This window comes from Vigna unguiculata, chromosome 2, assembly GCF_004118075.2.
Source record: "Vigna unguiculata cultivar IT97K-499-35 chromosome 2, ASM411807v1, whole genome shotgun sequence".
In the NCBI taxonomy this organism is placed as follows: Eukaryota; Viridiplantae; Streptophyta; class Magnoliopsida; order Fabales; family Fabaceae; genus Vigna; species Vigna unguiculata.
Genome location: NC_040280.1, coordinates 16,964,427 through 17,036,515, shown reverse-complemented (window position 1 = coordinate 17,036,515; position 72,089 = coordinate 16,964,427). Strand labels below are relative to the sequence as shown.

General features: G+C 33.1%; 2 protein-coding genes and 3 non-coding genes across 5 annotated transcripts; 3 read left to right on the top strand and 2 right to left on the bottom strand.

Moving 5' to 3' along the window:
* Positions 1-7,360: 7,360 nt before the first annotated feature.
* On the bottom strand, positions 7,361-11,905 carry LOC114174530. Its single transcript, XM_028059366.1, has 4 exons — positions 11,373-11,905; positions 11,172-11,341; positions 10,980-11,102; positions 7,361-7,518 (listed from the first exon to the last, which is right to left on the bottom strand). The coding sequence occupies exons 1-4, from the start codon at positions 11,903-11,905 to the stop codon at positions 7,361-7,363; spliced, it is 984 nt and encodes a 327-aa protein (XP_027915167.1).
* A 7,200-nt stretch (positions 11,906-19,105) lies between these two features.
* Positions 19,106-23,265, bottom strand: LOC114168944. Its single transcript, XM_028053933.1, has 3 exons — positions 23,022-23,265; positions 19,923-20,128; positions 19,106-19,677 (listed from the first exon to the last, which is right to left on the bottom strand). The coding sequence occupies exons 1-3, from the start codon at positions 23,121-23,123 to the stop codon at positions 19,410-19,412; spliced, it is 576 nt and encodes a 191-aa protein (XP_027909734.1). The 5' UTR covers positions 23,124-23,265; the 3' UTR covers positions 19,106-19,409.
* A 10,788-nt stretch (positions 23,266-34,053) lies between these two features.
* On the top strand, positions 34,054-34,133 carry TRNAL-UAG. Its single transcript has one exon. It is a non-coding gene; the product is annotated as a tRNA-Leu (tRNA).
* Positions 34,134-34,616: 483 nt separating this feature from the next.
* TRNAL-UAG lies at positions 34,617-34,696 on the top strand. The gene has a single exon. It is a non-coding gene; the product is annotated as a tRNA-Leu (tRNA).
* Positions 34,697-34,835: 139 nt separating this feature from the next.
* TRNAL-UAG lies at positions 34,836-34,915 on the top strand. Its single transcript has one exon. It is a non-coding gene; the product is annotated as a tRNA-Leu (tRNA).
* The last annotated feature ends 37,174 nt before the right edge of the window (positions 34,916-72,089 follow it).

Sequence of the window (72,089 nt, the reverse complement as noted above, 5' to 3'; positions counted from 1 at the left end):
AAACCCAAGTAGTAGAGCACCAAGAGAATTTTATTTATTTGCAAAACTCACTGGAATGATCGATTATTCTTAGTGATAATCGATTATCTTAGTTAAAACTAATTTTTAAGAAAAGCCTCTGGAATAATCGATTATCACTATTGATAATCGATTATCACCTGCTGAGTAAGGACTCACATGCAATTCAGCATAATTAAAAGGGTATCCTGGAAAACCAATTTTATTAAAAAGGGAAATCTTAAAAAAGACAAAACCAAATGCAACAAAAATAGTCTTAAAAACAACATTTTTACCACATTTTATTGAAAACTAAAATTTCCTAAGCAATTAGCCAAAACTAGTTTATTAAAGACAAACTAATATTTATTTAAACTAAAACTAAATTTTTAGAAAGGAAAATAATGGAAAAATGGAGTGCTAACACATACCTTAATCATGGGTTTAGATTGGTCAACTTAGTCAATGCCTTTTGTAGCGGTTGCCTTGACCGACTTGTAGTCAACCATGCCATTATGGAACATGTTCATCTTATAAGGGCCTAGTACATATAGGGACAGGAGGTTGGGATGTCCTCGGACATATATGATACATTATGCATGCATGAAAACACTATAAACATGTATCCAAAAGGGGTACCATTTGAAGCACCTTCATGCTTGTTTCCATCTTAGAAGATAGACTCCTAATGCATGCATGGAAACATGTGTATGTAGTGACACAATATGCATTTTTCAGGGACACCATAAAAGCATAGGAAATGAAGTGACAAACTTAATAGTTTAGCTGGTCCTCAATGTAAGGAGAAGAAGGAAGGTAGATTAGAGGAAAGAGAGGATGAGTGGGATGAAACATATGTGGTGCTTGTTGGGTTCCATGGTTTATGGTGTAAGACCCGAGAAAATTAAATAATTAAATAAATAATTATTTAATATAAATGTGGGTAATGGAATATTTATGACATTTAATGCGAGGAGTTAAGATAAGGAACAATACTAGCTCAAGTGGTTTAGAGTACTTAGTTATTATGAGAGGACTTAGCATATGCCATCAGTGTAATGTTTTAATTATTTTATTTATTTTGTGGGCATGCATGAACACATGACATGGATTAGAAAGTAATATGAGCATAAAATGTCATGAAACATGTAATGGTTTGTTGATTTGTGCATATGCTTGATAATTGTATGGTTGGGAGTTTGAATCTTGGTTAGTACTTAGTAATATTTCTTTTACACTTGAATTATTTTGATATGTTGGTAAATGGAGCTGGAGGGTCACACAAAACCTCCATGTTAATGCAAAATTAAATGACAATTAATTATTTTTTCGTTTTTATTAATTTTATTAATTTTTTTAGGGCTGAAATATGGTTTAATGGGTTAATTAGTTAGGAGTTAAAGGGGAAATTTCGTGTAGCTCACGGAATCTTAGAGCACCAAAAAGGAGACCTAAGGGGAGCATAGACGGCTAGAAAGGGTTCCGGGTGGTAAAGACAAAGGCTAGAGTAATTTCTGAGAAAAAAGATCACTAGAATTGCTTTAGGAACAGGAAATTTCAGGTAAGGGGATTAACTAAATCATATATTTTATGTATGTGTTGTCTTGTGAGTTTTTATGTGTTGTCTTGCGATGTTCTATTGGTCTTTCTGGAGGTAAGGTTGTTATTGTATTATAAATATTTTAAGTGTTAGTGTTTACGTGATTTTGATACGATTTATGAAAATGATGCTAAGTCGAATTTAGGATTGAATATGTGAGAACTATAATCGGAGAAATTAAAAATTAAGATGTTGATTTTTTTATATATGAAAAGGAATTGGTATTAATTGGATGTTGGAAATAAAATCTTGCTGGATGAATTAATGTTTAAGCATGTTGATGATTTTTTCGATATGCACGGTAGTTTATGGAAAGATGTTTTTTTTTAATGTTTCTTTTTATAAAGCTTAGATTTTTTTTATACACAGGGAAGTGCATTGGACCTATGGTTTTTTTCATAATTGCATTAGAGTTTTAATTAAATAGGCTAAAGTAGTACTGGTGCGGAATTGAAAAAGAATGTTGAGTGCGTGTTGAAGCAGTCCTCATAGGTTCAAGAGCTATGTGGTGTTTGAATCCAGATCGTGTAGAATAAAATAGAGTTTTCTTACACCAAGTTTCTTTCAGAAATTAGAAAAAAAAAAGTATTTTTTAATTGATATAATATGTTAAATGAAAGTTAAAGGGTATAGTATATTAATTTATAGATTTGAAATAATGCAACAACGTATATACAAAGGAGAATTTAAGGGTTTAAGTCTTAATAATAGGTGTTGACAGTGAAACTTTAATCTATGAAAAAAGACGGTGATGTAATTATAAAAAGTGCAGTAGAACTGTGTTTTGGTTCAACATTTTGTCTCTTTATATTATTTTAATATAATATATATAAGTTAAAATATGTTGTAGGTTTTTTTTTCAATGTTGTTGCTGTTTTTCTTTTATATAGCAATGTTGCTGCTATTTATTTATTTAAAATGTTGTTGTTCATTTATTTTCAATATTGCTGCTGCTGTTTATTTATTTTCAATGTTGTTGTCAATTTAAATGTCTTGTTATTTGTGAATCTATGAAGAATCTCTTGATAATGGTATGTGTGGCTAAATTCAAGGGTGCAAATTGACAATGTATGGGTATTAAAACATGATTGATGCATATGATTGGTGATGATGTAATTTGAGGTATGTTGAAAGGTAAAAATATGCAATTTGGTATTTTGAAGATGTACATGTGATGATTGGGGTGGTAAAAACATGGATTATGCAATAATTAAACTAGTAAAATTGCATATTTGTGTAGTGCTTGGGGGTGTGGATTGGACCGCCAGACGATAGCTATCAACAAAGGGTTTGGGAGCATGTGGCGCCTGGCGATGAGTCGAGACTACTAGGCGGTCTACGCTCGGATTTTGCTTAGCGGCGCTTAGGCAGCGACAGGCGATAGCACAAAGGGCAGGGTGCTCTTTTGCTTGCGTTTTATGTGTTTTGAGATGTTGAACTTGGACCAGGAGATGTTTGACTATGTCACGAGCGGGTAAGTTCGTAACTGGTGGTGAACACGTGATTAATATTTGTAGGGAGGTTCATATTAATGATGCTCTCATGTGAGGACACGAGCGGGAAGGTTTGTATGTTCTGTGCTCACACTTGAGGGCTGTTGCGAGCGAGGAGGTTCATAGGTGGATGGATCACGCGTGTTGGACTACGAGCGGGGAGATTCGTAGAGTTGGATTACAAGCGGGGAGGTTCGTAGAGGTTGGACCACGAGAAGGGAGGTTCGTGGAAGCATGAGATATCTTAGGTCCATGATCAAGTATTTGTATAGAGTGCCTAGGGTAGTAGTTTCATTTGTATAATGAGACGATGATCAGAAAACCTTGGAGTAGTACGGATTTAAGAATAAGCATTGAATTGAACAAAGTAGCTTGGGTGAATCTCTATATTATTAATTTGCATGTTTATATTGTTATGAGTTCACCCTTTCTTTTTGTGTTTGGTGGTGATCGTGTGACTTGTCACACGTGAGGAGATGAAGTTCTAAGTGACGTTGGAGATGCGAAGATACAGAGAGAGGACCACTATGGACGTTTTATTATAACTATCTATGATTGTAGTAGTATTTATTTCTAGCCGGTTTGGAACTTGTATAACTATTATGGATTTGTTCAATTGAATTTAAGCGTATTGAACAAGTTTTCAAATTTTCCTGCGTTTGGGGAATAGTAACTTATGACGATTCGTGTTTTCATTATAAATTATTTATTCTATTAAGTAATTTCCAGCAAGCACATTACATGTGGTGTAAGTTGTGAAAGCAACATGATCTATGTTGGCGTGTGCAGGTGAGTCACGAAGCAACATTCCACAAACATGCATTTGAGTCATTGAAAACTTGTTAAATTTATAATAAAACAAAAAGACCCTTACTTTTATTGAATACACTGTGGAATACGAGAGTGGTGTTAGAGAAACATTCCTAAGATAGTGTTCTAGTAGACCCAATAGTCACACATTGCTTAGGAGTTGAGGTCAAGTGCAGTTTAAACATTCCTTCCTTCCTCTACCCTTTGAGGTACCTTTTAAGGACAAAACTGTGATAGAGCTTCACGTTCCAAAGCAGACAATACCTAAAAAATGAGATGGTTGTTCCTAACGATGATGTCGGACTTGCGGTCAAAACACACAAGAAAGCATTATTCAAGACAAAAGAAAGAGACAAAGATGAGGCTAACATGGGCTTTTGTGTTGAGTGTTGCAACTATGTTGGTGGTTGGGAATGGAGAATCATTAGTGAAGCCATTAGTGAAGATAGTAAAGATAGTGAAGGGGGTGAAGGTATGTGACAAAGGGTAGGAGTGCTTACTACATCAGAATCATCGTCAAGGTCAAAGTGTAGAGTATCATACCATGCCTCTAACAAGCAGTGTGGGAAATGCATGCACAAGCATCAACCATGCACAAGCAGCATTCATGCACAATTAGTGTGGGAAATGAAAACTCACGAAGGAGGTTGTATGACTGAGTCAACTCGATGGGAATCGTCCATAGAGTAAGTTTGAAGGTTTTTTCCACAATGAGGCTTTGTAAGCTGCAAACTCATGAAGGAGGTTGTAGGACTAAGTCAACTCGATGGGAATCGTCCATAGAGTAAGTTTGACCTTGTGTTTGGATGGAGCATTTCAACAATGCTTAGAAATTGAAATACTTTGCATTTGAATTTCTTGCAATTAAATTCCATTCATTTTTTTAAATAATTTGTTTGTATAAGGAAATTAAAATACCTTACATTTCAATTTCTTGTTTGGAAAAAATATTTGAATTTATTGTGAGATAAAATTTAATTTTAACAATATTTATTTTAGGCTTAATTATGTTTTGAGTTCATGATAAATTTGGAAACCCGAAGATAAAGAAGGGCCCGACGGCATGGACGGGTCTGACGACCCAGACGGGCCCGTCTGGGTCGTCGAACCCGTCTGGATCATCGAGCCCATTCGGGTCGTCGAACCCGTCTTGGTCGTCGAACCCGTTCCATCCGTCTTGGTCGTCGAGCTTGCCCATCCTATCTAGGTCGTCATACCTGTTTGACAACTCTACCAGAGAGTCTAGAATGTGAGGTTGAGTGAGATTAATTTCAAATTCCACCTATTTTGAGGGTATTTGAATTTCTACTAATTTAGCTAATTGAAATCCTTCAAAAAAATGCTTGCATTTGAAATGCTTTTTAATATGTATATCCAAACAAAACATTTCATTATAAAGAAATCTAAATTCTTCAAAAAAATGAATTGCTTCATTAAAATATTCTATCCAAACATACTCTGACCTTGCGTTTGGATAAAGTATTTCAACAATGCTGAGAAATTGAAATGCATTGTATTTGAATTGCTTACAATTAAATTCCCTTCATTTTCTAAACAACTTGTTTGGATAAAGAAATTAAAATATCTTACATTTCAATTTCTTGTTTGGATAAAAATAATTGAATTTCTTGTGAGATAAAATTTCAATTTAAAAATATTTGTTTTAGGCTTAATTATTTTTTGAGTTCATGATAAATTTGGAAACGGGCTTGACGACCCAGATGGGTCAGGCTGACCCGACGACTTAGCCAGGTCGGAAAACCCAAACGGTCTAGGTTGGGTCAGCTCGATGATCCAGACAAGCTTGATCAGCCTGACAGCCCATACGGGCCGATCATGGTCGTCAAGTTTGTCAACCTAGTCTAACTCAACTCGTCTAAGTCGTTGGACCAACTTGGACCCACTAGATTGTCGGGCCCACCCGACCTATCTAGGTTGTCAAGCCCGCCGACCCATCTAGGTTGTTGGGCCTATATGTGTCATCGAACACACCCGACAAGTCTGTGTTGTTGGGCCGACCCAAACTGGTAAGGTCGTTGGGCCGATCGGTATCGTCCAGGTTGTCGGACCGGTTGAGCCCGTCTAGGTTATCGGGTCGGTTAGGCCCGACTATGTCATCGGGTCGATCAGTTTTGTCAGGTCAACAAGTCGGTCGGATCGTTAGGCCTACTTAACACATATGGGTCGTAAGACCTACCCGACACCTCTAGGTCGTCTGGCCCGCCAAACCCGTTTGGGTTGTCGGGCTCGTCTGTCCTGCATAGGCCATTGGACACGCTCACATGTTTGGGTTGTCAAGCCCGCCCGACTCGTATGTGTCATCAGGTCACCTCGGTCCGTTTGGGTCGTCAGGCCTGCTCGACCCATTTGTGTTGTTAGGTTGGTCTGATCTGTATGGAGTGTCTAGTTAGCCCAGCCTATCATGGTTGTCGGGTTTGCCAGGTCCGTTTCAGGTTGAGTCAAGAGTGTGTTTGGATAGAGTATTTTAATGAAGCAATTCATTTTTTTTAAGAATTTAGATTTCTTTGTAATGAAATGCTTTGTTTGGATAGAGAAATTAAAAAGCATTTCAAATGCAAGCATTTTTTTTTTGAAGGATTTCAATTAGCTAAATTAGTAGAAATTCAAATACCCTCAAAATATGTGGAATTTGAAATTCTTCTCACTCAACCTCACATTCTAGACAATCTGGACGGGCATGACGACTCAGACATACCCGACGACCCGGACGGGCCTGACGAACCGGACAGGCCCGATGACCCGGACGGGCCCGAAGACCCGAACAAGCCCGACAAACCAAACGGCCTGACAACCCGAATGGGCCCGACGACCCAGACGGGCCAGACGAACCGGACGGGTCCGACGACCCAAACAGGCTCGATGACCCAGACAGGTCTGACGAACCAAATGGGCCCGACGATCCAAACAGACCCGATGACCCGGATGGGCCTGACCTAGACAGGCCATACAACCAGGACGAGCCCAATGACCTGGACAAACCCGACGACCCAAACAAGCATGACGACCCAAACTAACCCTTCCAAATCATTGGGCCCGACAACCTGGACGAGCCCGACGACTCGAACGTGCCCGATGACCGGGAAGTGCGGGACAACGCGAACAGGCCCGACAACCCGGAAGTGCGGGACAACGAATACTGACCCGACAACCCGAAAGAGCCTGACAACCCAGACGGGCCCGATGACCCAGACGGGCCCAACGACCCGGACGGGTCCGACGACCCAAACGGGCCCGACGACTCATATGGGCCAGACTATCCGGACGGTCCCGACGACCCGGACGGACCTTACGGTTTGAATGGGCCCGTACGAGTTGTCGGGCCTATTCAAGTCGTTGAATGTGTCCAAATCGTTGGGCCCATCCGAGTTGTCGGGCTTGTCCGAGTCCTCGGGCCCATCCTAGTCATCGGACCCGTCCAGGTCTTCGGGCCCGTCTGGGTTTACGGGCCCGTCCAGTCGTCGAACATGTCCGGGTATTCCGCCCCATCTGGATTGTCGGGCTCATCTAGTTCGTCGGGCCCGTCCAGGTCGTCGGACCCATCTTGATCGTCGGGCCCGTTCGGGTCGTCGGACCCGTCTGGAGCATTGGGCCAATGACCTAGACGGGTTGGACCGGGCCATATTAACGAACTTGACGGTACAATCGTGCAGTATGGGCCATTAGGCCTCTAGATCATCGGCCACCCAGCCTGTCTGGACTTCCCAATCGGTCCAGCTCGGGTGGGTCGTCGAGTCTAACCAATCTGGTTGCGTAGTTGGGTCTGCCCGACTCATATGGGTTGTCGAGCATGTTTCCAAATTTATCATGAATTCAAAACATAATTAAGCGTAAAATAAGTATTGTTAAAATTAAATTTTATCTCACAATAAATTCAATTTGTTTTTTCCAAACAAGAAATTGAAATGTCAGGTATTTTAATGTCCTTATCCAAACAAGTTATTTAAAAAATGAATAGAATTTAATTACAAACAATTCAAATACAAAGCATTTCAATTTCTAAGCATTGTTGAAATGCTCCATCCAAACATAATATTAGAGTGTGTTTGGATAGAGTATTTTAATGAAGTAATTCATTTTTTTGAAGAATTTAGATTGCTTTGTAATGAAATGCTTTGTTTGGATACAGAAATTAAAAAACATTTCAAATGCAAGCATTTTTTTGAGGGATTTCAATTAGCTAAATTAGTAGAAATTCAAATACCCTCAAAATAGGTGGAATTTGAAATTCTTCTCACTCAACCTCACATTCAAGACTCTTTAGTAGGACCGATGACACAAACGGGGCCAACGACCCGAATGGGCTCGACGATCCAGATGGGCCCGACGACCTAAACGGGCCTGATGACCCAGATGGGTCCGACAACTTGAATGGGCTCGATGATCCAGACAGGCTCGTTCGTCGACCCGAACGGGCCCGACAACCCAGATGGGCCTTACGACCAGAACGGGCCCAACAACTCAGACGAGGCAGACTATCTGGACAAGACCAATGATCTAACGGGCCCGAAAATCCAAACGGGTCCGACGACCTGAACGGGCCTGACGATTCAGAGGGGCCTGACGATTCGGATTAGCCTGACGACCCGGACGGGCCCTATGACACGGACTGCCTGATGACCCGAACGAGCCCTTCCAAAACTTCGAGCCCGACGACCCGAACGGGCTTGACAACCTGGACGGGTCCAACGACCTAGACAACCCCAACAGCCCTTCCAAACCGTCAAGCCCGACAACCCAAACGGGCAGGACGGTTTGGAAGGCCCGTCCGAGTTGTCGGACCCGTTCATGTCGTCGGGTTTCCAAATTTATCATGAACTCAAAACATAATTATGCCTAAAATAAATATTGTTAAAATTAAATTTTATCTCACAATAAATTCAAATTTTTTTTCCAAACAAGAAATTGAAATGTAAGGTATTTTAATTTCCTTATCCAAACAAATAATTTAAAAAATGAATGGAATTTAATTGCAAGCAATTTTAATGCAAAGCATTTCAATTTCTAAACATTGTTGAAATGCTCCATCCAAACACAATGGTTAGGGTATTTGAATTCCTTCTAATTTAGCTAATTGAAATACTTTGAAAAAATGCATGCATTTTAAATGCTTTTTAATTTCTCTATCCAAACAAAGTATTTCAGTACAAAGAATTTCAAATTGTCCAAATAAATAAATTACCCTCTTGAATTGCCTCGTCCAAACACATCATGAAGGTTTTTTCCACAATGAGGCTTTGTAAGCTAGGAGTGAGACCCTAGAAGAACCCATTGGAGGTGGAGGTTCCGCCATAGAGAGATCGTAGATGAGGAACACATTGGCACTTCACCTTACGCCCTTCTACCAGGTTCGACATTGTTGGACTGTAATTGCTCCATGGAAATTCTTTATATATTCTCCCCAATCTCCGAGACAAACGAAAAGTTGGACAAAGACCGGCTGACATCAAACAAGCCGCGAAGACAACGAGGTGGTTGAGGGAAGCAAGAGAAACATAGGTGAGGGTGTATGGAAAGAGTTGTTTCTTATTCCAATATTCCAACATTATGTATTCATGTTCCGGATTAGAAAATATTTTTAGATTGGAACGTATTCTGAATGTTCAAACTGAAACTCAAGAATGATTATGGGATTGGTCAATTCAAAATACGTTACCGAATCTGAAATTATATTTCATATTGTCCGATTCGAAACTCGTGTAATTTCGGATCTGGTAATATATTTTGGATTGTATATTTCGATAAACATATATGTGTTGTGTGTTTTGTGAAAGGAGAGTTGTGGACACGGAGCAATGTGGCGGCTTTGAAGAGAAAGTAATTGGAGTTTTTAGGCTTTTTTGTAAATCTGGGTCATTTTGACCAATAATTTGTAAATATGGGTCCTTTGAAAATTTTTTTGTAAATCTGGGTCATGTCGTCAGAGAGGAGGACGACATTCAAGAAGAAGTTGTCTTCCCAAAGGCCGGTTTCCTTTTTTTTTTTTAAATCGAAGTCGCTATGCGGGAGACCGGTTTCTGCACTGAAGTCGTCAGGCAGAAGACCGGTTTCAGGGTTTTTTTTTTTAACGTTGCATTTTATTTTATTTTTTAAAAATTTTCAGTTTTTTTTTAACCTTATTTTACACAATTTTCTTAAGAGTAGTTATTACATTTAATTTATTGGGAATTAATTTTGTTATTGGTAAAATAAAGTAATTTTAAAAAATACACAAATAACATAATTTAAATGCGCAACCTAAATGATACGTAATAAAAATAACAGAATAAAAATTACATAATAAAAGTAACAAAATAAAAATTACATAATAAAAATAACAGAATAAAAATTACATAACAAAAATAACACAATAAAAATTACATAATAAAATTACTGACGATAGGGACAGTTGCCCCTATGATGTCCTTCATTTCTACAATATGAACATTTGCTTCGTCTATTTGGATTTGGTTCATCCATCTCATTATGGATTCTATTAGTTGGTGGTCTTCCCCTTACCCTACGGCGCATGTTTGGGTCTGGAATGAAATTTGGTCCAGTGTATGGTGACCAATATTCTTTATTCCTAACCGGATGAAAATGTATTTCATATGTTTTATTGATGTTGTAGAGGCTATAAACTGGATGGATGTATGAGGTTAGGTCTATATGCGAGAAAGAGCAAACAACTATTACGTGATGACAAGGCAGTCGAAGAGCTTGAAAATGACCACAATCACACCACCAATCATTTAATCTAACTGTAAAAGACATTGGTAGGCGGTGATCATGTGGAGAAAACATCTCTTGAACTTGAAATTCATTATTTTCTCTTGAGTATCGACGAACTTGACACATTCCCGCTTGTTGTTGATTTTTTCTAATGATAGCATTAATTTCCTCTGTATATTGGTGGCATGCTCGTAACATGGAGTCTGCCTTAACCCCACTCTCAACAAACCATGTTGCGGTCCTTTCAAATGTTGCCTTAATTAGAGCACAAATTGGTAATGAACAAGCTCTTTTTAAAATAGAATTCATACATTATGCCAGGTTTGTTGTCATGTGCCCAAATCTACTACCTCCATTGTAGGCCTGAGTCCATTTTTGTAGTGGTATCCTGTCAATCCAAGATGCCACTTCTGGTGAATAGGATCTCAAAGCTGCCAATTTAGCATCCAATATGGGTTGTTTCACCTTGTAAGCTATAAAAATACAATTATATTAGTTAGTTTAATTATTGAATGTGGTGAATGAAAGAAAAAAATTATGACCTATATTCTTTAACCGGTTCTTCAATTCGTGATTCTTGAACTTTTTGTTGAAATTTGAAGCAATATGACGTATGTAGTATACTGATTGCAGTCTATCTGCTTCCCATTGTACTTCTTCAGATTGTAGGGTTGCCAATATGCCTTTCCCCCTATCTGTTATCAAGCAGAGGTTTGATTGTGGTGTAACATGCTCCCTTAAGAGTTGAAAAAAAACATATTAAGACCTCCTTTGTTTCTCCTTCCACTATTGCGAAGGCTAAAGGGAATATGTTACGTGACCCATCTTGAGCTAGTGTTGTTAGCAATGTCCCTTGATATCTTTCTGTCAAAAATGTCCCATCTACTTGGACAACTGGCTTGCAATAGTTAAACCCTTGGATGCATGGTCCAAAAGACCAAAATACGCGTTCCATAATATAGCAAGAAGGGTCAGGTTGGCCACTTACTTGTACAGGAGATCCAGTGCATTGAATTATTGTGCCGGGATTGCTTTGTTGTACAGCTTCATACCACCTGGGAAGTTCATTGTAAGACTCTTCCCAATCTCCGAACTCCTTAGCAAGCGCTTTTTGCTTACCATTCCAGGCTTTGTCATATGAAACTGAATATCCCAAACGATTTTTAATTTCAGCTACCAAACTTTTGATAGGTATAGAAGGATTTTCCTTTATAGAGTTCATCACAATAGAAGCAATTTGGTTGGAATCAAGGTTGACATGATCTGCAGATTGCATGATTGACAAACAGGTGTGTGATCTGTCAATCTTTCTAATTTCCCAATTCAAACTTTGCTTGCTATAAGCAGCCCGTAAACACCTAGGTGTCATCCCACCACCGATGGTGATAAGAGGGAACTTAATTAGAGTTTCTTGGTTAAACTCTACTTTCCAACAGCTTCCACCGAATGCAAACAATGAGGTTATTGCTCAATATGCGAGAGCGTACATTCTCACATTGATTGGAAGCATTTTAATGCCAGACACGTCTGCAACTAGAGTACATGTCATGTATCTACTTAGGCTAGCTGACTTAAATGTAGTCAGGAATTATAGTTGGGGGTCTGCAGTTTTATTATTTTCTAGTAACTAAATTATTGTATTTTAATTTTTAATCAATTTAAAAATATATTAATGTTTATTTTTATTTTTATTTTTATTTATTATATTTATTGTGAAAAAAAAATTCAAAATGAAGTTGTCATCTCTAAAGACGACTTCACAACGCGCCAAACGAAAACCATTACCCTACCTAACGACTTTGTTTTTAAAAAATAAATAAATAAATAAACCGTTACCATGGAGGACGACTTCAGTCTCAAAATCGTCCTCCCTCCTAACGACATAACCCACTTTCGCAAAAAAAAAAATTAAGGGACCCTTTTTTACAAATTCCAGTAAAAGGGAACCCCAATATACAAAAAAGCCTAGTTTTTAATTTGAGTGAAGGTGAAAGAGGAATAATAAAAGTTAGGGGGTGCATGAAGAGAAAAAGTAATTGCAAGAAGAAATGGCCTTGAAAATGAGAGGAAGACACCAATAACTGTTATTAGGCTGAAAAGACCGACTGTATTTCTTTTTTTTAAAAAGAAAACTGATGGCGGTTTTTCTTCTTTTTAATATGGGCTGTAACTATTCTTCTTTTTTTCTTGTCATGAATTTCCTTTAATCAATTAGACCTCTCACTATAAATAACTCAATGAGTTGTAATAAATATTGAGTAAAGATGATAAACTCAATGAATAAAATACATTTTATTTCTAAAGGTTTTGCTAACCAGTAGCAACGGTTAAGCATAACTACTACATATTAAAATCTAAAAATTCATAATTAATTGTAATATTAAATTAAATTTGATTTAATCATAATTAATATAGTTTTATTTTATTTGAAAGACAACAATACCATTAAATATTGTACAATTATTATAATATTTTATTTTATGTTTATAAATAATAGTTAAAAAATAATAAAATAACTATATTTTAATATTATTAAAAATTAAAATATAATTAAACATAAAAAATTTAAATTAAAAGAAAAACTAACAAAAAATAGTATTAAACATCTAAAAAATTTATAAAAAATAAAATAAAAGTTAGAGTATCGATTTAAGATTTAATTGATTTTTCAAAATGCTTATTTTTATTGTTTAAAAATTTTAAAAGATATTTTTGTTATTATAAAATTAGTTATACGTATTTATATTATTTTAATTAATAAAATTAATTATTTCAGCCAATAATGTAAAGATGATAAAAATCAATATGTATTTATTATTTCTTAACTACTATCCTTAAACTACTGTTAGCATTTTCTTATTTTTAATTATAATAGACCGGATAATAAAAATTAATTCATTTTGGTTTGTTCAAAATGTAACTAAGAAAATCAATCTATCTATTAATATTTTTTTCATTAATGGATATCTAATCCAACTAGGAAAATAATAATTTAAAAAAGTAAGAAAAAAACAATTTCAAAATTATATTTAATATAAAAATTTTGGATTTCTTAAAACGATTTTAAAAATGTAGTTCTGAAGTTTTAGAAAGTTAAATCAAAGAAAGATCTAATTATATGAAACATTTTAAACCAAATTTAAAAATATATTTGATTTTAAAATTAAAAATTAATAAAAATTTAATTATAAAAATTGATTAGATTAATTTTGATGCACGATATATTAATACAAGCCGATGAATTTGGAAAAATAATCAATAGATAATTAATTGTCCATAAAACTGAATGGATAAATTTGATCCTAATACAAATAAATATATCGTTGACGTAAGGTCCACTTATATTTTAACCCTTTATTTTAAGGATTGCTCCAATCTAATGGATCTTAGAGCTGGTCCAAAGGAAAAACCAAACCCTAAGTCTGTCATAACACATTCATTCTACTCACTTTCAGAAACGACCCCTTTCCCTTAGAGCTGCAGTCGTCTCTCTCTACTAGGGTTTGGTACCACCTTGGTCAAGTAAGTTCGAACCAGTTCATTTCTTTTCCACGTAAGTTGTTTCCTCATCACGTGCTTGCATTTTCTGCTACGGTTACTCTGAGTAACTTATGTCCCTACTGTTCCTTTAATTTTTTCCAGCTCCTTAAGTTGTTCCTTGAGCTGGCGTGCCCCACTGGTTAGAGTTGAGGTCCTGTTCGAACCAGTTCATTTCTTTTCCACTTAAGTTGTTTCCTCATCCCGTGATTGCATTTTCTGCTACGGTTACTCTGAGTAACTTATGTCCCTATTGTTCCTTTAATTTTTTCCAGCTCCTTAAGTTGTTCCTTGAGCTTCCGTGCCCCACTGTTTAGAGTCGAGGTCCTGTTCTAGCCATTTCCAAGTAAGGGAAGCTAGAACATTTTTGTCTGATGTGGTAGCGGTTTATTCTATCTTTGAATTCACGATTCTTGATGAGATTTTGTGCTGTTGCGGATGCATGGGATGCCTAGATTTTGTTTGGTATATGTATATGGCTGATGCAGGTGCGAACAGTCGAGAACTGGTAATCTCGCCCTAGCGAGCTTGTCTCGCCTAGGCGAGATCAGTAGAGGCTCGCCCAAACCCCTTTCACGCGAGTTGTCACTCAGGCGACCACACTTTATTTTGAGCGAGAGAATGCCTCGCTCAGGCGAAGGGGGTCTCGCCTAAGCGAGACTGCGCTGAAGGCCACTGTTCCTATTGTCGAGCTCTCGCCTGCGTGAGAATCTCTCTCGCTTGAGCGAGACTTTTCTGCTTGAGCGACGAGCTGGGCGAGAGTGCATCCTGGTTTGATATTCTTCTTATTCTTGGATGTTTGGCATGTATTTGATTGGATTATTATATAATAGCATGAAGTGAATGAATATGCATGAATGATATGGTGAATAGGTTGTAAATGATAGGTGTGGTATGATCTTGGCATGTGATTTTATATGGGATGGTTGGTTATTAACGTGGCATGGTATTGGTATGAGCGGAAATTCTATATTCATGGATTGGGAAGAATGAGTTGGTATGGATTTCACATGTGATATGAATGAGGATTGGTTATAGAGGTTGGCATGAGGTTTCTATGCATGATATATATTACTGGTTGTTTGAATATGATTGGTCTGTGGTCAGTACGTAATTCCATGGGCCTCTAGGTGAGACCTCATGGTGGTGCTTCAGTGGTCGGGACGTAATTTCATGACCCTTGTTAGTGGGAGTTCATGGTAGTGTCCCATCTATATAATTTAGTAAGGATTCAAGGTAAGGTTGCATCCTGACGCTCTAAGGAGTCAGTTAGTCTCACATAGAGCGGACTGACTCTTGTGGTGAGACTAGCAGAAGGCCTGAAATTCATTAAGGGCTAACCTTGTGTATGGGGGATCGAGACATTGTAACACTTAACTCGGGGGTGAGCAGCTCGGGGGTGAGCAGAGAAATCCACCACAAGTGCAAGCATCTTGTGTGTGGGGGATGTAAGATCCGCGGAAATTAATTAATTAAATAAATAATTAATTAATGAATGCGGATAAGTAGTGTATTTATGACATTAAATTTCAATGGGTATGACGTGGAGAAATGCTAGCTTAAGTGGTTGAGAGTACTTTGATTGTGTGAGAGGACTTGGGTTCGAGTCCTATGTTTGTCGTTGTGTGTTATTTAGTTATTATTGTTTTAATAATATGTTGGAGCATGTTTGTATTATATAATACTTGAATTGTGTGAGTTGGTAAGGAACATGAGTTAGCCTAATGGTTAGTATGATTTGGCTTTGGCTTGGTTGAGGGTTCGAATCTTGGTGAATTCAAATTTGCTTTCTTTTTGCGAAATAGTTAATATGGCTTGAATATGAAAGGGTAGAGACAACCCTAGTAGAAAGGGGCAGCCAAGGGGCTGAAAAATAACTAAATGATGGGCCTTGAATAGAAATTAAAATACAATTAAGGCTATTTTCGTTTTTGCACTTACCATCACTATTAAGGCACCTATAAAAGGCCAGAATTTTGTGAAAAGAGGGTTTCTGCAGTTCTGGTTTTGTATCATTTGTGTGTGGAGCGAATTGGAGAGGATTGAGAGAGTTCCTAGGGCAAATTGTGGAAGCACTAAGGGATTTTCGTGTTAGGCAAGAAGAAGAGCTGTAACCTTATACTTTTGCAAGGGGAAATTCCAGGTTAGGGGACTTGAGCCGAATTTCTATGTTTATAGTGTCATTTTGCATGATCTGTGATGAAATTGTGTTCTGAATTTCGTGTTGCACCTGAGGGAATTAAGGGTTTTGGGTTTTGGTACTGTTCTATTGAATGTTGGCCTAAATGCATGAGTATATTGGGGTTATGCATGGTATATACTATAATTATGCAAAGTTGTGTTGTTGGGGGGCCTATTTTTCGTGTTCAGTTATGCTCATAGGTCTAATGTGATTGTTCTGAATGAATGGTATGAAATTGGAGTGTGTTTTGGGTTCGATTACTGATGTTGTGCGCGTAAAACAGTGCCCAAGCCTGTAATTCTCGCTCAAGCGGGCTGGACTCGCCTAGGCGAGAGTTGCAGGGTTTGAGTTTCAGGCTCTGCTCGAGCATCTCGCTCAAGCGGGGTAATTTAGTCTTGGGCGACAGGCCATCTTGCTTAGGCGAGTGTGCCTCGCCCAAGCGAGAACTCGCGTGTGTATTGTGTGTTTTGGTTGCGTATCTCGTGCAGGCGGGATGGAGGGTTTTGAGCGAAGGTGCATCTCGCCCGGGTGAGAGTCTTTCGCCTAAGCGAGAGTTCGAGAGTGGTTCCACTGTTTTGTTGAACTTGTCGCCTGGACGAGGAAGTTTTATCCTAGGCGAGCGAGGGTCTCGCCCAAGCGAGTATGAGCTCACTTAAGCGAGATTACGTGGGCTGCAGAGGTTCTAGAGGCTCGCTCAAGCTAGTGGGTCTAGCTTAAGCGAGATAAGCTGGAGCGGTTGAATAAAGGCTCTTAGTTTAAGCGAGCAAGGGTGAAGATGTACGTTTCAAGGCAGGTGTTTCTGCTGTATTTGTGAGATGAGATGGAACTTGTAAGAGGTGGTCTACATGGCTTTTAGAATATCTCATTGGTGGGCTTGCTGGTGTTCCATGGGTTGTGACCCGGAACGTATCCTTGAGTTGTGGCTCGGGATAAGGGTTAAGCACGTGGCATTTTATAGGTTGTGGCCCGGAATGACTTCCCTTGAGTTGTGGCTCGGGATAGCGGATGAACATGAGGTACCTTTGAGTTGTGGCTCAGGTTGGCGATTGTTGCTGGTGTGAATGTGCTGGTTGTGGCCAGTACGGACGGGTCCAGATGGATTGCCCTCCTCAGTGTTTGCTGACGATTTTGGTAGTCCTGGGACGTTACGGATTATGTTCGTAATTGGGAACTCCACCTGGCGTTACAGTGTGTGATCTGTAGCATGGTTTCCGCACGTGCTCTATTGGTTGTGGCCGATAGGTGTGGCAGCAAGGCGCCTTGAGATACTTAATAGAAGATGTAAACCACTACTAACATGGTTGTGGCCATGTGGAAGAGCTGGAATGAGTCTCCCTGATGTACATTAATATACATGGTTGTGGTCATGTGGAAGGAAGGTAACGAGTCTTCCACGAGGTGCATCTGTATACATGGTAGTGGCCATATGATAGAAATGGAGTAAGTTCAGGGGGAAATGAAAGGATATTGTATATGGTTGTGGTCATGCGGTATAAGGGAAGAATTTTTGTTTAATAAATGTGTTATTTTTTATCATTTATACATGTATATGTGTGTTGGCATATTCTATGTTGCTTTATCTGTTAGCTCACCCTATTTGTTTGTGTTTGGCGATGATCGTGTACGCGGTACACGTGAGCAAGTGATGATGCAGGTGGAGCTTGTGAGGCTTAGCTACGAAAAGGTGATGATTATGGGATATTTTTCTTTGTTTTTCGCAGTTTTGTATTTATGGACTTATTGCTAAATTAATAAAGTTTTAAATTTCCCGTGTTTTGGGAAATGAGGTATTATTAATTGTTATGTAATTACTTCTTTTATTTTATTTTATTAAATTCGTAATATCCTGACGGGATGTTACAGGGGATCGAGACATTATAACACTTAGCTCGGGGGTGAGCCGAATTGGAAGTTCGTTCGATTGATTCAATATCCATAAACCTGGAAAAGAGAGTGGATACTTGGAATGGGCGTATAACAAGAATTCTTGGCATTCCTTGGGGATTCTTCATTAGTGTTGAGCTAACTATAGCGCAAAGTCGTATTTCTTTGGTTAATCAAATTCAAAAAGTTTATCGATCCCAGGAAGTTCACATTCATAATAGACATATAGAAATTATTGTGCGTCAAATAACATCAAAAGTATTGGTTTCAGTATGCGGATGAGTTGAGTCTAAATGTATTGTTTACGAGTCATAACATGATTTGGGTGATTCCGCTGCATAATCTACCTGGACTGAACTTCTTTTATTTGGGCTTTTCCCCTAGGACTATAACCCATGTTGTATGAAATGAGGTTTATACTCCAAGACCACGTCATTATATTTCTGTGTGATACCTCTTTAATTAAATTAAATACGATGTTAAAGTTGACATAAAAATGAAGATCAATGCCACTTATAATGTTATTTTACCTTTTGCTTTGTTGATTGTATTAAAATTCTATCATTATTATCATAACATTTGGAATCTTTGCTTGATAGAAAAACTCAATTAGTTAACTTAGTTTAAAAACGATTTTTTATATAAATTAGCATAATAAGTAATAATAAATACAAAAGAAAGGATAAAATAAGTAAACCATGATAGATTATACCATTTCCAAGATACAATAACATTATCTTTTTAACTTTCTTAAAGCCCAACTATTAGTTAGTTGGATAATGGTATTCATACCCTATTGCAGAGAAATTATGACAAATATATCGTAATTACTCTTTCTTTCAAGAAAGAACAACTTTCCTAAAAAAATTTGAGTAACAAAAATGAAGCCTCCAACTAGCTCATCTTCATCTTTAAATAAGCTTTCAAAAATCCCAGTTCCATTTAGAGGGAAACATAGCCTCAAAAGCATTGTACACACTTTGAATATCAAGTTTATCTGAAAACCAACAACATGATGAGACCCTCTTTACCTAACTATAATATATATAGCTTGCTTCTGACAAGTAACATCCACATGAACATTATGAACACCGATTAGCTAGGAAAAACCAAATGAAAACCACCGTTTTAGTGATAATCATCGAGACATCCATTGAAATTAAGACTAAATTTGTTATCATGCATATCCTGCCATTCCAACTGTTGAGCTCACCCGATTTGCCTTATGAGAAACTGGTGTGGTTGTTGCCTTTGTGAAGTACATGTAGTAGTATACGTTCAGAATCATGGTTGCAACAATGAAAACTGCGCCAGCAACAAAAACACCTTTCCGCAAGGCTTCACAGGAAAAGTTCTGAGCATAAATCATTCCACGGTATTTGGTATGATAGGCATTCTTGGTTGCCCCTGCTATCAAACACGCTTCTGCCACCAGAAAAGTGATCCTGGGAATGCATAAAAAAAGTGATCTCGATGAATGATCTTACATTTCCATGACAATTATGTGGTCTTTATTCAATGAGTCGTATATTGTAAGTTGTTGGGACCAGAAACTTAATATGAGTAACGAGAAAAATGATATTTTTAAGTTGGTTGAATATCAGAAGCATACATTTGAAACATATATCATTCTTACACTTCTTTGATAATGCGAAATAGAAATTGTTGTATAAGAATTTAGAATTCATACCAAGAAGAAAGAAAATATATAATGGACCACGCTCGATTTCCCCCAGGTGTTAAGGGCCTCCCAAAGCACATGCACTTTGTCACTCCCATTAACAGTGATTCACCTGAAAGAAGAAACAGGAAAGCACCCACTCCATAACCAGTCGCAACATCTGAACTGTAGCTGCAATATGTTTCATTTGTTTTTTCAATTTTGAACATGGTTCCCTGACAAGTAAGAGCAAAGAAAAAAAGGGCCAGCCTTGTCAATGCAAATTAACAAGAATATTAAAAGTAAAATAGATACAGTAGTACAACTTATTTAAGGCAAACAATGATTGCAAAAACTTTAACTGAAGGGTGGTAGAGGTAAATGCAGCAACAACTATGTCTAGACTTTCCATTATGCAAGTTGCATTGTAGGGTGATAAATTCACCATGACTCTGAATTACAGTGCTGGATATGCTCTATAAAAGTGTTATTTTATCGTTTAACATGTTATTTCCCATCGAAGGTGCTCTTTTATAACCAGTCAACACCAACCAATAGATCAACAAGTTCCTTTAACAGTCATATATTTTCCTTCCTGTTCACATGGAAGGAGAAGTGGCAAAAAATGGCTTACAAAAGCATGAATGACACAACAAGAACTGCGGCAAGCATTTAAAAGTGAGTTGATTTTCAGGATCAGTTGCACTGATTATGGGGGTTAGGTAGAGGTCCTTCCCAAAATTAAAAAATCAGGTCATTTGAACCAAATACCAAGAAGAACTAGCGACTGACAAACAAAATTCTTCAATGACAAAAAAGGCTCTATGTTTGATAGGGATCTTTAAGATAAGACTATAGACGAAAATAACATGTTCAAGTCAAGGCATTTAGATGTGGCTATCAAGCTGGAAAAAATGCATGATAAGCAATTTTTTCATCAATTATATGCAATCCAATTCAGACTCAGGCTCAAGCTCAGTCACACAAATAAGGTATGCTCCTTTAAGAAACTCTTGAGAACAGACAATATAAAGAGTTTATGTCATATCATTCCCAACACAATTATTTTGGCGTTGTACCACTTGCCAAGGGGCAGAGAAAAAGCAAATGAACCCTTTACATGTTGTGGGTGTAATTGGGAAAAGATAATTCTTATCAGCAGAGTATTTGAATAACAATCGAATAGGACAAGCTGTAGAATTCCCAATCATCTTATTATTGAATACACAGCTATAAGTAAGCTTATATCCAGTATTGTGACATGATGAATAAAGTAACTAGAACATTTGTTCGTATTCTTGTTAAACTGAATTATACTGACAGTAAAATCTTTCCAGAGGTTGTACGAACCAAAAGCTAGTTACTCAAGATTTGGAGCATTATTAATGGTTGAGGAAACAATGCTGAGATTCTCACATCAAAATACATCCAATCATGCATTAGAGAAACACATAAATCTAGTTCTGTTATGATAAGTACCCAAGCACTTAGGAAACCGACGTTAAGAGAGTGAAATTTAAGTCTGACTCAACCTCACAAAATCGACTTAATAGGATAAGGTTTGCACCCACCTATAATTTGGTTATATCTCTAATAAATAAGGAATCTCCAACATACCCTTTCTTGTCAAAGAATAACATCTAGAGTGTGGAACTAAAGGACCCAACAAACTTAACTAGTATAGAATCTTAATGACTCCAATACTATTCTAAAGTATAAGAAAGTATAAGAGAGAAACATTGAGTTGAAAAATGATGAATAAACAATATGCTCCAGTGTGTTCATTGTACAACAATTTATAAAAATGTACTTCCTTTTCCTCTGTCTATCCCACCACTAATTACATATCATACATAACCTTTCGTTTCTCTTCATTGTAAATGTCTTGTTAAAATAAGATGTCTCTACTTGATGCTTTTATTAACACAGTGAACAATGTGTACTGAATTGACCGTACAGAAGGTCCAGCTTCTCTCTCGTTACCAAAGTAATGCAAACTTCACTATGTGTGTATTAAAGCACACCAAAAGATAACAATGCAAATTTTGGTTTTCTCTAAGTTTACAAATTACAATCATTAGCCAAGAAACTTATATTTTTTTTTTATTAAAGAATTCATCCTGAATAGATTGTTAATACGTCCTACTGGCTTGATCATTTTCACTAAATAATTTATTAAATCCCTAAAATTTTAGAATGGGTTTCATTAATGTACACCTTACAGAAATATACATGGATCAAAATCCTCTGCATTTCTTCTATTACAAAAGTTTTAGGAAAATAAATTAATTGTTACCAAATGGTTATATCCCTTCTAATCAAATTCTTAACAATTTTACTATTTCGGTAACACAATAAATAAAACCATTATTTCCCTCTTCTGGTGACTTAATGTTGGAAAACAGGTTCCAGAAGATTTGATTACAGAAAGGCTAATGTTAGTGTTATCTTAAGTTTCAAAATTTTCAGGGTTTTAGAGACATACATACCCACAAGGCCCCTAAACCCTAAACTCAATAAGCCCAAAATAAGCTTCCATCTAAGGACTTACAGAAATAAAATAAAATAAAATAAAATGAGGTAAAATAATTTTCTGGTAATCTAAATGAACTTCCATCTATAAAAGTTACTCTTTCATGTAAGAAAAAAATACATTAATAGAAAAAGATAGTTCTTAACATTTAATTAACAATCATTTAAATTACTCTATTGAAATTTAATATAAAAGTGGAGTACTAAAAATAAAACTTCAATTAAATCAAGAATATTTTAGAGATTTTTCATATATTTTTTTCTTGTATACAATAACGCGTGAGAGAGAGAGTAAGTGTATTAGTTTCATTAACAAGATAAGCGCAATTCATTAAAGCTCAGTTCATTTCATCGTTTTCATATTCTTTATAAGTGGTTATGGAAAAGGGAAGGCAACTACAAAACCCAGACATAAATTTCAACATAGATCTATGTCAAATTGCGAAGATACGACCCAATTATCTTCGCGCGGAAACACTAAACATACGAGGAGGTAGGCTACTAAAAGCGAACAAAAGCAAAAAAAAAAAAAAAAAAACCCTTAACAATGTAAATAAAATTAAAGTGTGTGGATGAGAAAAAAAAAAAGTGGCTTACGACGCTTCGTCTCCTCTCGGCGGCAATGGCGAAGCCAAACGCGACCAAGCTCAACACAACGACCAAAAGGTGGACGAGAGTGGACCCTCTTCCCTCTGCCATCTCTAGCTGCAGCGAAGGTCTTCACTCTCTCTGGGAAAATGGGTTTGTGTGTGTACCTGAGTTGAGAGAGAGTGTGAGTGAGAAGGTGCAGTGAAAAAAGTGTGAACAAAGTGAATGCTTTTGCTGATTCGCGGTCTAATAATGTAAAGCGATTGTTTCTTCAATAAAGTTCCTGGAGAGAGATGGAGAATGTTGGACTCACGCGCCAGTACAGAGATTGTATCATACGTCCCTTTTAGAGGGTAGAGAAGAATGATTGAAGTGGGTGTCACTTTATGAGATAGCCAAGGAATGTCGGTTTTAACCACGCGCCTGGTCGCGGTGGTATTATCATTTTCAAGGCAACAGTAATTTCAGTTTTGCAAATTTTTATTTATTGCTGTTTTCTGATTTCTGTACTGGACTTCCCCGTCTCAGTTAGAAACAATGTGCAGTTTTATTGTAAGTACAGTATAATTACTAATTTGGTAGTTTTGGTTAAGTTCCGTTCAATTTAATATTTTAATTATTAAAAAAATATTTAATTTGGTTTGTAAAATTTTTAATTTTTTTTAATTTTTTTTTAATTTTTAATTTTTTTTTTTGTAAAAATTTATAAACTGTCATGTGTCAGTTTACCGTCATATCACGTGACAGTTTATAATCATGACACATGACAATGGTAATAGTTGTTTTTAATTTAGTACCTCAATTCTTTAAAACAAGGGTTAAGTATGTTTTTAATCTCTGAACTTTGGTCAAAAATCGAAACTTTGATAAATTATGGTCCTTAAACTTTAAAAATAAATGAATATAGTCTTTTTAACTCAATTACTTTTTTTCAACATGTCGAATGCGTTTCATGTTAATATTGGAGTTGTTTATGCCGTTTGACACATTCTCGACTATATATTTACTGAGAAATGCATTCAAAATCTAAAAAGAAGTTAACAAAATTGAGTTAAAAGGACTATATTCATTCATTTTTTAAAGTTTAGGACCAAAATTTATCAAAGTTTCGGCTAGGAACGAATTTCAATTTTGGGTCAAAGTTCAGGGACTAAAAACATACTTAACCCTTAAAACAATCCAATTTTGTCTTCTCCAATTTGAGACCAAATTAGTAAATAAACTTAGTTACAACTTATATATAAATGTTACAATAACTTTTTTTAATATATACATCAAATTATTTCACCTAAATACTTACATTATTTTATTTTTTACATTTTTTACCTTTGTAATTTTTTACACTTGAAATTTTTTACACTTGTAAAAAATAAAATAATTTAAATATTTAGATGTAGTGATTTGATGTATAAATTCAAAACAATTATTTTAACATGTATATATAAGTTATAATTAAACTTAGTTACTAATTTGGTCTCAAATTGGTAAGAATAAAATTGGATCGTTTTTAAAGAATTGGGGTACTAAACTGAACAAGAGGACTAAATTGAAAACAATTATTATCACTGTCATGTGTCATGATTGTAAGTTGTCACGTGGCACAATGATAAACTAACATGTGGCAGTTTTTAAATTTTTTGAAAAAAGAAATTAAAAATTTTAAAAAATTAAAAATTCAACGGCTTGATACGTGTCCTGTACGGACACAGTGATAACTTCAACTTAACGGAGATGACCAAATTGAATCCTTTTAAATAATTGGGGTACTAAATTGAACAAACCAAAAGTATGGGACCAAATTGAACTTAACCAAAAAATTGGAGTATCAAATCAGTAATTATACTTTCAATTTTTAGGCTCGATTTGGTTACGAAGATGGATTCGAGGGATTCGAGGGTTTAGATAGCAAAATGAGCTTCTTTGTTTTAAATGTACCAGTATCATAATCCCATCTTCATCCCTATAATAAAAATTCATCATCATTTCCATCTCAAATCCATCATGTATACAACTTTTGATTTATTCTCATTCCTACTGGGTAATGGATATATTCTTATACCCATACACATACCCATTCTTTTACTGTTCCAAATATCAATTAAATAACTTTTATAAAAAAATTTAAAAATCACACCAAAGGAATCATGATACTATCAAATATTCGATATTAAAATAACATATTCTTTTTCTTTTCATGATGTCAAATATTAAGAAAAATATTATAGTAGTATAAATCTCAAATTAAAGTATCAAATAACAGCTAGAGAAAATTTAAAAAACTTAACAATTACACATTACTAAAATTTTATAATAACCAAAATATTTATTAATTTTACAAATGATCAGTGGTTTCATTTGTATTCGATCCACCTACACATAGAAAAAAAATGAAAAATTAGATATGATATAATAATTGAAATTGAAAATTTTAATTACTAGAATATAATGTATCTTCTTCATCAGATTCATTTTCACTCATGAGACCAGTACTGTCAAAGTACTGATACAATGCATGGCGATGAAGATCGTCCCGCCAGGCGATACTTGCAAGAGTAGTGGTTGTAGAGGCGCTTAGTGCCTAGCAACGAATGTGTACCGCCAAGCGGTCTGGAACTGTGTTTCGCCTAGCGACTCTGGAGCACCACCAGGCGATAATAAAGTGCATAGTGGCTGTTTGTTTTTTATGTGCGTGGTCTACAAGGCTTTGGTGATACCTTAAAGATCGACTTACTGGTATGTTTCTTGAGTTGTGGCTCAGAACGTATCCTTTGAGTTGTGGCTTAGGATAGAGGGTAAAACACGTGGTATTCCTTGAGTTGTGGCTCGGAATGACATCTCTTGAGTTGTGGCTCGGGATGGCAGATGAACTCGAAGAATCCTTGAGTTGTGGCTCGGATTGGCGAGTGTTGTTGATTGAGTGTGCGAGTTGTGGCTCGTACAGATAGGTCCAAAAGATTGCCCTCCTTGGTATCTAGCAAACGAGTTTGGTAGTCTTGGGACGTTATGAACTATGTTTCATACTGGGAACTCCACCTGGCGTTACATAGTGTGGTCTGTAGCAGGTTCCCGCACGTGTTCTACAAGTTGTGGCTTATAGGTGTGGCAGCAAAGCTTATTGAGGTATTCACCCAAAAATGTAGAGCATGGAGAACATGGTAGTGACCATGTGGCTTGAGGTCAAAGGAGAGAGTTCCTTTTATGTGTGTGCTTATATATTTTAATTGTATATATGTTTTATACTATTAGCTCACCCTATCCACTTATTTAAATAGGTGTTTCTCAATTTCATTTGATCAAATAATTTTTAGGTCACACATTTGATTATCTTTACTCCTTTAGAAATCATATTTAAATTATTTGTCCTTTTTATTTATTTTGTTGTTCATTTATCTTTACATTTGAATAATTATTTCAATTCAAAAAAATAGTTACTAAAATTAGTAAAATAAAAAAATTGAAAAATATTTTTGTATTATAAATAATTATTTAAATTTAAAATATAATAATTAAGAGGATATAAAATTGAAAAAATAAAAAAGGACACCAAAGATGTTTATCTCTTTAGGTTAAAATACTTCATTGGTTCACGTTTTTGTTCAAAAATCTCAATTAGGTCCTAAGATTTTTTTTAGTCTCAATTATGTCCATATTTTTTAAAATGCATAACAATTAGGTTCATTCCGTTAGTATGGTGGTAACAGTGTTAAGGATGTGCCACGTGTCAGCTCCTCATTTTTTTGATTTTTTTTTTTGAAATTTATTCATGCCATGTGTCACGTCAATATTGTGCTACGTGTCAAGTCGGTAAGGTGACACGTGTCAAGTCATTGTCTGAATCTCAATTTGGTTCATATATTTGTTATTTTGATTATATTTCAGTTCATTTTTTTTAAATATTTATTTTAACTTATTTAAATATATTTAAAATTTTAAAATAAATGGACTGAAATGTAATCAAAATAATAAATATATGGACCAAATTGAGATTCAAACAATGACTTGACACGTGCACCTGTAACATCCCTGACTATCCCTCCTCGGGCCCCAGAGGCTGTCAGGTTACTACAGCCCAATGATGGGTTGGGGTGCATTGGGCTGTAGTAACCTGACAGCCTCTGGGGCCCGAGGAGGGGTAGCCAGGGATGTTACATCACCTAACTTGACATGTGACATGAATAATTTAAAAAAAATTCAAAAAAATTCAAAAAAGATGAGGAGCTAACACGTGGCACATCCTTAACACTGTTACCACCATACTAACGGAATGGACCTAATTGTTACACATTTTCAAAAATATGAACCTAATTGAGACTAAAAAAAAAATTAGGACCTAATTGAGATTTTTGAACAAAAACGTGGACCAATGGAGTATTTTAACCATCTCTGTATATATGTAGTTATATTATTATTATTATTATTATCATCATCATCACTACGCGATATTATTATAATAATATATTATTGTTATTATTATAGTTAAACATACATTTTACTTTCATTTACTACGGGATTATATCTCAATTACTTGCACTTTTTATTTGTTTTGTTGTTCATTTTATCTCTATATATGTGAAATTATTTGAATTAAAAAAATAGTTACTAAAAAAAGTAAAATGATAAAACTGACAAATAATTTTTTATTATGAATAATTATTTAAATTTAAAAAATAATAATTAGGAGGATAAAATTGTAAAAACAAAAAAAGACACAAAAATTGTCTATCTCTTTATATATTTAGTTGTTCTATTATAATAATAATAATAATTATTATTATTATTATTATTACTACTAGTGTAAACACAAGCGCTTGTGTGTATGCATTTTTTAAATATGCGTGATATTATATTAGTAGGTGATAATATTGTAATGTTATTAAGTTAATATATAAAATAAAATTATATTTATTAAAAATAAAGTGAAATATATCAGAACAGATGAAAGAATAACCATTGATAAATAAAGAAGAAGAGAAGAAGCAGAGATAGACGATTTTATAAAAAGCTTGTAATAGTAACGGGCAATTTTTAAAAATTTAATAAATTATTATATTTAAAGGGTAAATTTGATATTTTGAAATGTGGACACAAAAGAGGGAATCCTCTTTATATATTGTTATAGATTACTAGCGAAAACATAGGCGTTACCGTGCTTGTGTGTTCGCATTTTTTAATTTTCATAGAAATTTGAGTTAAAATCAATAAAGAATACATAATTGTTAAAATTAAAAAAATAAAATATGTATAGAAAAGAAATTTTTAAATTAATTGTTAAAGAGAAAAAAAAAAGAATAACGATTAAATTAATAATTGAGAGTAAAACTGAAATAACAATGGGATATTATAGCTTATGTATTGGTATAGATTATTATTATTATTGTTATAATAATAATAATTATTATTATTAGTATTAGCACTATGGGATATTATAATGGTATTATTATTATTATTATTATTATTATTATTATTATTATTATTATTATTATTATTATTATTATTATTATTATAGTTAGACACACATTTTAATTTTATTAACTACTAGATCATATTTGAATTACTTATCTTTTTTATTTGTTTGGCTACTGATATATATTTTTATATATAATTATAAATTATCATTATTATCGTTAACATTAGTATTAATATTAACATTGACATTAGTATTTGTAGTATAAACATTATTATTATCATTAGTTTGTTATGATTGGTATCATTATTAATTTTATTATTATTATTATTATTACTATTTATAGTTGGTGTTATTAGTATAAGTGCTTTTATAATTATAAAAAATCTTTATTATACTAAATATTTTTGTTAAATAGATTTTTAATCTTTTTAAAAATTTTACAATTTACAATTTATATTAATATTATTATTAATATGTTTAATGGTTAAATCAATATAATAACAATTATATTATTATTTTAAAAAGATTTGAAATGAAAATAAAAAATAAAAACATCGTGCGTACATGCATGAATCATAGACTATTATAATTATTTCGTAAAATCAATTGACTATACTATATTATATCAATTTTATTTATTATATTTAAAACTGAATTTACGACTTTATTACTTTAATAATAACATTTACATCAATATAACCCAATTTTCATGATATTTATTATTTTATTTTTATATTATTATTATTATTATTATCATTTATGACTATAATTATTAATATTATTATCAGCTCTAACTATAATTTTAATTATTATTATTAGTATTATTATTAACTATAATTATTTTACAAACAATAATTATTATGATCATTATTATTACCAACTATAATTATTATTACCAACTATAATTATTATTATATTACTACTATTGTTATTATTATTAATAAGAACTATAATTATTATAATATTTATTATTATTTTTTTATTATTATTATGGTTAGATATACATTTTACTTATTATGTAGGAATCATGTTTCAATTACTTCTCATTTTTATTTGTTTTGTTGTTCATTTATCCTTACATTTGAACAATTATTTCAATTCAAAAAAATAGTTACTAAAATTAGTAAAATAATAAAAATTAAAAAATTATTTAAATTTAAAATATAATAATTAAGGGGATAAAATTAAAAAAACAAAAAAGGACATCAAAGATATTTATTTCTTTATAAATGAAGTTGGATTATTATTATTTTTTTATTTGTACGAGATATTATTTTAGTGTTATTATTATTATTAACTATTATTGTTATTATTATTATTATTATTATAGTTAGACACACATTTTACATTTATTTACTATGGAATCATATCTCAATTACTTGCATTTTTTATTTGTTATTTGTTCATTGTATCTCTTTATGTGTGTGATTATTTAAATTAAAAATATAGTTACTAAAATTAGTAAAATGATAAAAGTAACAACTATTTTTTTATTATGAATAATTATTTAAATTTAAAAAATAATAATTAAGAAAATAAAATTGTAAAAACAAAAGAGACATAAAAAATGTATATCTCTTTATATATGTAGTTGTTGTATTATTATTATTTTTATCACTAGGAGATATTATTATAATGGTATTATTATTATTATTATTATTATTATTATTATTATTATTATTATTATTATTATAGTTAGACACAAATTTTAATTTAATCTACTATGGAATCATATTTGAATTATTTGTCATTTTTATATGTTTTGTTGTTGATGTATATCTTTATATATAATTATAGATTATTATCTTAATATTAGCCTTAGTATTAGTATTGACATTACAGTAAACATTCGCTTAAGTCCGCACTCATTTAAGTTCGCATCCCACATAAATCGCATTTGGAAAGGGAAAATTCTCGGATCATCGACTTTGTGACTTTATTTTCAGGAAAGATTACATAAAGTCATGTGACAATTATTTTCAATTTGTTCACATGTGGTTGTGGATTGACCATTGTGTAAGATGCGACGAAGGGTGAAGAACACACCCTTAGCTTAAATCAATTAATCCGATGATAACTAAGGAGAATCTTTTAATTCATTCATATGAATAACATAAAATAACAAATTCGTCTTGTAATATATCTCTTATATCTCATATCTCTTATATTTTCACAACCCCTACGAATTTCCAACAATCATAATATTTGATATTGTAATTATATGACCCATAATATTCTATATTGTAATATGACTCATAAAACTTTATAAGTTCACATCCCAATAAAATTTGCATCAAACTCCTAAGATCAATATGCGGACTTAAGCGAATGTCTATTATAATATTTATAGCATAAATATTATTATTATTATTATTATTATCATTAGTTAATTATTATTGGTATCATTATAATTTTTTTATTATTACTTTGATGATGGTGTTATTATTATAAGTGTTTTTTTAATTATAAAAAACATTGTTATACTAAATTATTTGCACTTTTTATTTGTTTTGTTGTTCATTTTATCTCTATATATGTGTAATTATTTGAATTCAAAAAATAGTTACTAAAATTAGTAAAATAATAAAACTGACAAATAATTGTTTATTATGAATAATTATTTAAATTTAACAAATAATAGTTAAGAAGATAAAATTGTAAAAATAAAAGGAGGAGGACACAAAAATGTGTATCTCTTTATATTATTTATGTAGTTGTTGTCTTATTACTATTTTTATCACTATGGATATTACTATAATTGTACTATTATTATTATTATTATAGTTAGACACCCATCTTTATTTTATTTACTACGAGATAATATTTGATTTATTTGTCCTTTTATTTATTTTGTTGTTGATATATATCTTTATATATAATTATAGAGTACTCTTTTACAAAATTTATGATTTATAATTTATATTAATATTATTATTAGTGTTTTTAATGGTTAAATAATTATAATAATAATTATATTATTATTCTTAAAAGATTTGAAATAAAAAAAAAGTGTATATATGCATAGGTCATAAACTATTATAATTATCTCGTAAAATCAATTAACTGCACCATATGTATTATATTTAAAACTGAAATCATTATCGCATCGCTTAGATTTTTACTACTTCATTACTTTATTAATAACATTTACAATAATATAACCTAATCTTCATGATATTTTATTACGTAATATTTTAACTACTTTATTATTTAAATATACAAAATAAAAAAAAAATGCAACCTTATGTACGGGTCAGACTACTAGTTATTGTTATAATTAGACAAACATTTTACTTTTATTTATCACAGAATCATGTTTCAATTACTTGTACTTTTTATTTTTTTGTTGTTGCTATATCATTACATCTAAGTCATTAATTCAAGATCGTAGTTACTAAAATTAGTAAAATAATAAAACTGAAAAATATTTTTTTATTATGAATAATATTTAAATTTAAAAAATAATAATTAAGTGGATAAAATTGTAAAAACAAAAAAAGACACCAAAGATGTGTATCTCTCATATATGTAGTTGTTGTATTGTTGTTATTATTAATTTTATCATTATGGGATAATATTGTATTATTATTATTATTATTATAGTTAGACATACATTTTACTTTTATATACTCTGTGATCATATTTCAATTACTTGAATTTTTTATTTATTTTGTTATTGATGTATCTCTTTATATAGTTATAAATTATTGTTGTTAACATTAACACTACTATTAATATTCTCATTAATATATATTTTAAACATAAATTCATTATTATTATTATTATCATGCAATGTAAACCAATTGGAAAATGATAGTTTGAAAAAAAAATTAACAAACTTTAACAAACTACCTATTTAGGTAAAAAAAAAATGTACTACTTTATTACTTCCTATTGGTTAAAAAATAAAAAATTAATCTATTTAATTATATTTAATTCTATTCATAAAAACTTTGTCAAAGTTGTAAAAAATATTATCAAAAAATAATTTTCGAAACCAATTATTTTCCTTTTTTTCGTTACAACCGTTTGGAAATCTTATAAACGGTGTTATTCACTATTATAAAGTTATGAATTACCTTTAAATTTGTTTCTTTTTTTTTTACAGAAATTTCTTGAAAGGAATTTTTGTAATTTAGTTGTTATAAGATTTTTTCTTGCTGATTTAAATTTTTAGAAAATTTCACATAAAAATTTTATATTTGTTGCAAATGTTTTTACAAATTTAAATTAGCAAAAAAAACATGTTAAATATATTTTAAAATTTGACAGGAAAATACTAAATTTTCAATTGATTTTTATTTTATTTTATTCGCAGGATTTTCTTACGAAACCTACTGAAAAATTATTTATTATTTAATTTTATTTCATACAAAGTTTAAATTCACAGAAAATTTATATTCTTTTAGAAAGTTTTCTATGAATTTATATTTGTTGAAAAGTTAACATAATTATAATATCAAAAATATTTAAATAGGCAAAATAAATAATTTTCATTCATAAATATTTTAAACATGTAAAGGATTTTAAAAATATTAATAATTTTAAATTTTTATTTTATTTAAATATTTCTATTACAATGACCATAAACTATAAATATTATTAATCATATTATTATCAAATTTATAAAAATATAATATCATATTTTTATGAGATAATTAAAATAGTTACACATTTTTCTATAAATAATAAATATAATATCAATTATGTTATCTTTTTAAATATAAGAAAATAAAAAAAACCCGTGTGTATGCACAAGTGTAAATAATAATAAGTACATATATTTTAAGAAAATTTCTTAAAAGCTAAAAGTTACTCTTAAAAATAATTTGTATAAGCAATTACATATTAATAAAATACCACATGATTAGTATATAAGTAGAAGTTTTAACTAAATTTACAAAATATTGAACTTGGATCTTCTCTCAAAAAAGTTATCTCCTATATCAATCCTGAAGATGTATATGAAAATAAAAATTATTGATACAATAAATAGTTATTTGTGAATAGAAGGATGTCACTAACTATCTAAAACACATTTGAAAAATATATTAAGTATAAACATACAACTAAGAAAAAGTATTATGAGTATTAATAGGATAAAACTTTAGTCATCAGATAAGTTTGAAAGGCAAGGTGATTGGGATGGAGACAATAACATTCATGGATGTAAATTAAATTTCCAATATTCTTCCCTAAAATGATTTTTGTTTCAATAACATGATTTGCAAGCCTTGTGACTATTAGTCTAGTTCCATTACAAATTCCTTCTAATTGATCTAGATTCCTCAATTACAAAGTCCTTCTGATTGATCTAGATTCCTCAATAACATAATTGGAGTTTCACTCTTTAATTTGATGTTATGATTTGGAAGATCAGTAATTGTTTCTAGTGGAGTGTTATGAACTATATCAGACCTTTCAACTAGGTCAGAGTTTAAGTGCTCATTCTCATCACCAGAAATTAAGGAAAAAATGTAATCATTAATCTTATCAATAGTTTCAATATTTGATGTCAATATAGCTCTAGACTCTAAAACTTCTAATTTTTAAAATTCTCAATAATGTTTGGATATGTAGACCGAACAATTGCATAAGTAAGATCAACAAAATTAGTGATTAATTAAAATATATGACAGTTTGGCCGAGTGGTCTAAGGCGCCAAATTTAGGCTCTGGTCCGAAAGGGCGTGAGTTCAAATCCCACAACTGTCAAAATTTGTTACTTTATTTTCCTAAATTAGGCACTAATTTTTAAAATTTTCAACTATGTTTGGATTTGTAGACTGAACAATTGCATGAATAAGATCAATATGAAATTAGTGATTAATAGAAATATGTGATAGTTTACTATGTTTGGATATGTAGACTCAACAATTGTTCATATGTGATAGTTTACTACGTTTGGATATGTAGACTCAACAATTGCATGAACAAGATCAATTAAATTAGTGATTAATAAAAATATGAGATAGATTGGTTGAGTGGTTTAAGGCATTAGATTTAGGTTTTGGTTTGAAAGGGCATGGGTTTAAATCCCACAACTATCAAAATTTATGTTACTTATTTTTGTCATCTATGATTTATTATTTTATAACTAAACCTAAAGCCCAGCTAGATGTCTTTAAAGGAATTATGGAGAAATTGTCACAATTGCATAAATAAGATCAATGAAACTAGTGACTAATAAAAACATGTGACAGTTTGGCCGAGTGGTCTAAGGCGCCAGATTTAGGCTCTGGTCCGAAAGGGCGTGGGTTCAAATCCCATAGCTGTCAACATTTAAGTTACTTATTTTTTTAATCTATGATTTATTATTTTATAACTAAACCTCTACCCTAAACTATACTCAATTTTGTTTGAATATGTAGACAGCATGAATAAGATCAATGAAATTAGTGATTAATAGAAACATGTGATAGTTTGGCTGAGTGGTCTAAGGCGCCAGATTTAGGCTCTGGTCCGAAAGGGCGTGGGTTCAAATCCCACAGTTGTCAAAATTTACTTATTTTTTCATCTATGATTTATTATTTTATAACTAAACCTCTACCCTAAACTAGAGCGATATTGTTATTCTCCGTCTTCAATGCCTAGCGAGAGATATGTATACTGAACAATTGCATGTTCTCACAACATCTTTTGGTAGTGGCATTCGAGATTTAGATTTATCAATAAGATTAACATTCTAATCCCAAGTTAGAATAGTTAAGCAATTTGCAACATTAAAGTAAGATTTATTAAATTATTGAAAAGAAGGTGTGTACCTTGATTTCTTGTTAATCTTCTTTGGTAGTGTAAAATATCATCCACTAAGCAAGGCCACGTATTCCCAAACATTCTCATGTTTATTAATACTATTAGAAATCAACATTGTGACAAATAATTTTTTAAGGTAGTAACCTGATCCCCACTTGCTAGCTTGTTTGATAGCTTCAATGTACTTTGTATCAGCATGAAGAAATCCCATTGCAAAGCAAGCTTCTTGAAAGGAAAGATATTCACTTCCAGAAACAGTTCTGATTTCTTTGTAGCTACATGGTCCTTTAACTGCATCCAATATCATTCTTAAGTAAAACAGTTCACCAACACTTAGTGGGACCCAATTTAGTCTTCCAATAGTGTAGCCTTGTTTCCTTGGTTGCCAACATCTATTCTTAGAAAAATAGACAAGCTTTGTCACAAACTCTGTATATGTAAGAATTTTACCTTCACTGTAGATTTCATTTGTTTGCATCCATGATGTAAACATTGATTCCTTTTCACTTGGCTTAGAAAGCAATGAATCCATATCCTTTTCATCATTAAAAAACACAGATTGCTCATTTGGTAGATGAAAATATAGTCTTTCAACTGTTGGTGTCCTTCCATGAATTGTAAAAGAACAAAATTCTCCAACAGGCTTCACATGGAGAAACATATCTACAATCCAGATAATGCTTTACCTCATCAATGTTTTAAATTTTTAAGTCACCTTCTACTTCTGAGGAAACAAAAATAGTTATTATCCTGTCATATCCCTTGTTAATATACTTAAATAAGTATTTTATTGACGTGTTTTGGTTGCACCATTCAACATTAATATGTGCTCTATACTTTAGTAATAACTTTGCATTATAAGGGACAACAAAACGGTTATCAAGAAATGTACCATTTTTGTCTATGATATTTTCATCATTTCTTCTCCTATACAAAGGATATCCATCTTGATCAAGAATTTGTTACTTGAAATGTTTTTGGAAAAAAAATTAGAACATCAACCATTTTTCATGCATGGTGAAGCCCTATTAGTTAATCCATATGGCCCATGCATCATATGATTCTTAACACATTTATATAATAATTGATCCTTTTGCTGGTCTAGTATCTCTGTTGAGATGATTTTATTGATATCTTCAAGGCTAGGATACTTGCTTGAAGGATGTAAGAATAAAAGTATGTGAGCATTAGGCAAAACCCTTTTCTGGAATTCAATAGTGTATATATTTGTAAAAAACGAATGTTAATTGGTTAAGGCATTTAAGTTCAAATAATGAAGTTTCAATGAAGCTAGTTATAATAGGAAATTTAATAATGAGGCAAAATTAACTTACATACAAGCACTTTTCCAAAAATTTCATTCAACTTAAAGTTAGTTAGCAGTTCATCAAGCCTAACTTGGGTATTTAGATTCATTGGTCTTAAAACCCTTTGTATTTCTGGCCATTGTGGATTACATGTAAAAGTAAAAAATAAGTCCGGAAATCCCACATAACTACACATTGCCATGCCATCAAAATACAATTGATCCATATATCTTCTACTTCCATCAAAAGTATAAGGTAAGATGACTCGTTTTCCAATATTTGATGGTTGAGATTGATTTTGACCATGAAAAGAGTTCAAAGTAGAATATTTTTCAACTCTCAATTGCTTTTGGTGAGTCTTGATATAGCACAATCTTTTTGACTCCATCATGTTACACCCATCAACAATAAATTCTTGAAAAAGCCTTTGTGAGCTCAATAATGTTTTTGCTTCACCACTTCTAGTTTGCAATCTGAAACAAATAAACTCTCTTATTGTTACCCTATTTCTCTTTCTTTGTTGTGAAAGTTGTTTATCTTTGTGTTGTACATTATGTCTATATCCATCCTCACCGTACAAAAAGAGAAGTGGATATTGTAAGCCTAAATAACCTGCATATAGTTCATTTATTCTTTGGAGTTTACCACACTATCTCTCAAGGATAATATCTCTATTTAATGGGTTGTCAACATCTCCAACTATAAATGCAGCTCCTTAAACACAATGGGTAAGATATAAATTCTCCTATATGTTTTTCTATGAGATACACTACAACAAATATAAGTTTTTATGACAAATGCAGTGATAAATATAAATTTTATCACTATATATACTTTATTTGTGACTAACTTTTTATTTGTCACAATTACTATTATAATAGTGACAAAACTAAAAAAATGTCACAATAATTATATTACAAAAATTAAAAAAAATGTCATAAATATATTTTAAAAATATGTTTCATTTTTTATAAAAATTTGTAATTAACATAACATATATTAAATATTTATAAGATAATGTTTATTTATTACTAATAATAAATTATTGATTATTATAAAACTAAAGTATTTGTGTAATAATATTTTTTTTGAATATTATATATTTATTTGTGATAAAATATATTAAATATTTATTATTATAGATTTGAGTTTAAATATATTAAATAATTCAATATTTATCTTTTTTTGAAAAATGTAATTAGTTGTGATAAATATTAATTTTATCACTATTTATATATTATTTACAATTATTTTTTAATTTATTTAAAAAATCGTTAAAAATGACAAAATATATATGATGTCACAAATAATTGTTCATTAATATAAAATATTATGTGATAGAATTACTTTTCCTTTGCTAAGAGTATAATTAACAAAGTAATTGTCTATAAATTAATAATAATATAATATTAATTTTTAATTGTTGTGATATTATAATTGTTAAAAGGAATTAAATTATTTACTTTTGATATAACGTAATTAATAGTAATATATACACATTTTTTTCACTATTTATATATTATTTTTGATTATTTTTTTATTTGTCACAAAAATTTCCTTGCAAAATGATAAAATATACTTGTAACAAATAGTTACTTGTTAACATAATGTGATATAATGAACTTTTTTTTTCTTTTAAAAGAATGTAATTAATAAAAAATTTGTTGAAATTTTATAAAATATTTATGATCATATAATATATTATTATTATTTTATTATTAGTAATTGTTGATTTTTTTTAATAAATTTGTTTTATCCTAGATTTGAACTTAAGGTCCTTTTGTTCATGTTACTCCTTTTCTACCACTTTACTATTAAAGTTTTTGTTTGCTAAGGTATTAAGTTATCTACTTTTGTATGCATTTATATTTTTATTATGATACTAATAAAAAACCTATTTACTTTAAATTTAAATTCCACATTTAAAATTTAAAGTGCTAAAGACATTTTTTTAATACATTAGATCGATCTTATTGGATTTTATCTAATTGATAAAAAGATTCAATCTAGATTTAAATCAATTTAAAAAATAATATATAATTAATCTAGTTAAATGAATTTGAATTATAAATCCAATATATTTTATTGGATATAGACGGAACAATATTTATTTATTTTTTTCACTAAAGTAACTTAATTCAATAATATTTGTAAAAGACACTAAAATAATATAGTTTGTATTGTATATGGTCATAGTCGGTATTCTAGGGCGGTATGTACATAACCCACACTAACAGACTGAGATGAGTCCACTGTCATTCAGAATAACTAAACTCAAGGTTAATTGCACTAATCCAATTATGAGGTAAGTAGTGACTTAGACCAAAGTTCAACCAAGCAAGACCCATGAACAGTGGTATAAAAAGCACGGTTTACGAAGTACATTGATTACGTATTCATTAGCATTTACTCTCGAACACATTTGAATGACTTTGACATCAAAGTGTCTTTTAGACACATTCCCCTCCTTTGTGACATTCGAGGACGAGTACTTCTAGAGTTCAAGGACGTGGACCCTTTGAAATTTTGACACTTGAAATGTTAGAAGACTTTACAAGATAGACTTCAGTTCCGCAAGAGCATATTTTATATTACTTTCTAAAAGTTTCCTCCTTTATTCTATTAAAATATCCACAAGTATACCATAACACGTATACAAAAAATATTCACAAGGTATTTTTTTCACAAATACTCGATAGGTAACGAGACAAATAACAAAATAGATTTTTCAAACACAATGGATAACAAGTAGGTTCTACCCGTGTCCTATTCGTTGTCATCTCTAAGCTAAAAAAAATTAAAGAAAAAATTTAGTTGAGTATTATAATAAGTGAAAAAATTGAGTGAATATATGAAGTCTATTTGTAGACCTAAGTGAAAATACCCAAAGTATCTATTCAAGTTATTTGAATAACAAATAAAGGTTTTTGTGATATCTTTTTGGTTATAGATATATCTAAAAACATATCAAAATTAAATAGTACCTCATCTAATTATTTAATATACTAAATAAAATCTTAAATATAGTAAATTATGAATTTAAATTAAATACACCAAATAATATTTTTAATAAATTAAAAAATAAATCTTAAATAAGTAATGATAAAATCTTACTATAATATTAACAAAAATCTTCTTTATATATATTTATCAAACTTTATCTTTAATTTTATATTTTAAAAAATAAGATTGATAATTATTTCTAATACATGCTATACGGTAAATTTGTTTTAAAAAATTGAGAAAATTTGTTTATTAACATTATTATTATTATTATTATTATTATTATAATATACAATTACACAATTATACTTATTAGGTTGTTATTAATGAAAAATATATAATTATACAGTTTGTTTATTTAAATATTAAATTTGATATTATATATAAAATCCAACCGTCTAGAAAATTCTAATAATAAAATTAGTTGCTTAATTTTTATTTTAATATGAAAATAAACATTTTAACATTATCATTTACCCGTTTTTATAAAATACAGATCATGAGTAATACCAACAGTTTCCTATTCTAGGGTTTCACTTTCACAACATTCCATCTCCACCAGAGTCTCATTTCTATTTGCATTCCTCTCTACCTCCAGTGACATTCCACTCTCATTGTTTCACACTCCCAAAACAGGTTGGCCTTATATATCTTTCAAAATTTGGAACTCCATTCATTTCTTATTGTCATACATATTGTTTATCATCATTATGCTTGTTAATGACCGACTATATGTTAATCAAATCTTTTTGCATAAGTGAAAGGAACTAATCTATCTAAGGTATTAATTTCTCTCTTTCTTTTTTCTTTCTTTCTTAATTTATTATCTTTTAATAAGGTATTTGTTCATCTCCTCTTTATTTATGCTTGACTTCTGAGAATATTGTTCTTTTAATTTATGAAAATATGTAACTTTTCTTTTTTCTACTATGAAACTCCAATAGTAATAATTATGTGAGTACTAATTAGGAATTAAACCTAAAAATTTTCACCTACCTTTACTCTAGAAAAAAATGTAAAAATTTAATTGTTTCATTTTTGAAATAATAACACATTGATTTTGGTAGGGAGAATTTATTTCGCACCAACTTTATTTCAGTTTCAAAATTTAATTTAATATCGATAAGAAAACACAATACTCCCTCTACATGTAAAATTTGAGTATGCTTGAATCCACCTAAACTATCTAGCATCGACACAAAGTTATACTCTTGTTTGAAGGATAGTCTTGGATTGGAAAACTAAATACCATTGAAAACACTAAAACATTAGGCATCCATATAGGTATGGAAACACTTAGAAAAATATTTAAAGCATTTTAGCATAAACATAAAAAATAATCATAATCACCCCATAATATCCCACAACAATTAACCATCTTGTTACACTTTTTAACTAAACATAGACAATCTTCCATGAAGGTTAAGCTTTTCATATGTTGTTCCTAATTTGTCCAACATAATATTTAATTTTTCTTATAATTTGTAAACAATGAATTTTATTTTTTTTAATTTATTTTGATCCTATTTGTTAACGTTATGGTTAGAGATGGCAAATAAACCCGTCCCCGTGGGTATTGCCCGAACCCGTCCCCGTTTTGACGGGAAATCTCCACATTGACTGGGTATGGGTATGGGGAATCCCCGACTTTTTCAGTTGGGTATGGGGATGGGTATGGGGATGTACATATCCCCGCCATAATACCCGTCCCCGCCATATCTCCATTCTTGTTTAAATTATTAAAATATTCACAATTAATTAAGTAACCCTATATATATATTCTATTTTTTATTTCTTTTAATATATATATATATATATATATATATATGTTCTATTTTTTATTTCTTTTAATTATTTGGTTTGTCAGGAAACTCATTCGCATCTCCAATATATTTTTTATCTTATCATAACCTTTATGTAATTATGTTAAAATGATGTATGTTAATTAAAAAAAATTTATGCCTCACATTTGAATATTTCTATTATTTAATATTTTTATTTATTATATATTTTCCTTTCACATGAGAATGTTTATACTCTCAATTTAAGGTAATATGAAAAAAAATTCTTTACTTATTATTATTATTATTATTAATTTTTGTTTAATTTGAAGAACTTTTTTTTCATTAAAATAAATTTTGTTATTTTTCGACCATTGAGTATATATGTTGATATTTGAAAAGTTTTCTTAGTTCTCTAAGATATTTTTCATCTTATCATACCTTAATTATACATTTGATTTTCTTTGTGCGATTTCTTTCGATAGTCTCTCAAATTATTTCTAAAACACACATTTGTTCGTTTTTTAATATTTTTATTTATTGTTTTTATTTTTATCATGTAGAATAATATTTCAATATATTCTATCTAATTATTTTTTATTTTATAACTCATTATTAATCATACTGTAATTTTTTCACTTTAAATTATGTTTGAAGTGGTTAAAATTTTATATATATATATATATATATATATATATATATATATATATATATATAATGATATTTAGGAATAGTATATGATAATTCACTATAAGAAAAACATGAAATAGTGACTAATTTAGTCAGTAACCTATATCAGTCACTATTTTTTGTCATTGGTGGTAGTAGTTGATTTATTGTCTGAATCAATGATTAAATTAGTAACCATGATCAAATCAGTACTTGATTTAGTGACCAATTTAATTACTAATTTATTTGTAATTTAATGACAAATTTTTTGGTCAGTAATGATATTTCTATTTAATTTTAACCACTTCGAACATAATTTAATAATTAGTTTTCTAAGGTATTTTCATCTTATCATACCTTAATTATACATTTGATTTTCTTTATGCGATTTCTTTCAATAGTCTCACAAATTATTTCTAAAACTTATATTTGTTAGTTTTTTAATATTTTTATTTATTGTTTATTTTCATCATGTAGAATAATATTTTGATATATTCTATCTAATTATTTGTTATTTTATAACTCATTATTAATCATACTCTATTTTTTTCACTTTAATTGTATAAATAACTTTTATTTACTACAATATAAAAATTTAATGTAATTGCTATGAATATTTTTTGTCACTATCCAATATATATTGAAGTTCAAAAGATATAAAATCTATGTCAAAATTTTATTATTATGTTTATTATTTGTTCTTTGTGTCATTTTGATCAAGTGATGTATTATAACTTTTATTAGTGTATAAAAAAGAGATTCATTAGAATTTAAAAATTTGAAGTAAACAAACATTTAAAATATATTTTAATATGAATATTTATTTTCCTTTTATATTTTTTTGAAATATTTTTTAATTTTATCAACTAAGTTCATCAATGTTGTAGTTTGCAAATTTAATAAATGTTTTGGTTCTCATAAAATTTTATTTGGTATTCTAATCTAAAATGTAGATAATTATAATTTATTTCAAAGTATTTGATATGGAAGAAACAATCTTCATCCTAATATTGAATATTTGATAATATTATGTTTTCTTTACCGTAATTTTTTACTTTTATAAAAATTAATATTGAAGTAGTTAGAACATGGGTACGGGTATGGGTACGAGATTATACCCGTTACCCGGTGGGGATGGGAATGGGACAAAAGTCTAATACCCGTTGGGTTTGGGTATGAGGATGGGGATGAATTTTTTATGCGGGGATGGGTATGGGATAGCGAAACCCGTCCCCGCCCCGCCCCGTTGCCATCCCTAGTTATGGTTAGATATGATGTATCAATTATTCTCAATTCAAAACTAAACAAATAAATAATTTATATTATATTTTAAGATTAGGTAGCAGTCAATTAAAATTAAGTGATGTATAATACTTTATAAGGATGACTATTATTGTTATATTTCATTGAATTTATTTTATATTTGAAACTTTATTTGGTTGAATTGTATTCATAACAATTTTATCTTGACGATGTGATATATTTACCGTGTTAATTTTTTTCTTAATATTTCACAGGATAATTTGAAGAAGGTAGAAGGTATATGGGAGAAAAAATTTAAAAAAAAATGTTTATCTAATTGGTAGAATACTTTAAATTGTACAGACAACAAGTCTATTGGCTGAACAACTTGAAACATGTTAATGTATTGGTATCTTTTTTCTAAAATGACATAAATCGTTATTGATATTGATTTGTTACATATATTAACATGTTGAATGTCATATTATCATTAAATTTATTTTATGTTTGATCTTATCATTAAATTTATTTTATGTTTGATCTAATCATATTCATAAAAGTTGATTTTATTATTATGAAATATTTTTAGTGTTAACTATTTTATATTAATATTGTGCAGGACAATTTAAAAGATATGGGTAGAGGGAAAAAATTTCAAAAGCACGTACCATTAGTTAAACATTTAGGATTTGTACTATAAGAACAAAACCAAAACACTTGCAAGGTATATGAATAATTTGTTTAATATCAATGATTATATTTTTACATTTATAATATATTGTCGATTATTTTTTACTAAATACTAATGACTTAATTTTTTTTATTTTGTAGGTGCAAAATCTTTGAAGATGTTGTCATATGCTATTTTTTAAATACTAATTTAATATAATTGTATAAAGTAAAATTAGGTATAATTTTATATGTACATTTTTTATATATATTTATATATTTTAGTTTTTGTAATTTTAAATGTAATGGATATTTTTACATTTATAATATATTATCTATTATTTTTTATTAGATACTAATGATTTACTCTTTTCTTTTTATTTTGCAGGATCAAAATCCTCGAAGATGTTGTTGTCATATGTTATTTTTTAAATATTTATTTAATTTAATTGTATAAAGTAGAATTAGGTATCATTTTATATGTATATTTTTGGATATATAGCTATATATTTTTTGTTTTTGTAATTTTAGATGTAATGGATATTTATATTTATATTTCATGTTTATTTCTTTTAATTGTTATTTATTTTCAAACTTTTAAATGTGATTTATCTATTCATTACAACATGATAGCTATGTAGCAATTATTATATAATTTATAATAATAATAATAACAATAATAAATATTAATTAATTATGACATAAAATTTGGCAATATAGTGACAATTAATTAATTTTACTCTTTTATATATTTGTCATAATTTGTTATTATTATTATTAGTAAAAAAATATAATAATGATAATAAATTTGTCACTATTATCTTATATGTTTGTGATATTTCATTATTGTCACTATCACATAAAATTACTAGTGACAATTATTTTTGACACAATAAAATTTAGTTTTAGTACCATTTAAAATTATTGTCACAAGTATAATAGTGACATAAATACTAGTGACAATTTTTATTTTGTCCCAAAGTACTATTAGTGACATATTTATACCTTTTAGTGATGAATATCTATATCACTATTTTAATATGAAATCATTTTTAGCAGAGAAATCAAACCTTTCCTTTGCTATTCTAAAAGATTTAGGAAAAACATTATGCTCATTAATCATGTCTTTTAAATCGACGACAATGTGTGGATCAAGAGAATTTTCAAACCTGTATATTAAAGAAAATGAAATTAAAGTAAATCATTAGTGTACAGTTTTATAAAGTGAATGAGTAATATAATATTGAAATTAAAAAATTGATTTTGAGTTTATAACCATGCACCTCCAAGCCTATTTTGAATTTCATGTTTTGTGTCATATATGTAAAGTTGTGCAAATTTAGGAGCATTACCAGACATAGGTAACAAACTACCAGTAAGATGATATGATTAACCTTGTATTCTAAAAGTAGATGGCCCTTTTCCATTATTGAAGGATTTATCTAATTTTTCTCTTGGTGATGTAAAGGAAAAATCATGTTATATAACTAAATGTTCTTTTGAAAATTCTTGCTTTGACTTGAGTTCTTGTTAAACAATAGATGTTGAAGAATATTAGGAGGATCCTTTAAAAGTGGGAGTTGAACATTTCCATTACCACTACAAAGAAAAAACTTTGGATTTCTAGTGTTTGGATATTTTTTAATTCTTTCTTAAAGCCACATGTAAGCTCCACATTCTTGGCATACATATACAAAGTCCCCAATGTCATAATATTCTACATAAATTAAATATCATAAATAATCCTACAATATAAATTTGTTATATATTACATTATTGGGCTTCTATACAATAATAATTGTTGTAATAGTACAATAATACATGTTGTAACAGTTGAATTCATTAACATAAAAAAGGCTTTTTACGTCTGTGGTAGGTCAAACATAACATCGACTAACATAAATTTACGTAGGTTACATTTATAACATACGTAAATTTACATATGTAAAAGTAACATACATACATTGTTTTTTATTTTTTTTCAGATCTGCAGCAAATCTCTTCGTCTTCTCCTCCTTCACATTATGCTTTTTCTCCTTCTTCCTGTTCTCCTATTTCTTTTTTTTCTTCTTCTTATTTCTCTCTTTCTTCTTCTTTTTCACATTATATTGTAAAATGACACAAACATAACACATCTAATATAAACCAAATATGAGAGAAAACACGAAAGAAAAATGCAAAAACAAAACTTTTGGTATGGAGAAACACCACTGTGGTTTGCGATGTCGCTGTAGTTAGGTAAAAACACCTTCGTCGTCGCTCCTCTTAGAAGGAGAACCACTATTGCGTCGCCACTAAAGTTGGAGCAAACACCATTTTCGTCGTCGCATAACACCGTCCTCCACCGCCTCTGCACAAAATGGGTAGGTTTCAACGTTTCGAGAAACAAAAATGGAGAGCCATATAAATTGAGGCACACAAAAATGGAATCAAAGCAAAAACAAACATTTGAAATCGCTTGATGACGCCGCCCACAGGAGAAGAATACCAGAAATATAAATTTTAACGTTTACGTTTGGTGCCCTATGGTCATATTTAAATTTTCGTCTGACTTACGTCTGACTTCACCTAGTCAAAAATTTACGACTGACCATAGGGCATTAGACATAAATTTACATGCAACCTTATGCAGTCAGACGTAAACTGCGATATTTCCGTCTGACTTTAGGTCGCTAGACATAAAAAATTTATCACTTATTTAGAAGTTTGCAATCAGTCATTTTTAGTGTCTGATTCCTCTACGTCAAGCATAAAATTGCATATGTTAATTGTCTATTTTGTGTTAGCGATTCAAACAAACATCATTCACATTAGCATAAACAGGATCAATACCCCTTATATAACCTTGCTCATATAATGATTCACCATTTGTCATTCAATCCACATTAAAAAATTAGTTAGGAAATATATCATCATCAAATGATTAAATTTACATAACATATAATTATAGGTGCATACTATTTATATGGATATGTAAATAGGTTTTTGTTGTCTTACCATCATTATCTTGAATTGTAGTAGACACATTTTGATTAAGGGTAACATCATCTTTTGTGCCTCCTGTTGTTGATTGCCATTGTGATACTGAGCTTGTGTTGCCAAAATTACTCATGTGATTTACTTGAATGGAAGAGAAAGGGATTAGCCAAACTAAGAAGGAAGAAGAAAGGGTAATGTAAAGAGAAAAGAAGAGGTGCACAAAGATGGAGCAGGAAAAAAATGTGACTTAGCGGGAAAAAATGGTTTTGTTCAAAAAAAGAAATGTTAATAGATTGAATGTTTAACACGTGACAAAGTACAATTATTATTTTAATAATAAGTAATAGAAGTGAAAAAATTTAAAAGGAAAATTTTTAAAATTTGTGAATAGTATGATATACGATTAATGTAATAGATAAAATTATTAGATTATAAATTTATATTAAAATTAATATAAAATAAATTATAATAATAATAATTATTATTATTAATGTATTATTTTTTCTTGCCATGCAATGTAATCCTAACATGCAACTAAATGATGAATGAAACTAATTCTAAGTCTATATATGCAAAGCTAGTATAGAAAATTGCAAAAAAAACTATGATTTAGCATGTCAAAGTGAATCACAGTGATTAGAATTGAAATATGAATGCTTACTAAGTGTGAATGGATTATATAAAACTTGTTTTAAGCGCTAAAACAAATTGAAATGGTGCAAATTATTCATATGCAAACTAATTGTCAAAATGTCCACATGAAAACCTAGAATGCTACAAATGTTTGTTAAAATGTTCCAATGAATCATGAATACAAATATAATGGACATGACTTAAATACTAATATCAAATAAAGTATGTGTATATGATTGATTTCTAACAGCAGAATCACAAAATCATAAGTAAAATTAGAAATCATAAAGCTACTACATGAAATAGGACAAAAAGAGATTGTGCATGAATGCATAACTATGAATGTAGTTTGAATAATATTTTGACCTTAAAACTTAGTCTATCACATTCTAATTGAAGTTTAAGATGTTGAATTAAACAAAGAATGAACTAAATCCCAAATCCTAATTTGAACTAACCTAAATTGACGAACTAATGAGCCATTATTTTATCCTATTTTCTTAGCTTTTTGAATCAATCTTAATTGTTCATATTTCTCTATTGTTAGTGCGTTTTCACTAATTGAGCTTTATTGAGCTAGTAACTCAGAATTTAATTAATTTGAATTTTCTTGTTCTAATTTTTGTTTATTTATTATTTTCAGGTTTTGTAATGAAGCAATTTTTTGACCACGTCATATGTGTCATGTCAACACCTTTTTCTACGTCAAGCAATAACTTGGACTCTTTCTCCACATCAACTCTAGTGAAGAGGAGTCATTTTTTGACTTTCAAACGTGTTATACTTGTGGGCCAGATTTGGGCCTATTCCTAGGACAACTACGATTTTTTGTTGTTGATGATTTTGATGTGACCACATGACTAAGGAGGGTTACGCATGGTTTTTACATTTTTTTAAAAACATAGACAACTAGTATAATTATGGAGAACATTATCTGCACACAAACTTTAATTTTTACGTTTTGAAAAAATCCACTTAGGGTTTTACATTCTGTACTTGAACAACCACCACCCAAATAGGGTTTTTGCATTTCTCTACAAATTTCACGTTTCCAGTTCTGGTTCATATTTCTTTTCTTTTCTCTTTTCTTTGTTTCAAGATGATTTTCGTTTTATTATTTTGTAACTCAATTTCTATGGAGAAATAATGACAAATGATTGACCCCAGCCAAGGATGGAGGCTAATGCTTAAGAAGACTAAGCATATTTAGAAAGGAAGTTCACTAATCTCTCATCCATGTTCATTGTTTTCATTATGTTTGAAATTCAGTAAGTTGACTTAGTTGACTCAATCTTAGTTGACTTGTTGACCTTTGACTAGGTTTGACTTGTTGACTAGAGTTGACTTGACTTAACCCAACATGCTAATCATAGTTTATGTTTTTTGTAGGTTTAAGTAAGGTTAATTATAGTGAGTGATGAGGCGCAACCCTAGTGGAGAAATGGATATGATATGGAGCATAGGTGGAGGAGAGAGAAAGGAAAAAAAAACATAAAGTAAAAAACATAAAGCAAATGTACCTTTGTACTTTTGGTCTCCTTTGTTTTTAGTACATTTTGACCACTTTTTGGAGACATATGAGACACCTTCTTGATCTCTTTTTGTGCTAGAACGAAATTAGCCTTGCACACATCATACTTAGCTCTTTTGTCTCTCATTTTTTTAACCTTAATTGACCTAGTTTCTATATGATAAGGTTAGGTTCAAATCCTTGTCTTGTTGTTATCTTGATATGGTTCAAATCCACTTCCATTACACACAAAAATAGTGCTGGAAGAAAACGTGAAGATTTTAACAAAAAGTTACATTCTTGGTGTTAAAAGAAAGCTCTTTGAGTCTACTTTCCAACAAAAAAAGAACCAAGGCATTTGGAGTTCTTTGGAGAGAGTTATGGTCAAATTAGTGAGTAAAGGTCAGAGTTGCTCATAATACGTGAATCAACATTTTCAGGTTTTGTTTTGGCAGTTTGGCTACGGTTTTTGCATCTCTTTAAGCTCCTAAATGTGGTTGGATAACATGTCGTTGGATGCTTAATCATTGAGCTTCAACTCCATTAGTTTAAATGCATGATAGCTACATGTTTGTGTCTTTGTGTATGTCATGTTGAGTCTTTAAATGTACCTAACTTTTTCTTGAGTCATATGTCATATGTGAGCTTTAAGTTTTCTTATTCTTGTCTTCCAAAGTGCTTGAAATATTGCAGAAATTTATGTCTTGTTTGATGTATACTCCATGAAATTGATTTTGGCCAAAAACTTTAGGAACTAAGTGTTCAAGACACCTAAAAACACCTTTCTCATCATCTTATGAAACTATTTTTGAAAAGAAGAAATTTTTTGCTACACTTTTCTCATTTGACCGAGAGCATTCATGCTTATTGGTGAACCAAAAATTGAAAAAATCACTAGGTGTTATGCTACTAATTCTTATATTTGAGTGTTAGGTGATATTGGCAAATTAGTTCCATTCTTTAACTTGGTTATTATCTTTCTTTGGTGTATACATGATTTAAGACTTGAAAATGCTTGTTCAAGTGCTTCCCATAGAGTCTTTAAAATGTGTTTTGCTTGTTTTAGTCTTGTTAAAAGTTTTGTCTCAAACTTTTCTTCTTTAGAGTTTAGCTTTCCTTATTTTGGTGGTTTTCTTGCTTGTCATTAGGTGTTTTTTGTTTTGTCATAGAAGTTTTCTTTTCTTGACTATCCTTGAGTGTTATGGTTGAGCCACTTGCCCTGCTTGTGAAAGGTTTCCAAAAATTTTAAGTGCTTTTTCACTCCTTTTGAAGGACTTGAGTGTTAGTCTTGCCTTATTTGTTTTGGGGGTGTGAATCAAACACTTGGGGGCTGTTTTTGGACCATACTTGGTCTCAGGTGTATAACATTTTTAACCAACTAATTGCTTCTTTGTGTCTCATTTTGAGCTTGTTTTGTAAGGAAGATGAATTTGGACTACATAGTGGAGGAGGAGGAGGAAGAGGTGGAGTCACATACACCATACTCACCTCCAATTGTGACGCCTCTCATGCAACCAAATGAACAACATACCCTTGCACAAATTGTTAGGGAGATTGAGACTAGTATAAGAGAGACATTTAATCAATTGAAGGCGTGATGAGTCATTATTTTCCTTTTATTCCATTGCCTTTTTGTGTTCATCTTGATGGATGTTTGGTGCTTAATTGTCTATTTTTAATGCATTTTCATCCATTGGGCTTATTATTTTGAATTTTGATTAATTTGGCATTAATTAGTCTTATTTTTGTTTCTAATTATTTTAGGTATTTTGTGAAGCAATTTTGGAGCTTGGACACTAGTCTTAAGATGAAGAGATAGTTGCCACATCATTGCCACATCTGTCTATGTCATTTCCACGTCATTTAATTCATTGGGCCAACATTTTCAGCCCATAGTGGCATTTTTGTAATTTTGCTTACTAGAATGACATTTTTGTAAATATGTGGATTTATGGTGATGTGACCACGAGTTTGAGTAGGGTTTAGTGTTCTTAGACATCCATCTTCTTCCCTATTCATTTTCACGTTTTTAGGGAGCACCCACTTGGGGTTTTCATTTTGCTCTCATTTTCCACATGTTTTGGAGCGTTTTCAAGCATTTGCACACTATTTCAATTTGTTTTCTTCATAGTGGTGATGTATTTTTATTTACCTTTGCTTTGTAATTTCAATTCCATGGCTTTCTGATCTAGTGTATTGACTACTTGAAGGAGATACAATTAAGCTTTAAGGTTCTGTTTTGCATCTGTGTTTTGCTCTCTCTTAATCTTTATTTTGTGATGAATGGATAATGTTACTTTGTTAATGCTTAATTTACAGATTGAGTGATGTGTTCTTGGTTGATTTTGTTCATGCTTAATGAATTAGGTTGCCTGCCACATATGAATAGATGTATGCATTGCTTAATTGTGTATTGAAACACGTTTTTGACCTTCACTTAGTGGGTTTTGAACAAGTGGATTGGGTGAGACCAGAACCCTAATTTCATGACCCAAGATAAATGAAATTGCATTTGAATTCAAGGAAGTCAATACTCCTTTTAATTTGCTTTATTAAAATTTTCAAAAACCGTTTTTCCTAATTATGGAATTTGAATCTTCCAAGCCCCCTATGTTGAATTGTATCTGGAAAGCTTTGAATGAAAGGTTTGGTCACTAGGAGACGACCTTGGGTTAACTCATGAGTATTACATTTATGTGTTTTATTTGGTTGGGTACGACCTCGATCAGGGAGGATAGAAGACAAAGTGAGATTATGCTCCAAGAACATATTCAAATGCTTGAATTTCGAGAGGAGGAAAGGATAAAAAGGAGGTCCTCATCTGAGAGCTCCTATGATGGTGAACGAAGGATAAGAAGGCACATAAATGATGGTGGAGGGAGGCATAATACTCAAGCAAAAAGGCAACCACCACCCATCAAAATTCTAAAGTTCAAAGGAGAAAGCGACCCAAACATCTACATTGAGTGGGAACAAAAAGTGGATCAAATTTTTACCATTCATGTAGTTAGTGATAAAGAGCAAGTAAATTAGGTAGTCTTAGAATTTGAGGATTATGCCATGACTTGGTGGCATCAATTATGTATGGACAATATTAACCAAGATCCACCTATGACCTCTTGGATGGACATTAAGCATATTATGCGTGCTAGATTTATTCCTTCCTACTATAGAACAATAATAGAGCGCATATTCTAACTAAATCATGTGACCCTGCTAGGTCTTTTGAAGAACACCAATTCATATTTTGAAAATTTTATTAGAATCATAAAGCCTATAGCACAATGAATATTCAAGATGAAGCATGTTTGTCAAAGCTTTAGTTAATGGAGAAGGAATGGAGCATAAAAATATAATTTTATCCATAATAACATAAAACCATAACAAGTCATTGGCATCCATATTTACTTTTTACGGATAGCAATTCAGGCAATTAGTAGACTTAAGACATTGGGGAAGTAATAACTTTTGACTTTAACTATTCGACTACCAATACTAATTTTTCATTCCAAGTATTCATATTTTCCTATAAATTGTTTTACCTTCCCATGCTTTAGCCACATGAAAATGTTTACTAATATTTTCTTACACAAAGATGCAGGTATATACTAGGTAAATAATGCATAACTCTAACATCTAAGTTTTTATAGGGATTTCTTATTAAAGAAATTTAAATAATACTAGTGCAATATTATGCATAGGCATGTATATATTTTATCATATTCCTTTTAATTGATCGATATGGACAAACCTTGTGGTATGCCATAGCTAAGTAGTGGCATCTTTGGCAATATTGATGAGATGAACAAAACCATTTTTTGACGAAGTTTGTTGTTCCAAGATTTTTGGTTTCTCCTTCACAATGTCCCATATCAAAGAATTTACACCTTTATTTGATTACCGCAAACTTCCAAGAATCATTGCATTACTGTTTTCATCATTCTCAGGATCCCACTTGCATTAGGAAGTGGTAGCAAATGCAGTGGTACATCTACAGGTGCCATATTGGATATTCCTTGGTGATCTTGCATAATAAGCATGACCCTTGCAATGCTAACAAAATTTTCAGCATGATTGGAAAATGTAGGAATAAAAGAAGAGATTATATGAAAAATCCCAAATACGAAAAATGAAAAATTATAAACATTTTTTCTCTCTTGAAAACTAGTAAATGGACATTCGTCGATTGTCTTCGCAATTCAATTGGGTGTTCTAATGTGCTCTCATTCAGTAGGAAATCATTGTCGTTACAACCTTGCCCATAGTTGGTCCAAGGCGGGAGAGAAACTAAAACTGATGGAAATCACCCTAAGGCCTTATAGCTTGGGCCAATGGCTAGGCCCATTTTCTTTATCTTGTTTTTAAATAAATAAATATTTGTTTTGGGCCTTGAACTTTTGGGCCATTATTGTCTTTATGTTACTGTCAACTTAATCTTTGGGCCTTTTAATGTGCATCCCACTTCAACAAATATATCTTCAAGAAGCCCAACCTCTCTACAAACAAGCCAATAATGCAACTTGCGAGTCCAACAAGAACAAACCCTCATGCATCAGATGTGGGCCTAGACTCCAAGCATTGAGGAATGCTTGACCACACCAAGCACCATGGAAGCCCTCCCAAGAAGAATCATAAGGAGCATGTCTAGAGGGGAGGCTTCTCAATCTTTATCCTTGTTTTGCATTTCCTTAGTTTAATTTCTCTAAAGTTGACTTAGGTGACTAACCCTAGTTGACTTATTGACCTTTGACTAGGTTAACTTGTTGACCAAAGTTGACTTGACTTAAGTCAACATGCTAATCCATGTTTACTTATTTTTATAGGTTAATTAAGACTTAAAAGCAAGTGTACTTTGGTGGTACACTTGGACCACATGGAAGCACCATCTTTTAGCTGAGAATCCTCCTTAGGAGGGTCATTACACTCTTTTCTTTGCACCATTTAACCTACCTTCTAGAATGTAGGGTTTCCTTTTTGCTATGTAATCCTTTAAGAACTTTTGTCTATTTACTCAGAGACCCTTAAACCCTTCTATATAAGGGGTGCTCTACTACGTGTAAAAGTGTTGAACATTTTGAAGTAAAAACATACTCTCTTGTATCTATTTCCATGAGTTTCCTCCATAGGAATGGAGATTTCACTAGCCTTATCTTGTTATGCAAATGGCGGCCCTTATCACTCATCTATAGAGTTGGTTGGCAATATGTCCCCTCTATGAGTAGCTTTGTTTGCTTATACTTCTATTCCATTTACATGATTTGTTTCCGCTTTTGCTTTGATTTGTAACTCAATCCATCACTCTCCTTCTCTAGAACCTCTAAAAGTGAACCTTCACATTTAGATAGCTTGCTATCTTAATGTCCAATAGGGATCTTCTCTAGGTTTTCTTAAGACAACATATCACCATATTCGAAAAGCTAAAAATGACCAACTTAATCCTTCTTCATTTGGTATCTAGAGCCTAGGTTATCTTTGAATATGGTGCTTGTTATATGTTAATCGTGATATTCTTGTGGTTTTGCTCTTAGTGGACTCTCGACCTTGTGGTGTTCAAGTTGATGTGCATAAAATATTCCCACTTCACATGAGGTTAAAGTATTTAAAACCAAATCTCCTTGATATATGTTGCTTGGTGAAGTGAGAACATGAATTTTGGTGCTTATATTATGTTTGGCCGAGAGCTATGAGCATTGTTACCATGCCAAAATTTTCTTCACATGCTTAAAAGTGTCTTTAAATGTTCTTAGCCTTGTTTTTGAGTCCTTTGTCATATGCCTACTTGAAGTTTCCTTATTATTGTCTTCCAAGTATTTGAATCTTGCATGAACTATATGTTTTGTTTGATGTATACTCCATGAAATTGATTTTGGCCTAAACTTGAGGAACTAAGTGTCCAAACCACCTAAAAACACCTTATCATCATCTTATGGAACTAGTTTGTGAAAGAAGAAAATATTTGCTGCATTTTTCTCATTTGGGCAAGAGTAATAATGCTCCTTGGTGAACCAAAATTGCAAAAATCGCTAGGTGTTATGCTACGAGTTTTCGTATTTAAGTGTTGCGTTATATTGGCCATTAGTTCCATTCCTTGACTTGATTATTATCTTTCTTGGTGTATGCATGATTTGGGACTTGGTAATACATGTTTAAGTATTTTCCATAGATTCCTTAAAATGTGTTTTTCTTGTTTTAGTCTTGTTGAAAGTTTTGTCTCAATTTCTCTCTCTTAAAGTTTAACTTTCTTTGTTTTGTGCTTTTCTTACTTGTCATTAGGTGCTCTTTGTTTTGTCTTAGTAGTTTTATTTTCTTGAAATTCTTGGAGTGTTGTGGCTGAGCCACTTATCTTGCATTCAAAAGGTTTTGAACAAATTTTTGAAGTGTTTTCTTCACTCCTTTGGTGGATTTTGAGTGATAGCCTTGCCTTGTTATTTGGGAGTGTGATCTAAACACTTAGGTTGTTGTTTTGAATTTATTTGGTCTTAAGTTTTGCTTCTTCCTGACACTAACAACCTCTTTTGTTCTCGATTTATTGAGTTTTTTTGTAGGGAAGATGAACTTGGATCCAATTGTGGAAGAAGAATAAGAGGAGTCAGATTCAACATAGTCTCCTCCAATGGTGACTTTCGTGGAACAATAAGATGATCAAACCACCCTTGCTAACATCTTCCTAAAAATGGAGATTAGTAGGAGAGAAACGTTTGACCAATTGAGGATAAATAGAAGACAAGTGAGATTATGCTCTAAGAACACATTCAAAGACTTGAAAATAGAGAAGATGAAAGGGAAAAGAAGGGGATCTTCATCCGAAAGGTTTTATGATGGTGATAGGAGAAGAAACAAACACGAGTTTGGTGATGGAGGAAGGATGCATAACTCTCTACCTCAAAGGTAACCACCACCCATCAAATGAGAGAATGGCCCTAACATCTACATTGAATGGGAACAAAAGATAGACCAAATATTTAACATTCATGTAGTTAGTGACTAAGAACAAGTAGATTTGGTAGTCTTAGAATTTGAGGCTTATGCCATGACTTGGTGGCATCAAATTTGTATGGACAATATATTAACCAAGACCACTCACGGCTTCTTGGAGAAACATTAAATATCCAATGTGTGTTAGATTTGTTCCCTCTTACTATAGGAGGGAGACTCCTTTGAAGCTCCAAAGGCTTCAACAAGGATCTATGTGTGTGGATGAATATTACAAGCTAATGGAGTCCATGCTTCTAAAAATAGGACTCCAATTTGAAAGTGAAGAAGACAAGGTAGGTAAATTTGTGAGTGGTCTCAAAAGAGAAATTCAAGATGTAGTTGAATTATATTTGCATTCCACACTTGATAAAAATTTACACTTGGCCTTAAAAGTTGAAAGCCAACTGAAAAAGAAACAAGAGGCCAAGAGGAATGCTCCTCATAATGAATACTACTACAAAATTTGGAAGGGTAAAGAAAGAAAAGATGAAAGAACACCCTCCAAAAATCTCCAAAACCGCCCACTTTAGACTAATTCGACTAGAGTTCCCCATGATAATCCAAACTTTTCTCAAGGTTCAAGAACTAGTTCCATCAAATGTTTTAAGTGTTTAGGATATAGTCAGATTGCTTCAAATTGCCCAACAAAAATGAATATTATCTTGAACCCTAAAAGAGAGGTTGAAAGTGAACATTCTTTCCCCTCATCCTCCAAAAGCACTTCCTCACACACTTATTCCTCTTCTTGAAGTCCCCAAAAAACTAGAATCTCAAAAAGAAAACATTTTTCACTCAAGGTGCCTAATCAACAATAAACTTTGCTCCCTCATAATTGGTAGTGGAAGTTGTGTAAATGTGGCTAGCTCAAGGGTTGTGGACAAGTTTGGCTTGAAAACCATCCTTCATGCCAAGCCTTACAAGCTATCTTGGCTTAGTGAGGAAGGAGAGATCAAGGTTGATAAACAAATTTTCATCAATTTCTCCATTTCGAATTACAAAGATGAGGTTATATGTGACTTAGTGCCAATGGTTATGATAAAGCCTTTTTGTCTCCTGAAAGACTCAGTCAAAACCAACTTCCCCTTAAAAATGCAGTATAAGGAGAACCTTGGGAATCAATCCGTGGACATGGCTAAAGTGAAATGCAAAATTTATGCTTGAATTGTGGTGGGGAAATTTATTCAAATCAACACTTGAAAACATAAAACTCAAAATCATCAAATTCAAGAAATGTTATGAACTATGCATGAATGCATGACATGCAATGCATAAAATGGTAGGGAATGATGAATTAGTTGATCCTAAATGCTCAAAACGTGTTTAATGATCAAAACTAGGCTAATCCAATGGTTAAATTGGTCCAAATTCATCAAATTCGAAATCTGCCCAAAATCAAGAACATGTTCATGAGCCAAGTGCATGGTAACCTCATATTGAGATCTTTTGATGATGCAATTGAAAATGTAATGATGCAAAATGGTTATAAATGATCTCAATTGCATGTAGAAACTAGAATCACTCGATTTGGTGCACTACACACAAAGTTCCCAATTTCAAGAACCCTAATTCCTAAATTTGAGCAGAAACATGATTTTGACTGATTCAACCAACTCATACAACAAAAATGCAATTAAAAGTGCTGAAAGCTTCATCATGATGCTATGAATGAAACCCTTATATCAATTTACATCAACAATCGCCCAAATCATGCAACCACAAAATTATGCAGAAACAAAAACTGGGAAGTGAAGTGTGATTCGAACTTGGTGATTTGTGCATGGAATCATGAAATTGTTTATGCTAATAGCTTGTGGAGCAGAAGGAGGAGCTAAACGAAGCCACAAGTTGAATCAAAACACAAAAATAATGCTAAATTCGAATTGAACATTAACATAGTATGAAATTATGCAGAAAACACGAATTGATGAAATGGTGGTGGAAATGGGTGTGTGATGGTTCGAATAGCTTCAGAATCATCCCAGGAGTGTGCACGAATTTACAGAACTTAAAATGATTGAGAAATGAGTGAAAATTTCAATGGAATAATAACTAAGGTGTGTGTAAACGTGAAGTGGTGGAATAAAAAGAAACTCGAAATTGTAGCAACAGTGCAATGAAGTGGAGAAATATGAGTGAAATGAGCTTGACTACTACCATTGGTCTTGAATCCAACCCATTCATCTTGTTTACTCCGAAACAATGATGTATAGAGGTCTTTTGGACACACCAATTCATAGGCCTGGTTCCAAAACCTAGATTTGTTAAGGTAGGGTGGAGTTCAATCTCAAAAACTGGTAGCCAAGGTGGTGGTTTAGTGGAAAATGATGATGAACATTATGAAATCATAGGCCAAATGAACAGTACTAAAATTTTCATTCATTGAAGCTCAAATCCAGATTACAATACCAAAAATGAGTACAAGGAATTGCCCCAACATTCCTCTCACCAAGGCTTGAGCTATTCAAGCTTCCAAAGGCAAATATGGAGTGAAAATGAGTGATTTTAAGGGGGATTTCGAGTCCACTACATGAGGTGTTGTGTTGTTGTTAAAAAACAGTCTAAGAATGGTCCAAGAAACCTGCAACCTCCCTAGGAGGTTGCTGGGTCGTCTCCCCATGCCACCAAACCAAATCTACCTTAAAACCTACAATACACTAAGCCACCTCTCACCAAATGAGCCCAAACTTCAAAGTGCAGCCCCCTATTAGATTTTTGGCAATCCCAAGGCCCAAACTAGAAACATTTAGTGTCCTAAAGTGCTATAAATGATTGGCTCTTGATTTGGGGTCCAAATGGCAAAAGTCAACTCTAAGGTCAAACATGCTACTTTTGCACACTTCATGCTTTGCGAATGTACAACCCCTTCTCAGATTTTTGGCAATAAAAATGCCCAAACCAGTTACATTTAGTGTCCCAAAGTGCTTCAAATGGTTGGCTCTTGATTTGAGGACCAAATGGCAAAAGTCAACTCTAAGGTCAAACTTGTCACTTTTGCACACTTCATGCTTTACCACCAACTTGACCTTGCTACTATATGAACTTCTAGGCCTTCAAATCTTTAATTAAACCTTGCCTAAGGATAGAGGACATGCACTCAAAAGCTCAAGTGGAAGGATTAGCTTTACCTAGACACTACGTGTACAACTAAGCTAAAATGACAAAAAACATGAAAACTAAGACATTTGCTCAATTGGCCCTAAACCTCAAATTTTGGTATTTGACCACTTCCAACAAGTGTAATTAGGCATTTATAATGATTCCACAAGGTCAAATCACTCAATTTGGAAGAATTTCAAAAAGTCAACTCTAAAATCAACTATGTCACGATTTAAAGGTTAAATGAGTAAAATTTGACTCTTAACACTAGGTTTGGCTAACCTAAGACCCTATGACTCAAAATATGATGCAATCACACTCAAGTGATGTTTAAAAACAATCTACAAACACTAATTCTATGAAAATACGAAAATGTCCATGATAGCCATACCAACATATTCTCTTTTAACTTCCAAGGTAAGAAGATTACACTATTACCTCTTTCATGCAAGGAAGTCAATGAAAACCAAATACAAATGTTGAAAAAGTGAAAGAAGGAGAAGGTGCAAGGGCATGGCAAAGAGGCCAAGAAGACCCCACTCCCTATTTCTATCCACACCCCCCTCTTTTTTTTTCCTCTCTCTCACACACACCCGTGGGACCCACATCCCACTCTCTTTTTCTCTCTCACACACACTCGTGGGACCCACACCCCAATCACTTTTCTTCTCTCTCACACATACACATGTGGGACCCACATCCCACATTTTTTTTCTCATTCACGTAACTCACCTCTCTTCACTCTTTTCTCTCACAACACAATAGACTCTCTCTCACCATTAACCCACTCAACACTAACCATCTATGCACCTTACTTCCCTGCACCCACATCAATCCACGACACACTAACCTCACCAAACCTGCTCACAACGCTAACCTATAATCCCTCTCTTGCACCTCTCAACTCACGTGCACGCTCATTGCACACAAAATCCTCTCACTACACCTCACTCCCTCACGCACTCACTGCACTGACTCACACCTCACAACACTCATTCTCTCACCACATACACCACTAACACTACGAAAATTATATGGACATTGGTTTTGAACTCAAATTTGACATGGCTAACGTGGCATGACATTTTTTATTTACATTAATTTTCGTTTAACGAAAAGAAACCACTGCACGTGCGGTAGTTAGAAATTTCTTTTTGGGAAAAGCAAAGGATGAGGATGTAGAGACAGAGAGACAGAAAGAGAGAAAGTAGAGAGAAGCAAAGAAGTAGTGCTTGATATAGAGAAGCAAAGAAGCACTTGACGGTGGGTTAGAGGACACAACGACCAGTAGAAGTCATCCACAACGACGATTCCACCAGTTTTGGGTTTCAAGTGAAAGGTGTGTTTGGAAGTGTTTGCAGAGAGAATCAAAGAAGCATTGAGTCAAGGGTTTTGGAGATTAGGGCTTGCAGAAATCTTCAACGGGAACACCTCCTCCACACAACAATGAGACAACGGGAACAAACCGTTATTTTGTAAGTATCCTCTATTGTATTACAAAGATTATGGTTGTTCATCGTTGATGGTTTTGATAACCCATTGTTTAGAAGAAAAGGTTAGATTTGTGGTGGCCATAAACTTTGTCATTGGTTAAAAATCTTGGGTCTGTGAACCAAAATATTCAACATAACTTCCCACCTAATTGTTCTTCACTCCCCACTTTTGACCCATTTGTGATTTAATTTTTTTTGTCAAAAATCCATGGCCAACATTGTCTACCCATCATAGAATGTGATGGTGATGGAAATATAATTGTATTATGTTAAGGTTGTTGTGAGGAAATGTAATTAGCAATGAAGATTGATTTTTTTATTAAAATTGGGTGATGAAGACCAAAATACTCATGACAACTCCTCATGTAGGACTTCTTTACTCTCCACTTACCAATAATATTCGTATTTTTTCCATTTTCATATAGGGTCATCGTCAACATTGTAATATCCCTAAGGAATATTACGAATTTTTAATAAATAAAATAGGAAAGAAAATTAAATACCTCATTTAATATAATACCATTTCCCAAAAACACGGGAAATTTCAAAACTTTAATATACATGTAATAAAAACAGGAGTCCATAATTTATAAAACTGAAATAATATTCAAATGGCTCCCAAAAGGTTACATAATTATCTCAAAACCAAAATAATAAACATATATACAAAATCCCATGCTATCCCTCGCTCCGAGTCTAAGCATCTCCTAGCCCACCTGTCAAATCATCTGCTCCTAGATAACGAGTTATCCGATCATCGCCACACATACAGAAAGGGTGAGCTATGCACAATATATAAAAGATACGTGAAATAAATATATCATTCGTCCCAAAAATAACATGAATAATTATTCCATTGTTTTCAAATTACCCAACCATGATCTCATATCCCTTCATGAGTCATATACATGAACTAGGTCTTGGGACTTCACTGTGCTTCCACGAAACTAACCCATTCGTGGTCCAACCCTATGAGCCTATCCCACTCATAGTCCTGTCCTACAGACTCCTCATTTATAGTAAATCATCCAAGCCTTCTCGACTTGGACTCTAGCATGCACGCAATCACGATACTATGGACTCCTCGCCCAATAGTAGCCGATGGGAACATAACAGTTTCTTGCCCAACGTGCGCCCGACACACATGTAATTACCATACTAAGGACTCCTCGCCCACTAGTAGCCGATGGGAACTCAACCAGTTCCATGCCCATCATGTGTCCAACCATCAAGCACATCCCAGACCCCTATTGGACTTAGTCCTTCAAGCCCAAACACCACAAACACAAGCATATAATTCCTGTCCTTTAGGAAATAAAAAACAAACAGTACACAAACACATGACTCTACACCAATCTCGCTTAAGCCGTGTCAGTTCGCTCAAGCTAAAGCCTCGACCTCGCTTAGGCTAGCCCAACTCGCCCGAGCGAGCATGTAACAGTGGTTGTACCTCGTCATCTCGCTTAGGCGAGCTCTTCTCGCCTGAGCGAGACCTCAAGTCGCCCAACACACAAAGATCCTCACCTGGACGAGAATTCCATAAGCAAAATCACCAAGTCTCATCGTGACCTCGCTTAGGCGAGCCATTCTCGCCTAAGCGAGCATACTCGTCGCTTAGAACCCTAAAACCTCTCCCCTGGGCGAAAAGTCGCGCTCAAAACATCCAGGTTTCCTCGCGACCTCGCTTGGGCAAGTGTCTCTCGCCTGAGCGGGAGACTAAGTCGCTCAACCCCGTCCAAGGTCGCCTAGGCGAGAAACGTGAACCAGAACCAAAAACGGGACTCTACAACTCTCGCTTAGGCGAGATGGACTCACTTGGGTGAGACTTGCAGGGTTTCAACTCTGATCACGCACTCTATTCACCCAACGTTGCCCAATTCGCACAACAATTCATACCATTCAATGTAGAAACTATGCATAATCATATAAACATAACTTGAGCAAAAGTTTTGTTTCCAAAACCCAAGTTGAACCACAAACCATCTGTATAGTATAGAAAATACCCACATTCATACACTTAATTGAAAAATCTGTAAAGCAATGGTCACAGCACCCAAACCCCTAATTTCCATCATACATAACTCAAATTTCATGGCATAAACCCATCAGAATTTTATACATATCACAACAATACGAAAAGAATAGGATTTCAGCTCCCCTAACCTAATACTTGATTGAAACTGAGAAGGGAATAGGGATTCCTTGGTTCACCAAATTCTTTGCTTCCACCTCTCTCTTCCAACTCAACCCTTGCACACCCAATTCAGCCTCTCACTCTTCCAAAACGAAAATAATTGCATAAACCCTCCTTTCCACCTCAATTTTGCCTTTTATATGTGTCTTATGATTGGGTTAAAGGGCTGAAACGAATTTAGGCTTTATGGTATGGTTAAGTCTCATTTAATTATCATTATAGGATGATTTCCAGCCCCTCTTAGCTTCCCCTTCTAGGTTTTCTTTTGCCCTCTCATATTCCCTCCAAAACTACACTAAAAACAATAAAGGTCCAATTTCATTCCCAACCAACACTACAAAAAAAATAGTAATTACCGACGGTCATATTCCGTCCGTAAAGCCAAAAATCCGTCGGTAATGTAGTTTTACTGACGGAAATGCGACAGGCAAAATTTCGTCGATAAAAGGCCAGTTTGTAATATTTACCGACGGATGACGTCCGTCGGTAATTACTGACGGCCATCCGTCGATAAGGGTTACCGAAGGAAGATTCCGTCGGTAAATCCTTCGAAAATGATATCATAAAAAAGTTGTCTTGTGCACATTACCAACGGATATATCTATTAGTAAATCCTTCGATAAAATAACACAGGACTGCAGAATCACTTGTACTATATAATTTACCACACCAATTTAACATAATCAGACATGCCAATTCAACACAAGCAGACCTGCCAATTCAGTACAGACCTGCATATTTACAATCAACTCATATAGACTAATTCATACAAGATATCTAATAAGAAACTTCCAAATTCAATATAAACAATCAAACATAAGTTGTGGTACAAAGACAATGTCAAATGTACACTAAGTTTAAACATAAATGTCATAAGTCATAAACTCTAATAATCTACATAGTCATCATCAGAATCAACAGGGTGTTCAGGGTTTGGAATTAGGTTGGGCTGCACTTGGTCGGGCTGCTCAGTGCTTGGTTGGACTGTTGTAGGCTGGGCAGGTGCAGACTGTTGCTGAGACTGTGTTAGGTTGGATACAGCCTGTCGAAGGACTTGTTGGTCAGGAGGCAAAAGTGTCAAGAGTATGTTCATCAACGACTGAAATTGACCTTTCAATTTTGCATAAGCCTGATCATTTTCTTGCAATTGTTGATCAGTTGCTTTTAGTTTTTCATCAGTTTCTTGCAGTCGTTGTTTGAGGAAGGTAACTTCTTCAGCACTGGAGGTGGATGCAGTAGATTGGGGCTTTATGCCACTGCTTCCACCTGCAAGTTGTCCTGTCCCATATATTCTTCCTTTATTCTTACCCTCGACAACCTCAACCCAACACTTTGTCCTAATCGTATCATCTGCAGCAGGATCATCAATGATATCTTGTGATCCACCAGCACATTAGCCTTGTTCAGATCTGACCTGTTAAAGTTATTCTCAAATTGTTCCTATACTAAATAAAATAATGAGAAATTACTTAAATAAGATAAAATTCAAGTTTTCTTATAATAAATTTAAAGTGTTTGCTTACATATGTCCTCCGAGATCTTTCATCAACAAACTGGTCAGTTCCTTTGTGCATATGAGTTTGTTGAAACACCTCATCAATATGAGCAGCTCGTCCTAGCTCCTTTGCCTGTAAGAAAAGAAATACATATACGGAAATTCTAAAAATGATACAATTTCAATAACTTAATTAAGAATGGAGGTTTGTTTACCATACGAATGGCATGTTCATGGGTGGTAATGGAACCCCAAGTGTGTAGGCTTCCACCCTTTTCAGAACCTCGGTTCCTTTGCGCTATAACACACTTATTTTTGTACACAAGAGAATTCCAATGTGCTAGCAAATTATTCCAAACATCATCCCCTAGCCAGTAAGGTCGTTGGCCTGCATTCCGAGCCTCTCTAAACATCTCAGATAGTCTATGAGATGCTTTGCTGTAATAATTTTTATGAATTTCTGCTTCATGCTCAGGTTTCCACTGCACCTTCCTCTATGACAATGAATAAAGTGCAAATCAACAATAATAGTGAAAATACAGTTCAGTGTTAACCTATAGAAGGAATGATAAGAGAATAAGTGTGATGACATGTTACCTTAAAACGTTGCCAGAAATGTTCTTTGTCTTCTGGAGGTATTGCTCCCCACGACGGCCAAGCTGTCATAAATTGTTGCTTAATAGACTGTGTGACGGCCTGGGAAGCAACCCTAGAAGGAAGAAATCGGCATATTCATACGAAAGAACACAAGTTGTAATGAAATAAATTTTTAACTTGATAGAAAGTATTACCCTCGATTAAACGGTTCAATCATGGGTCACTCATGAAAAGGAGTGTAACATCCCTAAGAAATATTACTGATATAAAATAATTAAAATTCGAATTTCATTAAATTCCACATTGATTATGAACTATTTCCCAAAAACACGGGAAATTTTAAAACTTTGACAATTAAAATCCGAAAATCCAGGAATCCATGATTCATAAAAACTAGAATAAAAGTCAACGGCTCTAGCCGGATTTACATAATATTCTAAAAAACAAAACAGTAAACATATACATATGTATCTACAAAATATCCCAAGATAGCCCCCGCTCCGAGTCTACGCATCTCCTGGCCCACCTGTCACATCATCTGCTCCCGAATAACAAGTTATCCGATCATCGCCACACACACACAGATAGGGTGAGCTATGCACAATAAAACATAAACAGATATATATGAAGTAAATATGCTTCCCCACCCAAAACAATATAAGTACAAAACTCATAATTTCCAAAACACCCAACCATGACCTCATAGTCCTTCATGAGTCATATGCATGAACTAGGTCTTGGGACTTCCTTGTGCTCCCACGAAACTGACTCATTCGTGGTCCAACCCTATGAGCCTATCCCGCTCATAGTCCTGCCCTACAGACTCCTCGTCTGTAGTAAAAACATCCAAGTCTCACACTTGGACCCTGACACGCACGCAATCACCATACTATGACTCCTCGCCCAATAGTAGCCGACGGGAACATCACAGTTCCTTGCCCATCGTGCGCCTGACACATGCAATCACCATACAAAGGACTCCTCGCCCATTAGTAGCCGATGGAAACTCAACCAGTTCCATGCCCATCATGTGTCCAACCACCGAGCACATCCCAGACCTCTAATGGACTTAGCCCTTCAAGCCCAAACATCACACCACATGCATATACAATCGATCCTTATGATAAACAACCCAAACACACTCACAAGCACATAGAAACACAATAGTTCACATAAACTCGCTTAGGCTAGGGACCCCTCGCCCAAGCTAGACCCTCAATCTCGCTTAGGCTAGCCCACCTCGCCTGAGCGAGTTTAACTCAACAACCAAAACACCCCATCTCGCTTAGGCGAGATCCTCTCACCTGGGCGAGCCACACGTTCGCCCAAACATCCATTCCCATCTCGCCTGGGCTAAAATACAAGCACAACACCACACAGGACCAAGACATCTCGCTTAGGCGAGGTCATCTCGCCTTGGCGAGACTCAGGTTCGCTCAAACCTTTAAACCCCCTCGCCTGGGCGGAATATCGCGCTCAACACACCTGATCTCGTCACCATCTCGCTTAGGCGAGCCATTCTCGCCTAAGCGAGGTATCACTCGCTCAACATTAAAACAGCTCGCCTAGACGAGCTACAAGTCCTCTAAACCAGAAACGTAGCTCTACAACAATTCTCACTTAGGCGAGATGGACTCGCTTGGGCGAGACTTGCAGGATTTTGCCTCTGTACACGCTCTCAATTCACCAAAACCAATACCAAAACGATTCAGATACACGATCGACACAATCCAATGGTGCAACAACTCCAGAAGCATGTTTTATACTCATTCAATCCACACAAAATACAAAACCCAATTATTCCCCTCCATTCAATACCAAAACCCTCGTTACCCACCATATTATGCTTTACGAAATTATTGGCACAACATCAATCAATTACACATACAATTCCCAATATCATACATGAATTTCGTGCCAACCAGTAATATATTGAACAACATAGACCCAAAAACTATAACACATGTGAAGCAACTTAATCGCATAACGAAAGCTCCCCTAACCTGGATTGAGTGCTCAATAATTGCGAAGACAGAACCCCCTTTGATTCCAAAACCTTTCTGGCTTCAACCCTTGCACCTCAAAACTCAATTCACTCTCCCAAACCCGTGCTCCTCTCAAAGGCCAATTCCCATGACCTTCCACTCATAAGGCCAAAGCACAACCACTATGCCAAATCCCATTTGGTGATACTCACAAATCAACAATATTTTTTCAACACTAATCACATACTCATACATATCCTTAAAAAATCAATAACAAAAATAATCACACATAATTGACATACTTAGGACTCGAACCCAAGTCCTCTCACACAACCAAAGTACTCTCAACCACTTGAGCTAGTACTTTTCCACATCACATTAAAGAACAATTAATCCCATAAAGGCGCCTTCTACCCGCATTTATTAATTAATTAATTATTTAATTAATTAATTTTCCCGGATCTTACAAGGAGGGTCAACATCAATTGCATCAGTAGTATCTGAGGTGCCAACAATATTAGGAGAAGGGACTGATGATGGGGAAGGTATAGCAATATTGTGCAAAGCACCAGACAATGAGGGAGAAGGTTGTTGTAGATGAAAGAGGGGGGTGGTGTGGGTACCACAGGAGAAGGGACTGATGATGGGGAAGGTATAGCAATATTGTGCAAAGCACCAGACAATGAGGGAGAAGGTTGTTGTAGATGAAAGAGGGGGGTGGTGTGGGTACCACAGGAGGGGGTGGTGTGGGTACCACTAGAGGGGTGGATGGGGATGGTGATGGTACAACAGCTGAAGAGGGGGACTGTATGGGTGCACTATGTGTGCCAGTGGCAGGGGGTGGAATGGATGTGGATGCTACAATGCCAGGAATCCTCAGAACATAGCGGGCGTTTTTTGGCGCCCTCTTTTCTTTACATTTTACTATCTCCTTCCCTTTATCAGGATTAGATGAACCTCCGGATGTCATTGAAAACTAAGTGAAATTTAAACTATGAGAATATGGTAAAGAAGTGGAAAGCTTAATCATGTATCAATAAAATTATAATCTAAAATTTGCAAGAAAATGAAAAGCATCATAAAGATTTAACTAATAGGTGATCATTCAATTAAGTCATAATACAACTCTACTTTCAATGTAAATGGCTTCAAACACTTCTTTAATCATCATCCTCATCATAATTTTCATCATCATCTTCTTCATCTTCTTCTTCCTCTTCTTCTTCTTCTTCTTCTTCTTCTTCTTCTTCTTCTTCTTCTTCTTCTTCTTCTTCTTCTTCTTCTTCTTCTTCTTCTTCTTCTTCTTCTTCTTCTTCATTATCATATTCGTGTTCATCTTCTTGTGTAGGTCTTTCCAATTGTTCAGGATCACCATCAAAGTCATGCAATCCAAACACACCTTCTACTTAAATTATTTCATTGGCATGTGACATTTGATCAACTTGGTAGGCGATATCCTCTTCTACCTCATTTGAATCAATGCGACACCAAGGTTTGGTTTGTATTACAACACACCACCCACGTTTATCAATGCAAAATGCTGGATATGGCACATAATACACTTGTCTAACATTGTTTGCAAGAATGAATGGATCAAATGGTTGGTATCTTGAACTTATTTGAAGTTCAACAATATTGTTTGCCTGCGTGACGACCAACTTGTTGAAACACTGATAATGTTGACTCAGATGTTTGACTTTGCCATTGTGTATCATTCCTATGATTGCTTGGTAACAACATGAAGTTTTTAAAATAATGAGAACAAAAATACGTGGTCTCACAATGCAAGTAAGCTGCACAAATTGATCCTTCTACTCTAGCTTTATTTTTTACAGAACGTTTTGATTCCCCATAAATCTATATGAAGAAAACGAATACATTAGGGAAGGACATGAACAAGATATACAAAATATAGTAATCATATCACCTTTCAAACGGATACATCCACCTATATTGCACTGGTTCGCTAAGCCATGCTTCGTATGGAATATAATAGGTAGATGCTCCATTGAATCGAAGAATCCTAGAGGAAATATTCTTTCCAATTTACAAAGAATAAGTGGAATATTTTCCTCCAATCTTTTTATTGAGTCCCCCATTAATATCGTTGAGCACAAATCTTTAAAAAAGTGACTAATTTCTATTACAGGATTTAGCACATGCATTGGTAATGAGCTAAACGCAATAGGAAGTAATGTCTCCATAAAGACATGACAATCATGACTTTTCATACCATGAATACTACCTTTTTCAGTATCTGCACATCTTGCCAAGTTACAAGAATAACCATCTGGCATTCTAAGCTCTTTGATCCAATGACAAACTATTTTAGCTTCATCTTTTGTTAAGGTGTAATTTGCTTTTGGCTTCAGCAACTTCCCATTAGTCTGTGACTGCAACTCCAAGTCTCTCCGCCGATAATACAAAACTATATCTCTTCTTGCCTTGTCATTATCTTTTGTCTTGTCACTTACATTCATCACCGTGTTGATGTTGTCAAAAAAAAAATTCGATGTGTATCACATCAAGATTATGTCTTAGCGAGTTATCTTTCCAATATGGAAGATCCCAAAAGATGCTTCTTTTAGTCCAATTATGCCATTCTCCATACCCATCCATCCTTGTCACACCACTTTTAGTTACTTTTGGAAAATCTTTGACTCTTCGGCATACTTGTGATGGGGTCAAAATTGGAGGTGGCCCATCCTTTTCAACTTCTCCTTTCCGAAATGCCTTATTGTTCCTCCTAAACGGATGCTCTATGGGCAAGAATCGACGATGACAATCAAACCAACAACTTTTCCGACCATAAGTTAATGTGAATGACTCAGTGTGCTCCATATAATGCGGACAAGATAATCTACCGTGTGTGCTCCAACCGGATATCATCCCATATGCAGGGAAATCATTAATAGTCAACATCAAAGCTGCCCGCATTAGAAAATTTTGTTTCCTTGAAACATCATACGTCCAAATACCATTCCACAACTTATTCAAATCATCAATCAAGGGCTCTAGATAAACATCTATAGATGCCTTTGGATTAGATGGACCTGTTATAAGACATGTTAAAAACATATAAGGCTTAGTCATACACATCTCAGGTGGAAGATTATATAGAGTAGCAATCACTGGCAACCAAGAATAAGGGGATGACAATGCCTGAATGTAGGGATTAAAGCCATTCGTACATAGACCAAGTCGCACGTTATGGGGATCACTGGCGAAAGATGGATGCTTTCGATCAAAGTGCTTCCAAGCTTCCCCATCAGATGGATGTCGTAGCATGCCTTCTATTTTGTTCTCATAATGCCATGTCATATGTTGTGTTGTTTGCATTGAAGCAAACATTCTTTGCAGTCTTGGAATTATAGGCAAGTAAAACATGGACTTCAATGGAATTGGTTTTTTTTGCCTCTATTCTGGATGTTTTGTGTGGTATCGTGGTTGCCCACAATATTTGCATTGAGCAACGATGCATCATTTTTTCCATTATCATTGTCGTAAAAAAACATACAGTCATTCACACAACAATCAATCTTCTTAGATTCCAATCCCAACTTTGAAACTAATTTCTTTGCTTCATAATAATTGTTCGGCAAAGGATTATTTGGTGGTGTTAGATCTAAAATTAGTTTTGCAATTTGGTCCAATGCTTGGTTGGGAACGTTCCAGTTCGATTTGAAGGCCAAAAGTCTAATGCATACGGACAACTTTGACTCCCTTACCCCTTCAAAGACAAGTTCATTTGCCTCTCCCAATAAATTGTAAAACCTCTGAGTGAGTTCATTTGGAGATTCTTCTAAACAATTATCGTTAACTTGTTCAAATGAATCACGTTGGCCAAGAGCATTATTCAACATCTCTTGCATATACATTGCTTGATTCATCTCAAAGGTAGGTACAACCGTACTTGAACTAGGAAGACATCTTTCATGTTCACCCAAATAAACAGATGGCACCTCTTCATCGTGAAATGTCCAAATCCAGTAATCTGGCATGAATCCTTTTTTGTATACATGAACTTTAACTTCTTCGTCTTTCAAAATACGAGTACATTCACACTTGATGCATGGACATCGAATCCCTCCCTCAAGAACATAATATTTATATTGACGAGTCGTCTGGATAAACTCTTCAACTACTATCACAAAAGATTCCTTCAGCCTCTCCTACCACTGTAACAACGATCATACACCCAATGACGGTGGCTGGGAACTTCGCTCATGTTCTGTGACAAGGCAAAGATAGACAGTGTTACATTTGTGATAGTGAAAGAACATGGGAATTATGTAATAAACTTATTAATACTTAAGTCCAACATGGAAGGCCATGTAAAACAGTGAGATGTTCCCACAAGTATCATATTGTGGGAATATATATCTCACTTATTGGGTAAGATATTTCAAGAGTTATGAAACTCATCATTGTCGTAATCGAAAGAACCTAGTCAAACTATGATTACAACTGTTTGTATAGAACTGCACTTAAAATTTCATGTATTATTTAATACATTTTTTACTTCATGCCTTTCAAGTAAAGGAAAGGTGAGTGAATGATTGAAGTGTAATCAAGAGAAACCAACATAATAAATCAGTAACAAAACCAGCATAAAGTGATGAAGGGGAATTTTTAGTAAAGCAGCACCAAATATACTACACTCATGAGGCCAAAGCCTACTTGCAAGATGTTGCAAAACAAAAACAATTACATAAGGAGGGGGCACTCTAAACCAAATTTCAAAATCCAAACGCACATTTAACCTTTCACTTTAATTATCCATTTCAATCAATCAACACACACTTTACACTCTTCTCCCCACCACATCTCTGCCTACCAGCTCAAACACATAATCAAATTAACATACAAAAAAAATAACATCAATCAATTATCGCTCCAGAGAGAAAGAGAAAAAGCTCATACCTGCAATGGCTCAGACTCGCGCTTAAGCACCCCAAAAAATTGATAGTTGCTGCCTCCCCCAATCCAAAGTTTTAACGACGTTGGTCCCCCAAAAAATCCTTACCAATTACAAAACGAGAGTGAGAATATGCAGAGAGATAAAGAAATCAAAGGAAGAGTGTCAATTACCACTACGCCGGTGAGTTCGACGGAGAACGCTGACGGAGATCGTGAATTCAATTTCATCGCACCCACAAAGTCACGGACGGCTCAGGGCATGCTCAGGGTGGCAGCGTCGCGCCGGCACAATCGAATTGGAAAAGGGGTTGCTTTGCACTACACCACTCCACTACGCCGATGACCTCGACAGAGAACGCAAATGGAG

Coding starts and splice junctions, on each gene's coding strand:
- LOC114174530 (XM_028059366.1), bottom strand. CDS start 11,905: ATGCAATCTGCAGATCATGTCAACCTTGATTCCAACCAAATTGCTTCT. Junction 11,342..11,372: donor TTAATATGTTTTTTTTCAAC/TCTTAAGGGAGC, acceptor ACCACAATCAAA/CCTCTGCTTGATAACAGATA. Junction 11,103..11,171: donor GAACCGGTTAAAGAATATAG/GTCATAATTTTT, acceptor GTATTTTTATAG/CTTACAAGGTGAAACAACCC.
- LOC114168944 (XM_028053933.1), bottom strand. CDS start 23,123: ATGGCAGAGGGAAGAGGGTCCACTCTCGTCCACCTTTTGGTCGTTGTG. Junction 20,129..23,021: donor CCGAGAGGAGACGAAGCGTC/GTAAGCCACTTT, acceptor CTTACTTGTCAG/GGAACCATGTTCAAAATTGA. Junction 19,678..19,922: donor ATATATTTTCTTTCTTCTTG/GTATGAATTCTA, acceptor ATGCATTCCCAG/GATCACTTTTCTGGTGGCAG.